Here is a 72,089-nt window from a genome sequence, read left to right on the forward strand (position 1 = left end):
CTCACTTATACGTAGAATCTAAAAAGGATGAATTCATAGAAACAGAATAGAATGGTGGTGGCTAGGGTTTGGGGCTGCAGAGAAATGAGGTGTCGGTCAAAAGGGTACAGACCTCTGGTTATAAGACAAATAAGTTCTGAGGATCTGATGTATAGCGAGGTGATTATAGTGAATGATATTGTATTATATACTTGAACGTTGCTAAGAGAGGTGTTTTAATTGTTTCTCACCACACACTCACATACAAATAATAATTATGTGAGGTTTTGGAAGTATTTACTAACTTCGGTGTGATAACTGTTTCATAATACATAAGTGTATTAAAACAACACATTGTACATTTTAAATTTACCCCATGTTACATGTTGGAGAAAGTAATGGCACCCCACTCCAGTACTCTTGCCTGGAAAATCCCACGGATGGAGGAGCCTGGTAGGCTACAGTCCATGGGGTCACTAAGAGTCGGACATGACTGAGCGACTTCACTTTCACTTTTCCCTTTCATGCACTGGAGAAGGAAATGGCAACCCACTCCAGTATTCTTCCCTGGAGAATCCCAGGGACGGCGGAACCTGGTGGGCTGCCATCTATGGGGTCGCACAGAGTTGGACACGACTTAAGCGACTTAGCAGCAGCAGCAGCAGCAGCAGCAGCATGTTACATGTCAGTTATATCTCAATGGAGCTAGAAAAAATGAGTGTTCCACCATTTAAAAACTACTGAATCAAATATTTGAAATTGGCATTCAAAAGCTCCTGTACCCTTTCAGTGTCTGAGGCTGCTTATCTTATCTGTTGGCTACTTTAGATAAGGCAGGGGTAGTGAAGTGAAGTGAAGTGAAAGTCACTCAGTTGTGTCCGACTCTTTGTGACCCCATGGAGGATACAGGCCATGGAATTCTCTAGGCCAGAATACTGGAGTGGGTAGCCTTTCCCTTCTCCAGGAGATCTTTCCAAGCGAGGGATCGAACCCAGATCTCCTGCATTGCAGGCAGATTCTTTACCAGCTGAGCCACAAGGGAATCTCAAAGGCAAGGGTAGTAGGTACATGCTATTACCTACAGGGGACTCTAAAGGGATAGAGTTGAATTCTCCAGCTCCGAACTCATTGGATAGGCAGTATCATGAGATTTTTCCCACTTACAAGAGTTTGTGTCTCCCCAGTTTTAAAACAGCACAGGGATATTATATTGAGTCCGTGTTATTTTATTAGAATTTCATCCCTCACATTCCTATACTCAGAGATAATTTTAAGCCAAATAAGAACATTGTAGTGCTATTATTTAGACTGAGAATTATCCAGGATATGCTACTATTTTTTTTGTTCTTCCTACTGGCACCTACCTTCCTGGGTTGAGAAGATTCCCTGGAGAAGGGTTAAGCTACCCACTCTAGTATTCTTGGGCTTCCCTGGTAGCTCAGATGGTAAAGAATCCTCCTGCCATGCAGGGGATCTGGGTTCGATCCTTGGATTGGGAAGATCCTTTGGAGCAGGGAATGGCAACCCGTTCCAGTATTCTTGCCCAGAGAATCCCATAGACAGAGGAGCCTGGCGGGCTCCAGTTCATGGGGTCACAGAGTCGTACACGCCTGAGCGACTAAGCACAGCACTGACTTCTACCTACTCTTTCAAGTATACAATATGGCAGAGAGAGAGACAACATCCATCAGTCAATTATTTCTTCTTACTCTAATATCGTGTTGGTGTCACTTATTAAAATGTATTCTCTTGATTGTCTTTAGGTTTGTTTATCTCTTTAAGTAAACAGTATACAAACCGCACCTTGAACAAAATGGGGTCAGGGTGTTGACTTTCTAAACAGGTGAAAATTCACATCTTGCTTTTGACTCCCCCAAAACTAACAGTGTATTGTTGACTGGAAGACTTATCAATAGCATGAAGTCAACTAATGCATGTTTTGTATTAATATGTTTGTGTATTATATACTGTATTCTTATAATAAAGTAAGCTAGAGAAAAGAAAATGTTGCTAAAAAATCATAAGGAGGAGAGAATATATTTATGATACTGTACTGATTCATGCATAAGGTATATTTATGTCATCTGTTTACAAGACGAATTATCTATTAGTACCTACACCAGTATTGTGTTCTATGATACAAAACAATGTAAGTGTTATACATATTACAACATTAGATGCCACAATGAAAAGATCATGTGAAAAAGAGATGATTCATGCATTGATCATGAAGAAGCAGCAATAGGATTTCTTTAGGGTAGCCTCATGTAACTGATACAACTGCCTCATGGTAGCTTAGCCTGTACTCTAATAAATAAGTCATTATAAAATTTTTATGGCATACAGTATTACAGACAGTGAAGGACAGGGAAGCTTGGCATGCTGCAGTCCATTGGGTCACAGAGTCAGACATGACTGAGCGACTGAACAGCAACAATTACAGTCATACTTATAAGACAGTATTGGAAAATTATTACATTAAAAAAACACTTTCCTGATATAGGCTGATACTCATTTTGTTCAATTAAGAGAGAGGCACACACTTTACAGTAATGTAATTTTTTGAAAGCAAAGTTATAAAACAGTAAGAAAACTAGCATATTATTAATTTCATATTGAATATCAATCAATTAATGTTATTTAAGGATAGCCTGTCCACTTCAAGTCTTGCATACGATGTTCTACACAATGAATAACTAGGTGTTGATGATGATGGTGCCAAAAACCTCATACAGTTCTTGCCATCCAGTTATTAGGTCTTCACATGAAGACACTCACACATACACAGCAGATGAGTTTATTAACTGTACAGCACGATATTATTTACTATTCATTAACGGAAGTGGGTCATCATAAAGGTGCTCATTCTCGCTGTTTTCATGCTGGGTAGGCAGACGAGGAGGAGAAGGGGGACGTGTTCCCTATCTCGGGGATGGCCACGGCAGAAGAAGTGGTGGAGGTGGAAGGGACAGGCACACTTGGTGTAACTTTACAGAAATACATTGTAATTTCTGTTTTGCTTTTCATTTCTCTAAAAATGTTTCTATAGGGTGCCAATCCTTCTTCCACTGCTTTAGTCTCCGGGCCTGTATCATAGAAGAGTCCATGTTGTTAAAGAAGTGGAAGACAATCTTGGTTTCTCAGAACTCTTCTGCCAGTTTGTCTAATGTCTTCCTCTTTGCTGGCACTGCTTCTTCTACATCTTTTTCCTTCTTGTCTGGCACCAGTTCAGAAGCTTGCATCTCTATCAGGTTGTCTTCTCTTAATTCCCCTGGTGCGGTGTCTACTAGCTTTTGAAATTTCTCCAAGATCCATTTCTTAACACCCTTCCCCTACCTTTTTTTTTTTCTTCTATATCTACAATTTCTTTCATGATTTCCTTAATCAATTCTTTTTTAAATCTATGAAATCATGGACAGTATCTGGACACAGTTTTCTCCAATAGAAATTTATTGTTTCCTTGGCTTTTTCTATAATGTTGGCATGTTCAATGATATAATGCTTCCCAACTTTCATGACGTTCTCTCTGATAAAGTTCTCTTCCATAGCATTGGAAATCGTTTCCATAGAGCATCAAGTGTAATGAGCCTTAAAGTTCTTTATCATCTCCTGTTCTTGAGGTTGAGTTAAAACCCTTGTGTTTGAGGGCAAAGAGGTCACTTTGAATCTTTCAGTGTTGAGCTCATGGGGTCTGGGCCACCAGGGACACAGCCCAATATCAAGACAACTTTAAAATTCAGTCCCTTAGTAATAAGGTAATCCTTTACTTCAAGGACAAAGCATCAGTGGGACCAACCAAGAGAAAAAAGATCCTCTTGTCCAGACTTTCTTGTTGTACAATCAAAAGACTGGTGTTTTGGAAGCTGGTATTTATCTGTTCTCTTCAAAGTTTGAAAGTTGGCAGCTTTATAGACAAGGGCAGCCCTGATCTTAAACCCGACTCTTGTTAGATGTGCACCAGGCTGCCTTTCAATCTTACGTGGTGAACTACTCTCCAATTAGAACTAACGTGTACCTGGCTGAGCTAAGGAGCAAATGGTGACCCAATCATAGACAGAGACAACCATTCCCCAGCACTGGTGAGATGGTTATTTGAAAGGGATTTTCTCTAAGGCCTGACATGGCTTTAATTCTACAAAATGCCTATATTTCTGAAGAAACTTTATCTCTTCAGATATTAAAGTTCTGAGAATTTGGGGGAGTTTTTAATCAAATAGAAACAGTGGCATCAAGGTTCTTTAAAATCGTGACTGTCACAGGAATATTAAAGACTGAGATTTAAAAGTTTTCAGGAATGACACTTTGATGAATAGTTTCATCAATACTTTGGGCTCCGTTGCCCCGTAAAACGTGTGCCTGGAGAGAGCGTTTGTGAGGACGTGTCTGAAGCTCTGAAGACACATTTAATCCATTAGAGTGAACAGGGTCGCGAGGCCCTTATTATGGGACAAGGAGCACCTTGACTAAGATGTGTGAGTGCGGCAGTTGTGGATAATTCTTCAGACTTCCCCCCTACACTGTGTGTGTGCATGACTGAGACCTCTCCTCTAGTTTGCGTCAGTCACACTTAGTTCTTAAACTCATATGTGTGCACCCTTTGTAGACCCTGGGAGGCTGAGGGCCATGAATCATGGAAGATTGCCAGAACTTCTTAGTTTTAACATTGTCAAAACAGCAGTTCCTTCTTATTTGGATACGAGCTATGTTAGCAAGAAAAGATTCTGAAATTTAAACATATGAGATAGTATATTTAACAAGATGATTACGACAATGAATTGCATAGTCTCTTTAACCTCTGTGGGCCTATGTTGACTGATCTAGGCTTCTCTGTGTCTTGGATGCTCCAATAATGCTTTCTGACCAATAGAGGGAGGAATCTATTATCCAGCTCGTCAAATATTTCTTAGAAAAAGGCAATTGCAGTGATATGTTTTAGGTTAAAGATTTTGCTGATGTTGCTAAGTTTACATCCTTCAAGAAATATTCAAGGTGCATGCTTTCATTAAGTACCCAAAATGCACCAGGAGCAGTTACATGCAATTGGAGGAAAATCACAGAGTGCCAAACCGCAGATCATTTATGGTCTATTAAAACACAAAAACTTTATTTATGTCTTGATAAAAAATAGACACAAAGCAGTAGAAGGCAAAAGCAAAGACTTATCTATCCTCAAAGACAAGTGATAGAAGCGAAATGATAAGTTCTCTGTAATATTAGCCTTTGATATGCTGTCCAATGCTAAATTTATCGTGATTTCTATATGATGTTTGTAATTCATCAAGGAAGTACCATCAGCTTATCTTGTCTTATTAAGCTAAAAGGAATTCTCTGCCACCACACTTCCCCTCCTACTTATGGAAAGATTTTCTTATAGATAAACCACTCCTTCCATTTTGTTCATCTTTACTGATTGCCTATATTGATGTAAGAGACTACAGAAAATAATCACTTTACAAGGAAATACACTTCATGCCATATACTTTGAGAACAGAGTGAATTAAATCAATCTTTGTGAAAGGCAGCTTAGCAACATGTGTCAAAATTTTGTTAATGTGATGACAGTTGATCCAATCTTGCTCTTCTGATTTTATTCCAAAGCATAACTGGAACCAAAATGGTAGACAATTCATATTCAAGAGGCCAAAATCTTGGGGAAAAGGGAAGGGTTGAGGAATATTAATAAGTTTTCATGTTGTGGTATGCAAAGCACTTAAGCTGCACAAGTGAAGTGAATGAGAAAATAAGCCAACAAAAGCTGGACATCAGAGTGTAGTTGTCAGTTTATTTCCAATGCAGAGGAGATAGAAACTGGAGCTGAGCACATAAGATGTGCTTGGAACACTGGTGATACAACAGACTATACATCTGACAATTGGAGAGCTATGCAGTAGTAACAATGGTGAATCACTCGTAGCAGTTTCAAAATTTTAACACAGAGTGGGGCAGACCTGTACTGAAACGAAACAATTTGCTCCACTCTAGCTAGCTATCTTGGGATAGGGTGAACCTTTTCTAAAATAAGATGATATTCAAGTTTAAAATGCGGAGAAGGCTTGGTCAAAAGTTCTGACTTCTGCATAATTAGAATTCTAGAAGAAAAGGAGAGACTGAGATAGGGATCTGATAATTTGTCCAAATCAATAAAGGAATCCCTCTCTTCAGATTCAAGAAGCTTAGTACATGCAAACAGTTGAAATATAAAATGACCACACCTAGATAAATCTTGGTTAAAAATGCTGAAAATATAAAAAGCAGACAGAAATAAAAATGCACATCCCCATCAAGGAGCAAGATTAAGACTGACAGCTGCTTTTGTCAGCAAACACAATGGAAGTCAGAAGAAATAAAATAACATTATTAAAGGCTGAAAGAAAATAATTTCTAATCTAGAAGTCCCCATACCAAGTGAAAATATCGTACAAATATGCAGTTAAAATAACAAGGAAAGAGCAAATAAAAACAGAATTATCACCTGCAGGTATTCACTAAAAGATATATTAAAGGTAGCTTTCTCACCAGAGTAAAATAATCCAAGATGGAAAAGAGAAGTTAGGATAGAATCAAGGACAACAGAAAGAATAAATCTATTGGTAAATGTAAGTGAGTATTAACATTAAAACCCAATAATAATAATGCTCTGTAATATATAAAATAGATATAAATATAAAATGGACAAGCACAATGACAATAAAATATTGAAAAGTCATTGGTGTAAATGAAGTTATAGTACCCTCAAGCACTAGTATTGTATAAGAAGGTAGAGATAAAATAATTTACTTTGGGAGAAAGTAATTCATTGAAGTATATTGTAATCTCCAAAGCAACTCTTGAATATAAAAGAATGTACAACTAAAGAGCAGATAATGATAATTCATGAATTAATCCAAAAGAAATTAAAACAGAGATGGAAAAGATATATCAAATTGGTGAGATCAAAAGAAAACAAATAGTAAGATAATAGATATAGATGTATTATTTTTAAGAAATGATATTGAAGCAGAAGGACATTTGTATATGTGGTAGGGGATGGGAGGAGGGACCCCATCTCATCCCAGAGACACCTAAGTGCAAACTAAAATCTAAAATAGTAAGACTTCTTTGTCTATTTTGCAGTGAGAATTAGCTGGAAGTGGGTATGAAGAAAGTTTATAGAGTGATGGAAATATTTCACTTTTTTTTTTAATGATTGTTACACAGGTGTATGATAGGTTTGCAAAGCTCATAAAACTGCACAGCTAAAATTCATGCATTTAATTAAATGTCAGTGTATTGTAATAAAAATGAGAAGAAAATATCTATAGAAGGTAATATAAAACATTCCTGAAAAAGGATAATAAATTAAAGAAAAGAATTTTAAGAGTCCTAGAAGAAAACATAGAATAAAACCTTAAGATATGAGGAAGATTCTTAGAGTGCAAAAGCCAAATATGGTAAAGGAAATGTAAATAAAAATATGTACACTTCTAAGGATGTCATAAAGAAAATGAAAATGTAGCTCCCATCCGATCCCATCACTTCATGGCAAAGAGATGGGGAACAATGGAAACAGTGACAGATTTTATTTTCTTGGGCTCCAAAATCACTATAAATGGTGACTGCAGCCATGAAATTAAAAGACACATGAAACCTAGACAGCATATTAAAAAGCAGAGACATTACTTTGCCGACAAAGGTCCCATAGTCAAAGCTATGGTTTTTCCAGCAGTCATGTATGGATGTGAGAGGTGGACCATAAAGAAAGCTGACCACCAAAGAACTGATGCTTTTGAACTATGGTGTTGGAGAAGACTCTTAGAGTCCCTTGGACTGCAAGGAGATCAAAACAGTCAATCATCAAGGAAAACATTCCTGAATGTTCATTAGAAAGACTGATGCTAAAACTGAAGCTCCAGTACTTTGGTCACCTGCTGCGAAGGGCTGACTCATCAAAAAAGAATCTGATGCTGGGAAAGATTGAAGGCAGGAGGGGAAGGGGACGACAGAGGATGAGATGGATGGATGGCATCACCGACTCGATGGACAAGAGCTTGAGCAAGTTGGTGATGGACAGGGAAGCCTGGTGTGCTGAAGTCCATGGCGTCGCAAAGAGTCAGACAGGACTGAGCGACTGAACTGAAGTGAAAGTACCTAGATAAGAGCAATAGTGAATTTCCTGAGTGGTTTTGCAGACATGCACCTACCTCATCCCACCTCATGGAGAAACTAATGGAGAACTGTGAGCACACAGTCCCAGGCGTCCAGGAGCCTAGTGACTGTGTTCACCCCTGGACACCAGCCTGCTGCCTTATCAGGAGCCAATCAGAGAACTATGCGAAGGCTGATCAGGTACCCTGCAATGCCCCCCCACCTGTCTTTGAAAAGTGCTTTGCAGAAACCCTTCAGGAGGGGCTTTTCAGTCCATGAGCCACCTTGTCTCCTTGCATGGCCTGGCAGTAAACCTTTCTCTGCTTCATACTCCAGCATCTCAGTTTGTTTGGCCTCACTGTGTGTCGGGTACACGAACTCGTGTTAACAATACCTCATTTTATTGCACTTCATTTCATTGAGCTTTTCACAAATTCAAGATTTGGGGCAACCCTGTGTTGAGCAAGTCTGTTGGAGCCATTTTCCCAACATCATTTACTCACTTTGTGTCTCTGTGTCCCATTTGGTAATAGTTGCAATATTTCAAACTTTAATTATGATTGTATTTGTTGTGGTGATCTGTGATCAGTGACCTTTGATGTTAACTACTGTGACTCACTGAGAGCTCAGATGATGGTTGGGATTTTTTAGCAATAAAGTATTTCCAAATTAAGGAGTGTACATTGTCTTTTTAGATATATGCTATTGCACATTTAATAGACTATAGCGTAGTGTAAACAGAATTTTAACATGCACTGGGAAACCAAAAATTCAGTTTAACTGGCTTTACTGAGATGTTCCCTTTATTGCAGTGGTCTGGAACCAAACCTGCAGTATCTCCAAGGTTGGCCTGTAGTTCAAATACTACTGCTCCCCTGATACTACTGCTGTTGCTGCCGATACTATTACTACTATTACTAGTACTACCACACGTATTATAACTACAACCACTACAAGTAACTACCACTACAACCACTGCTACCACAGCTCTGTGGCTAGTACTGCTCCTGCTCCTACCATCCCCACTGTCATTATTATTGCTACTGCTGTGGATACTAGTGATATTATTCCCCTCTTCCTACTATTGCTAGCATTACTGCTGCACCGCTGCTTCTGTGAGTACTGTTGCTGCTATTCCCGACCCTACCATCCCCACTGTCACTGTTACTGCTGCTTATCCTCTGCTTCCACTCTTGCCAATATTATTCCTCCTGCTGCTAATGCAAATGTGGTTATGGCTACTATCTTGACCACTACACTACCACCATTATTACTCCTAATTAGTATAATAATTATTCCAGCAGTCGGGTTTCAATGGTTACTGTGTATCTAGCTCTATATGCTTTATCCCCATTAACTTACTTAATCTTCACAGAAATCCTAAGAAGTAGCCACTATAACTCACTGCAGCTTTTCCAGAGCATAACAAAGATCGACACATGTTAACTATTTCTGCGGCTTACCAATACGCACTTCTGCATCTAGGAGCAAGAAAGAATACACAAGCCAGGCTTTTGTCCACCCACACGACCACTTCAAGCCAGTGGCTGTAAGATTGGACATTTGGCTAACATGGTCTCAGCCGATGTAAGATCTCCATGTTTCTCTCTGTCTCAGTGATAGTCAAGGTCTCATGCTCCTGATGATGAAGCCAGAAAAAGATGAATGTGACTTTTTGGATAAAGTCTGTGAGTGAATTTATGGAGCAGAACTCCCAGTGAAACAGCTTTGCATTTATACCAGCAGTCAAAAATAGATCTTACTTGATTAAGCTTCTGAGACTGGGTGTTTGTTCATTGCTTCATGGGGCTTCCCTGGTAGTTCACACGGTAAATAATCTGCCTACAATGCAAGGGACCTGTGTCTGATTCCTGGGTTGGGAAGATCCCTTGGAGAAGGGAATGGCAACCCACTCCAATATTCTTGCCTGGAAAATTCCATGGACAGAGGAGCCTGCTGGGTTATAGTCCATGGGGTTGCAAAGAGTCAGACATGACTGAGCGACTGACAAGTTCACGTTCAATAAAGTTTATCTTATTCAGATTAATATGCATTAGCGTTAAAACCTATATGTTAATACAAAAATCCTTAGAAGACTTTAAAATGGGATCTAGTAAAATATTAGAAGGACGCCACATACGACCAAGTAATGTTAATGACAGTAGTTCAGAATTAATAAAGCAGCTACTGTGAAGCAATATTTAGAAGTTTACATGAAAAAGCATTTCCTAGACTTCCATATTCATTCTTGCATTTAACAAACAGTTAAAGACAAACAGGGTGTCTCACTGAGCTAAGACTATCAAGGAAATAAGATGCTACACTTAAATACATCTAGCCTGTTTCTCCTCTTTGAAGACTTTCAGCCATAGAATGAAAATTTGAGTGTATAAGCCTGCTGAGCTGCAGTATTGCATATAAACACAAAAAGAAAAAACGTATATTCTCAGCTATGTAAGTATCAGTACCACAAGTTTGCACTAAGACTAAATTAATAAGAAATAAGAAATTTAAATTATAAATAACATCTAACAAATCAGTTACAACCAAGGATATATTCTGTATTAATAACTATGATATTTCTCTATTCATGACAAATGTTGATCACTTTTGATATACTAAGTAAAGTGAAAGTCACTCAGTCATGTCCAACTATTTGTGACCCCATGTACTATGCAGTCCATGGAATTTTCCAGGCTAGACTCCTGGAGTGGGTAGCCTTTCCCTTCTTCAGGGGGTCTTCCCAACCCAAGGATCAAACCCAGGTCTCCTGCATTGCAGGCAGATTCTTTACCAGCTGAGCCACAAGGGAAGCCCTTTGATATACTAAATATTATGCTAAATACTTTTATATCTTTTCATGGTCCCTCAAAAACTACAGCCATACTTGGGAATTTGTGTACGTGTGCTTGGTTGCTCAGTTGTATTTAACTCTTTGTGACCCCAGGACTGTAGCCTGCCAGACTCCTCTGAATTTTCCAGGCAAGAGTATTGGAATGGGGTGCCATTTCCTACTTCAGAGGATCTTCCTGACCCAGGAATTGAACCTGCATCTCTTGCGTCTCCTGCATTGGCAGGAGATTCCTGGCAGATTCTTTACCACTAGCGCCACCTGGGAAGCCCTACTTGGGAGACAGAAGCCAAATCAAAACACTACAGCAATTCACACCACTGGGGGTCTGTTGAAGGTGCCATGAAGCCAGAGAGGTACAAGTAAGTTCAGTTTACACAAAATAATTAGTTTCATTTCTTCCATTTCCTGTGAAATGAGAGATTCATCTCAGCACCCTTGTATTAAGATGACACTAAAACCCCTTTCAACAATTTCCCAAAGGAACTAGGACTCAAATTGACAGCTGATCTCATGGATTTTTCTCAGAACAATTTTATTGTCTCAAGTGCTTGGCTTTTCCAATATGGGTAGTCAGGGGTCACAAAAGTGTATTTAGTCAAATGTCTTCATTCGAAACGACAAGTGCCAAAGACAAAGTTGGATAAGAAGTCAGGGAAGATGACAAGTTATTGTCCAGCACTTAAAATCTGTTATTTTTTCCCCACAAGAATATATAGCTCTTGTCTGAAGCTTGTTGGCTTTTGGTTAGTAGAAATCTATGAAGCTTAGACAAGATAATAATTGGTTTCCATCTACTATGCTAAGAAGACCATGAGAACACCATGAATTAAGTAATATAAGCTATTTGATAAATTATTATAATATACTCTCAGCACTTCATTAGGTTCTAAATCATGAATCCCACAATAAAATCCCATTCTCTGTTCTTTTTTAAAGTTAATTCATTTTTTAATTGAAGGAAAATTGCTTTACAGAATTTTGTTGTTTTCTGTCAAACCTCAACATGAATCACTCATAGGTGTACATATATCCCATCCCTCTTGAACTTCCATCCCATCTCTCTATGTTGCCATTCTCTGTTCTTATTGATGATTTTTATGTGCAGCTGATTTAAACCTTATGTATTAATTTCCTCCCACTGGCAAAATATATTGTTTAGATAAACTTGTTCAGGAGTAATTTAAGAAACACCAGGAGCATGCTGGAACTTCCTGGACACAGTGCAGAATGGAGGTGTTTAGGAGAGGGAGGACAACCAACCCGATCCTAGAGGCATGTGGAAAGCCGCCAGGAGGTGAAGTTTCAGGTCAGCCTGGATATAGACCTTATAACAATGACTCAGTCAGACACAGGAGCAAAGAGATGCTCGGATGTCAGCTGAAGACAGTTCAGATGTAAGTGTTATGCCTCAGATACAGATATAAATACTTCTCCTTTTTTTATTATTGGTTTCAAAATTATTATATCTTTAAATTGGAGTCTAGTTGCCTTACAGTGTTGTGTCAGTTTCTGCTGTGTGGCGTCGTGAATCGGCTCTATGTATATATCCCCTCCCTCATGAATCTCCCTCTCACCCACCATCCCATCCCTGTAGGACGTCATGGAGCACCAGGCTGAGCCCTCTATGCTATACAGCAGCGTCCCATTGGCTATCCATCTTACACATGGCAGCGTATATACGTCAAGGCTACTTTCTCAGTTTGTCCCCTCCTCTCTTGCCCTGTGTCCACAAGTCCACTCTCTATGTCTGTCTGTAATCCTAGATGAACATAGAGTCTGTCAGCCAAAGTGAAGTTCGAAAGAGAAAAACAAGTGTTGTATGTTAATGTGTATACGCTTCATATATATAAGGAATCTGGAAAAATACTTGCTGATTGACTATGATTCATTGAGACAAAAACCACTTGACGTGCATTTAGTAAAACATTACACGCTTGCAGACAAGGCAATCCAAGACTAGAATTCTTTAGATCTGATTGCTCTAATAGTAGATACATTATTAAAGCGGAGTGCTAAAATCTCTAACTAGACTGAGAAGACAGGCCTCAGATCTCTGTGCTCATTTCAGGGCATGTATGCTAAAATTCTCAGGTTTCTCTCAGCTATTACAAATTTAAGAAGAAAATATTTAGAAGAGCTGTGAATTTCAAATGAAGCCACAGGCATCTCAAAATCTTCAGCGATTCTAAGACACATAACAAACAAGACACAACTTAATAGCATGCTACTTTCAGTATAATCCATGAAAAAACATCTTGGGCATGGATTTCATCAGTTTCAGAGTTTTAATTTAAGTTTCCCCTTGGCACAAAGTATTGGGATGAATAACTTAACTAGACAATACCACTTTCAGTGATTTAAGTCACTTTATTTTAATAGCAGATTTAATGCATTAATAAAGTGTTCATGGCAGAAGCATGTGCAGAAAAACATGTTAGCAAATCACAAGAAATTTACCATGATGCTACTGAGAATGATATTACCTCCACTCAAAAATATTAACTTTAAGGGTTTCATATTTCATGAAAATGTTGTAGTGCATAATAAGCTGCTTATTGGGAAGTCAACAGCCATTAAATAAAATTCATTTCTATGAGCTGTTGACAATTTATAACTATTTAATAGACCAATCACTATAAACATTATGCTCTGCATAGAGATAGGTATAAATATTTTAATAAATCTTATAAATAAATATGCAACTTTAGGAGTAAATCAGTTTGGTAGAGTGGTTGATATGTTAAACTATTAATGGTCCAAATACATGATAAATCACTGGTGATGTACCTTCCTATTGCTGGATATGGTCAATAGATTGCTAACACAGAGTGTGCAAGCAGACTCATTGATATAGACCAGCTTTAGTTCATTACCATTTTTGGTAGCACTGATATTTGAGGTCTGACTTTCCTGAAAAAGTAAAAAAAAAAAAAGAGAGAGAGTTTATATTTAACTGAAAGAATGATGTGTTAAACCACAATTTTATATGACCAGGTTTATAAACCCAGATCTGGAAAACTCTCTGCCTATAATAAAAGGAAATATTTTTTCAGTAACCTTAACATTCTCCAAATGTGCCTTTTATTTAATCACTCATTTAAGAAATTTTGTAATTAAAAAATTATGCTTTCAACATTGTGTTCACTTTCACTCTAAAAACTTATCTCCATCTCGCTAATGTTGGCATCTAACATAGGTGAATATACTAAGAGTAGGCTTCCTTTTATCAGCTTTCAGGAATGTTGACTTGATGGGCATGGGGGCTGCTGTTCTCTTCCTACATGAGGTGTTCTTATGGCTGGAAGCTTCATGCTAAAAGTGGCAAAATAGATTCAAGTACATTCTGACAACTTAGTAGATGTGCTTTGTGAGCCCTGTACAGCCGACTTCCACTGCTCTTTTATGGGAGGGAATAAATCCTTATGAATACAGAAGTCTGGAGTCAGGATGTTTGTTACTAGGAGCTGAAAGTAAATCTGAAATGATATAGAAAGGTCAGAACACTGTATGTAGAAATTCATATAAAACAGAATCATGAATGAGGCAAGTTAAAGACATTTTCAATTAGGAAAGAGAAGAGAGAAAAATTGGAAGCTAAGCAAATACATCTTTGTAAATCTCTAGCATAAAGTTGCTGAAATAATCAAACTAAAATATGACCTCTTTGAACATAAAATATCATGGCTGAAAAACCTTGGATAAGTATCCTTAGAAATCATCTTTACCCCATATTTATAGAGTATAATGATTGCATAACGAATTTAGCAGTTAGCTGGTTTCCCTACATTACTGTGGAAAACTGTGAAATATATGTTGAAAGAAGCATCACTCATTCATTAGTGATAACTTAGAATGTTACATTATGAGAAAAAATATCGGAAGAGACTTCTGTATTAATAATACCCTGAAAACATTGACTGCATTAGAGGACAGCGTTGTGGACATTTATTTTCTTGTGCAAGTATATGATATAATTACCACTCCTGTAAAGAGATCATACCACTCTGCTTGGTGTTCAGGAGTGTAGAAGGACAGTTGCTTTACCAAATTTCCCCCCAAAAAATAAATGAGCAAGATATCTCCCCAAATTTTAGAAGTATGTAAGCTAAAGATTTTAAGACCTAAATTATTCTTGTTCATTCTATAGACTTTCTCATTTTGCCACTAAAGGAGTTTAAAGAAAGAGCAAACTTTTATGACAGCACATAGAATGTGAAATGTCACAAATGAGTGTCAGGTAACAACCTACAACCTCATTTGAATATGGAAAGCTGCATTACAAAAATACAAAATATCATTAATGAGACACTAACTTGAAAAATTCATAAGGTAGCAGTTTACTCAGGTTTCAGTCATTTTGATATATACTTCTCAAACAACTTGAAAGAGTTTAGAGCAAACTGCCCCCAAACAATAATATTCATAAGCAATTTTAAAGCATTGAATAATATTATTTAATTATTGAAAATTAACTTAATTTTTGTTTATTGAATAATTAGGGAAGGAAAAAAATAAAAAATGTTATGAAAGAAAATATCAGCCTCTAAACACAAAGCTGGGTCTGTCATCTGAGCAGTTGAAAATTTAACTAATTTTTAATTCTCCTTGACTGATTCTTTCAAATAAACTAATTTTAGTATTCATTTTCAAACAATTGCTAAATAATAAAGCTTATTTAAGGAGAAAATGCTGAAAAATGTATAACCCCCCAATATATGACACATACTGAATGTTTCTGTATGTTTATAGATGAGGAAAACAAATAGAAAATGATGGACTAATTTACCAATGTGTTTCGGTTTCAATTTAAACATCTTTATGGTGGCTTAGTAAATACATTTACTTTACTGTTATGATGGAAAATCTTTGAAAAGGTTATTTTGAAATAACTGAATTTTAATTATCCTGGCAATATATAATATAGAATGGGAATCCCTTTTTATAAGAGCCATTTGGGAGAAATTGTTTCAAATGTGTAGACACTTGCTCCTTGGAAGAAAAGCTATGACAAACCTAGACAGCATATTAAAAAGCAGAGACATTACTTTGCCAACAAAAGTCTATATTGCCAAAACTATGGTTTTTCCAGTAGTCATGCATGGATGTGAGAGTTGGACCATAAAGAAAGCTCAGTGCCAAGAAATTGATGCTTTTGAACTGTGGTGTTGGAGAAGACTCTTGAGTGGTTATCAGTTTAATCCATGGAAAAAAAATAAGAAATTTTATATTCATTTTAATCCGTAGAAAAGTTGTTCCTATAAACACTAAGGAACTTACAAAAATATACATGTGCAAATAAAATGCACACGTGAGGACGTATTAAACACAGAATCGCTCCATCGTGTGCATAATGTGGTTTTTTTTTTTTTTTTCAGTTTAGTGATTTCATGCAGGCCAGAGTTTACATTGCTATTGGTTCTGATGGAGTATTTGGAATTTGAGCCACACTTCCCATCAAGATCTTTCTGTAGACTTCAATCCTTTACATTGGTTACTTTAAGCAAGCTTCACTAGTTTGTTTTATTACCATAGGAAATGCAAAACTATATTAAATGCTAAGCTATTATTTCATAAATCTAAAAAGATGCCAAAGAACCAAAAGTTGGCATACTATTCTTCAGTATAATTGCAGAGCTAATTTAACATTCTAACAGAGTGAATAACTTCATAGATGTTTTAAAAATCATCAAATTTAGGTAAACTATAGATCAAAATTTTGATGTATAAAAACATCAATTTTCACTTATTCATCAAGACGATATAATTGTCCTCTACATGATGCAATGTGATTACATATATTTCCTGGTGGACGAATATAAATTTCTTCTGCTTAATGAACAGGTGAAATAACCTGTTATAATATTCCTTATTACATCTATATTTTGCTTATTAATATATAATAGTCTTCAAAATGTTTAGTCATCTGTGAGATATAATTACAAGACTTAGTAATTACTGTGCTTCCTCTATAATAATTGATTCCTCCATAGTTAATTACAAAAAAGTCATAGATATCTCAAATAACAGATTTACTGTCTCTATTGTCATGAAGACCTAGTTACAAATTGAAATATGTACCAGTGACAGAACATATAATCAAGCTTTAGATTAAAATAACAACATTAATCCCACTCATTTATATTTTTATTTATTTAACATGTCATAATAATTTTAAAGTACAGTCCTTTTTATATGACCAAACAAACACAAATAAAACAGCTGATAGGGACCAGTAACACAATTATGCCAAGGATGCTACATTCTACCCTGAAAAACTGCCTGTGTTACTGTAAGTCACAGTGGCGAGTACACTAGGGAGCCTGTTCTATGTGGCTTCCCAGTTCTGAGACAGCTGCAGGATGCACCCACTCTTGAGGTCTGTACACACACACGCGCACGCACAAACACACGCACATACATACACACGACTCTTCATGTTCCCTTTTTGAGGAAATCTTCTGAATTTCTATTTCTACCATTCATTTTAAGTATTCTTTATGAATACATAAAGTGGCAGGGACTTAGCGTTTCTCAAAGTTCTATAAATTTATATCGTCTCCGAGTGGCTCAGATGGTAAAGTATCTGCCTGTACCGTGGGAGACCCAGGTTCACATCCTGGGTTGGGAAGATCCCCTGGAGGAGGAAAAGGGCAACGCACTCCAGTATTCTTGCCTGGAGAATCACATGGACAGAAAAGCCTTGGGCTACAGTTCATAGGGTCCCAAAGAGTCAGACACGACTGAGCAACTAACATGTGAAAGTTGCTCAGTTGTGTCCAATTCTTTGCTACCCCATGGACTATACAGTCCAGGGAATTCTCCAGGCCAGAATACAGGAGTGGGTAGCCCTTCCCTTCTCCAGGGCATCTTCCCAGCCCAGGGATCGAGCCCAGGTCTCCCACACTGCAGGCGGATTCTTTACTAGCTGAGCTACATGGGAAGCCCTACAGGGACATAAATATTCATAGAGTCTCCATGTGCCACTCTCATTCAGCATTGTGAACTGCATCTTGCAGTTATGTGCTTGAAAATCTCATGCATGAAAAGTAGAATTTAAGCATAATATTACTCTAAACCTTAGATTACATGGATATGTGTTTTTTATTACCTTGTGTTTATTCACTTTTAAATCACTTTGCCTCAAATTTTTAGATAATGCATCTACAAGACAATATCTTTTGTGTGAAGCTTATTTTAGGCCAAAAAAAATTGTCTGGAAGTATATGATCTGTAAAAAATCTTTGTCAGAGCTATAACATGTGCCTAGCATAGTGCAATGCTTCTGTTAATTGTTCTCAAATTTTAAACAAATTGCAGATAATCCCCAAAGAAGCTTTAATTCAGGTAGCTGCTAATAGTTAAGTCTACTTAGGTCTTAACTCAGATGACCTGGAGACATACAATAAAACTTTACGTATGTACTTAAGTAGTAATGTCTCTTTGGGGAAACGCAGTGTATCTACCTTTGTAGTATTTTTTTTGTAGTAAAAATGTATGTGACATTGCAAAGGAAATATAGAGTTGGTGACTGGATAATATTAATGATGTAGACTTTATCTGAACTTCAGTAGCATAAGGGGACAGTAGCATAAGAGAAGTAAATTGGTGCGATGTGAATGAATAATTAAGACCCTTTTGCACAGAGAAATATTAGGATTTGCAGTTGGGAAGAAAATTGTTCAGGCACATCTGACTGTAATTTCCACTTTTATTCATTCACAAAAATTAATGTGGCAGATTTTGTTAGGTGAAGGGAATAAAATTTCTGATTTTGAGAGCCTTGCTATAGAGACAGAGAAGTAAATACATTACATAAATAATTCACTTCATTCCTTCATTCAGAAACAATTCAATAAGATTTATTTAGGTAAATAAAAGGTATAGCATGTTCCTAACTTAAGTAATTTCTCAAATCTCCTTTCAGACTTAATAAAATGTATTTCAGAAAGCATAAATATGTTCATTCTCTCATTGCTTACTAAAAGTTTCCAGTAGAAATTCAGGTAACCTCTATTTTTTTCCTCACAATAATGAGTACAACCCAAGACTCTACTTTCTAGCCAAAACAAGGTTATAAAAGGCTTATATTTGAAAACTGCACATAATCAAACACATGCAGTTGAGTAAAACTAAAAAAGGGTCTCCTTTCTGTTCTTATAAAAGCTGTTTCATCAGCCCACTTCAGATTCTTCTTCATTACTTTATAATGAAGGTGTCTTTTCTGCAAGTTTTCATTCCCTTTAGGACAAGGATCTGTGTGGCTGTCAGCAGAGAAATATTAGTATATTAATTCAATACTTCTACACAATACAAACTGGGATTAGTTCAGCATTAATATTTGCTTTTGTATTTTACCTATTTCTAAAATGTATTTTATTGCTGTAAAGTTGTATTGGTTTCTGGGGTACAGCAAAGTTATTCAGTTATACATATGCATTTCATTTTCTTTTCCCTTATGGTTTGCTATAGGATATTGAATATGGTTCACTGTGCTATAGAATGGGACCTTGTTTATTCTTTTTACGTATAGTAGCTTGCATCTGCTAATCCCAAACTCCTAATCCAACCCTCCCCAGTCCTGCCCCCTTGGCAACCATAAATCTATTCTCATGTCTGTTTGTTTCTATTATTTCATTCAGGCTTCCCAGGTGGTGCTAGTAGTAAAGAATTCACCTGCCAACACAGGAAACATGAGACAGACATGGGTTCGATCCCTGGGTTGGGAAGGTCCCCTGGAGGAGGGCATGGCAACCCACTCCAGTATTCTTGGAGAATCTCATGGAGAGTGGAACCTGTAAGGCTACAGTCCATGTGGTTGCAAAGAGTCAGACACAACTGAAATGACTTAGCATGCACAAGTGCACATAGTGGGAGATACATATACAATGGAATACTACTCAGTCATGAAAAAGAATTATATATGTATCTATGTATACACACACACACACACTCACACACACACAAAACATCTTTACTCATTCATCTGTTGATAGACATTTAGGTTGTTTCCATGTCTTGGCTGTTGTAAGCAGTGCTTTTACAGACATAGGGGTGCAATTTGCATTTCTGCCAACAGTATAAGAGGGTTCCTTTTTCTCCACAAGCTCACCAGCATTTGTTATTTGTAGACTTCTTAATTATGGCTCTTCTGAGCAGTATAAGGTGGTTCCTCATTGTAGTTTTAATTTTCAGCGCTAAGATTTGTATCCTAGGAAAACACTAGACTGTTTCAAATATATTAAAAGCAATCATTCAAGAAATAAGAAAGTCTAAGGTGTCAACAGTGTCATATATGTTAATGAATTGTTAGGTTATGCTTCTCTCATATTACTCTTTTCTTCCTTCTGTCCTATCAATAGTCACTGAGAGGAAGCCCCTCTTGTGGCTCTGTGGGACCTTACGGCCTGTCCCTGTCAGTGGAGAGTGAGTGAGGTGATGTGGGGGGAGGAGTGAATGGGAGTGGACATGAAGGTATTATCTCAACCCTCTGCACTCTCACATGGGTTTGCATTCTTCTTTGCTGTCTATCACCCTTTTGTAACTGCCTCTGTGATGCTAAAGCAGAGATTTTCCATCCCTGTCTGCATCCAGGCTAGAGTTCACCATAGACAGAATATGTACATGATTTGGAAAACAGCAGAGGAAGAGAAGCCATCATCTTCAGAACCAGCTAGAAGCAGCTTGTGGGCAGATATAGGATTCAATATGGCTTCCTGGTGAGCCCCAGAGAAACTCCTCATTGCCACTGACTGTGGACAGCTGACATGAGCTTCTCAGAGATTCCTGAGAATGTCTAGAGTTTCCAGTTCTGTTCAGTTCAGTTCAGTCACTCAGTCGTGTCCGACTCGTTGCAACCCCTTGGACTGCAGCGCACCAGGCTTCCCTGTCCATCACAAACTCCCAGAGTTTACTCAAACTCATATCCATTGAGTCGGTGATATCATCCAACCATCTCATCGTCTGTCATCCCCTTCACCACCTGCCTGCAATCTTTCCCAACATCAGGGTCTTTTCAAATGAGTCAGTTCTTCACATCAGGTGGCCAAAATATTGGAGGTTCAGCTTCAGCATCAGTCCTTCCAATGAATATTCAAGATTAATTTCCTTTAGGATAGACTGGTTTGATCTCCTTGCTGTCCAAGGGACTCTCAAGAATCTTCTCCAACACCACAGTTCAAAAGCATCACTTCTTCGGCACTCAGCTTTCTTTATAGTCCAACTCTCACATCCATACACTACTACTGGAAAAACCATAGCTTTGACTAGATGGACCTTACTTGGTAAAGTAATGTATCTGCTTTTTAATAAGCTGTCTAGGTTGGTCATAACTTTTCTTCCAAGGAGCAAGCATCATTTAATTTCATGGCTGCAGTCACCATCTGCAGTGATTTTGGAGCCCTCCCAAAATAAGGTCTATCACTGTTTCCACTGTTTCCCCATCTATTTGCCATGACCAGATGCCATGACCTTAGTTTTCTGAATGTTGAGTTTTAAGCCAACTTTTTCACTCTCCTCTTTCACTTTCATCAAGAAGCCCTTAAGTTCTTTACTTTCTGCCATAAGGGTGGTGTCATCTGCATATCTGAGGTTGTTGAAATTTCTCCTGGAAATCTTGATTCCAGCTTGTGTTTCATCCAGCCTGGCATTTTGCATGATGTACTCTACATAGAAGTTAAATAAGCAGGGTGACAATATACAGCCTTGACATACTCCTTTCCTAATTTGGAACCAGTCTATTGTTCCAAGTTGCATTCTAACTGCTGCTTCTTGTCTGCATACAGATTTCTCAGGAGTCAGGTAAGGTGCTCTGGTATTCCCATCTCTTTCAGAATTTTCCACAGTTTGTTGTGAACCACACAGTCAAAGGCTTTGGCATAGTCAAGAAAGCAGAAGTAGATGTTTTTCTGGAACTCTCTTGTTTTTTCAATGATCCAACCGATGTTGGCAATTTGATCTCTGGTTACTTTGCCTTTTCTAAATCCAGCTTGAACATCTGGAAGTTCATGGTTCATGTACTGTTGAAGCCTTGCTTGGAGAATTTTGAGCATTATTTACTAGCATGTGAGATGAGTGCAATTGTGCAGTAGTTTGAGTATTCTTTGGCATTGTCTTTCTTTGGGATTGGAATGAAAACTCAACTTTTCCAGTCCCGTGGCCACTGCTGAGTTGTCCAAATTAGCTGGCATATTGAGTGCACCACTTTCACAGCATCATCTTTCAGAATTTGAAATAGCTCAACTGGAATTCCATCACCTCCACTAGCTTTGTTCATAGTGACGCTTCCTAAGCCCCACTTGACTTTGCATTCCAGGGTGTCTGGCTCTACATGAGTGATCACACCATCACAAGTATCTGGGTCATGAAGATCTTTTTTGTATAGTTCTCCTGTGTATTCTTGCCACCTCTTATTAATATCTTCTGCTTCTGTTAGGTCCATGCCATTTCAATCCTTCATTGTGGCCATCTTTGCATGAAATATTCCCTTGATATCTCTAATTTTCTTGAAGATATCTCTACTCTTTCTCATTCTATTGTTTTCCTCTATTTCTTTGCATTGATCATTGAGAAAGGCTTTCTTATCTCTCCTTGCTATTCTTTGGAACTCTGCATTCAAATGGGTAGATCTTTCCTTTTTTCCATTGCCTCTTGCTTCTCTTCTTTTCATAACTGTTTGCAAGGCTTCCTCAAACAATCATTTTGCCCTTTTGCATTTCTTTCTCTTGGGATGGTCTTGATCCCTGCCTTCTGTACAATGTCATGAACTTCTGTCCATAGTTCTTCAGGCACTCTGTCTACCAGATCTAATCCCTTGAATCTATTTCTCACTTTCACTCTATAGACATAAGGGATTTGATTTAGGTCATACTTGAATGATTTAGTGGTTTTCCCCACTTTCTTCAATTTAAGTCTGAATTTGGCAATAAGGAGTTCATGATCTGAGCCACAGTCAGCTCCCTGTCTTGTTTTTGCTGATTGTATAGAGCTTCTCTAGTCAGCTCCCCGTCTTGTTTTTGCTGATTGTATAGAGCTTCTCTATCTTTGGCTGCAAAGAATATAATCAATCTGATTTCAGTATTTACCGTCTGGTGATGTCCATGTGTAGAGTCTTCACTTGTGTTGTTGGAAGAGGGTATCTGCTATGACCAGTGCGTTCTCTTGGCAAAATTCTGTTAGTTTCTGCCATGCTATATTCTATACTCCAAGGCCAAATTTGTCTGTTACTCCACGTTTTGTTACTCTGACCAAACGTGGTCCACTAGACAAGGCAATGCAAACCACTTCAGTATTTTTGCCTTGAGAATCCCATGAACATTTTATATATATATATATATACACACATATATATATGTATACACATATACATGTATGTATATATACACATACATATTATATATTTATATAAATATTTATATTATATATAATGTATATGAATATAATATAATATATAATATAATTCACTGGGATTCCCAGGAGACTCAGTAGTAAAGAATCAGCCTGCCAATGCAGGGGATGCAGGAGATATAGATTCAATCACTGGGTCGGGAAGATCCCTAGAGAAGCAGACGGCAATCACTCCAGTATTCTTGACTGGAAAATTCCATGGACAGAGGAGCCTAGCAGGCTACAGTCCATGGGGTTGCAAGAGTTGGACACTACTGAGCATGCAACACACTCACAAAAAGAATTCACCATATTTTATATATATATATATATATACAAAACATATAATACAATATATATTCATATATTAAATATATTACATAATTATATAATATAATTATAATATATTTATATATTTTATATTATATTATACAATTATATATATTATACATACAATATAATATATATACCATTTCAATAATATATTATATAGTATAATAATATTGTACATAATATTATATATATACCATTTCAATAATATGTCATATGTTATATATAATACAATTATATATAATATATTATTATGTATAATATATAATATAGTTATATTCTATATTCTATATAATATATTATATTATATATTTTATATTATATATCATATATAATATGTTATATAATATGTAATATTTAATATATTTTTATAATATATAATACATATTATTATTACATATAATAGATTATATGTAATATATAATATATAACATAATATTAATATATAATATATTATATGTAATATATAATATATGTAACAGATAATATGTTATATAATATATGTTTATATATAATGGAAATATAATACATATTATAATATTATTATATAATGTATAATAATATATTAGTATAGTATATATTATATATACTATATTATAATGTATAATATATAGTATATAATATAATATATATAATATTAATATAATATAGTATATAATATATAATATACATTATAGTATGGTATTATATTATATATAATATCATATTATGTATAATAATATATAAAAATATATATTATATATGATATAGATCATATATTATATATAATATATAATAATAATATATATATTATATATACATTATAATATATATTATTATATATTATAATATATTATATATTATACAATGATATATATAATATATAATTGTATAATATATAATAATAATATATAATAATAATATATTTTATATTATTATTATATATGTTAATATAATATAATATACATTATATATTATATATAAATATAATATATAATATATTGTATATAATTATATTATATAATAGAATTTATATAATATTATATTTATATAATATAATTATAATTATATTATATAATAGAATTTATATAATATTATATTATATAATATAATTATAATTATATTATATTAATATTATATATTATATATCATATATAATACATAATATTATAAATATAATATTATATACATTATATATTATATATATTATAGTATTATATAGTACTATAGCACTATAGTACTATAGTATTAGTATATTATATATATAATATATAATATATATTATATTTTATATTAATATATAATATATAATATAATAATATATAATTGTATAATATATAATAATAATATAATAATATATTATTATATATATGTTAATATAATATTATATATTATATATTATATATATTATAATATTATATTATGTATGATACTATATAATAGAATTATATATTCTATTATATTAATATTATAAATGTATTATATTAATATTATATACGTATTATATTATATGTATATAATATGGTGAATTCTTTGAGTGAGTGTGTTGCATGCTCAGTAGTGTTCAACTCTTTGCGATGCTATTTCCTGTGTTAAACCTTTGATGCCCAAAATGCTTAATGTAGCCTCAGTTATCTCAATCGATCTCTGAATTGCATGAACACATTCCTATGGAAAGCTGCTGAAATTTAGATATCATTATCCGCAAATGTAACAATGATCCAATTAATAGATCACACAATATTTTTAGATTTTTAAAAAAATTAAATACAAGGAAAATATTCACCTTTGTAATACTCACCACATCTGCTTTCTTTTAATTGTGTCCTTTCTTGAAGTTCAATATTAGATGATGCACATTTGCATATGAATTTCTCTGAGTCAAGCACTTAAACTTCTTCTCCTAATGTAAATTATTTATGTTAAAACTAAATCTTTAATTCATACACACATAGTTTAAATTCTTAACACAATCAAGCCCACTTACAATTTCTATGCTACTATCTCTTTCTTTTTTAATATTTATAAGATAAAGCGCTATGCTAACTCTTAATATTTAAGTAAAATCTCTCTCTTGAACAGTCTTAATTATTTTAAGAAAATTATCTTATAAATTCACTTGACACTCCCTTGAATACAAAAGAATAGGTAAGGGTAGGAAGGAATTATCAATGAGATTTTCTCAAACCACAGTTTTCCATTAATAATTGACATGGAGAAAAGTAAGAGGTAGAGCTAGAATCTAGTAAACTTATAAAAATAAACTTTGTCAAAAAGCAAAGGGACCTATGCTGCATGCATATTTAAAAACACAAATCAGTCATAAATTATTTCGGAGTAAGTATCTGTGAGAGATAGAATGAAAGGATAACAAAATATGCAAATAAAAACATTTGAATAAATAACAGAATTCAGTAATGTTCCTGCATACAAGACAAATATGCAAAAGTCAGTAACTTTCCCAAACAGGAATAACAGTTAATACTAAGGAAACAATAGTGTCAGTTTTCCAAATCAACAAAAGTGGTTACAATAGGTAGGAATAAACCAAGATACATACACAGTCCGCAGGACTACAACTTTAAAATGCACCTGAGGAACGTGTACAGGCTTGGAATAATAAGAAGCACATCCTATTCTTGAAATATAAAAGGTTTTATTGTACAGAGGTTTTATTATATATTTTTTTTTCTGGAAATTAGCCTATGCATTTCATGGACACCAATAAACAAAAGAGGATTATTTTATAGATAAATTGATTCTAAAGAACTCATGAAAAATAAACGTGTATGAACTGATAAAGTGTTTCCAAAACTTCAGTGGAATAATCCTGAACTAGACCCGCTGATGTCAACCACATAACAGAAGGAGCAGTAGTTAAAACGGTGTGGCAGTTGCATTTTGCTTCTGGCCAATGTAGAGAGAGCGAGAGTGAATAGATTCAGGCTCCTGTCTGAAACAAGGGAAATAAGTAGACAAATATGGCAAAGCAAAATATATGGAACAGACACTGAGAAGTCACGGGTTTGGTTCCTGAGAGACAGGATCCAAATGATGTGAACAATGAAATTTCCCCAGCTTCCTGCCTGGGGAGACTTTCCTGGCCACAGGGCAAGGATTGGGATCTCCTTTATTGAGAAAATGGAGTCCAAACTGGGGACACCAAAGTGATTGGAGTTTCTAGGACAAAATACCGAAGAGGAGAAATCCTGCCCTTGAGCAGAACCCTGGAACTCCGTGGAAGATCCTGACTAGGCAGGGAGTTATCAGCACATCCGGGTGAGTGGGGACCCTCCTGAAATCACTGGGGGATCACTACTTGGCATCACACAGGGATGGGAATAGCATCCACTTCCAAAGACCAGACTTAAAGGTGTCTTAATTCCTGGGTCATTGAGTGGAATACTCAGAAGGGTCTTGCCTCAGTGGTGTGAAATAATCAGCCATGGATTAAACATAGCTCTTCTGCTGGTTTTATTTTTATTTTTTTATATGTTTTATTTTACATTGGAGTATGGTTGATTAAGGAGACCTGGATTCGATCTCTAGATTGGAAAGATCCCCTGGAGAAGAGAATGGCTACCCATTCCAGTATTCTTGCATGGAGAATTTCCAGTATTGTTGCTTGGACAGAGGAGCCTGGAGGGCTACAGTCCATGGAGTTGCAAAGAGTCAGACATGACTGAGAGACTAACATAGTTGATTAACAATGGCATGTTAGTTTTCAGTGGACAGCATAATTATTCAGCTATACATATACCTATTCTTTGTCAAATTCTTTTCTTGTTTAGAGTTTTCCCAACCCAGGGATTGAACCTGGGACTCCTGAATTGCAGGCAATTCTTTACTGTCTGAGCCACCAAGGAAGCTCATACTTATACGTGTATCTGTTCTTTTACAAATTCTTTTCCCATTTAGGTTTTTACCTAATACTGAGCAGAGTTTCCTGTGCTACATGGTAAGTTCTTGTATGTTATCTATTTTATTTCTTTTTTCTTACCCTCAAACATCAACTAATTTCTAAGTAACTTTCTAAGTAACTGTGTCCCAGAATAGAGCTCAAAACTGTTTATAGGGATGCTAGTGGGAAAATGTTTCCAATCATAAGTCAAAAGTCTTTAAAAAACTGATGGACTGAAGCACATTAGAAAGTGTGTGTGTCGCGGGGAAAGTGGTGGCTTCCCTGGTGGCTCAGTGGTAAAGAATCCACCTGCCAATGTAGGAAACATAGGTTCAATCCTTGGTTTGGGAGGAACTCGTGTGCTGCAGAGCAACTGAGTCCATGCACCACAACCATTGAGCCTATGCTCTAGAGCCTGGGAACCACTACTACTGGAGAGAAGCCACTGCAATGAGAAGCCCATGCACCACAGCTAGAGAGTAGTTCCCACTCCCTGCAACTAGAGAAAAGGCCGCTCAGCAACAAGACCCAACACAGCCAAAAATAAATAGATAAATCAGAAAAATTATTTGAAAAAGGGGAGGGCAAGCGAGGGGCTGCCTGATAGCAAAACAAACAAACAAAAAAAGCAAATAAATAGTAATAGATAAAAAGCACACAGTTAAAAACAAACAACCTAATAGATGTGAAAAATTCTTCAAGAGATGGGAATACCAGACCACCTTACCAGCTTCCTGAGAAATCTGTATGCAGCAAGAAGCAACAGTTAAAATCAGACATGGAACAAGCAACTGGTTCCAAATTGGGAAAGGAGTACGTCAGGCTGCATATTGTCACCCTGCTTATTTCACTACTATGCAGAGGACATCGTGTGAAATGCCAGGCTAGATGAAGCACAAGCTGGAATCAAGATTGCTGAGAGAAATATCAATAATCTCAGATATGTAGGTTATACCACCCTTATGGCAGAAAGCAAAGAGGAACTGAAGAGCTTCTTGATGAAAGTGAAAGAGGAGAGTGAAAAAGTTGGCTTAAAACTCAACATTCAATCCCGTTCTCCCTCCCAGCTTGGTGTCCAGGACCTTCTGGGTCGCCACAGGCACAGTGCCGGCTCACACCATGGCTTGGATCCGGACTGCGTAACAACCTTTGGAGAGACCTGGGTCTTTGGAGTCTCTTTAATCTTGGAGCTCGGGCCACAGGCAGCTCCGCAAGGGCAGATGAAAAGAACCTCTGGAATGAATGGACTCTTCCTGAGAAGTTTTGCTAATTTGCAGCAGCTGGACAATGTTCTTCATTAATACCTGTCTGTCGGCATGATGATCACATCATCTCTCTCCGGTGGCAGGGACTCATTTCAAAATCTGTGTAGGAAAATCACCTGGATCCCAGTCTTTCAATGGCTTCGAGACAACCAGAACTGCCTGGTAAACTTCGTTTTTTTTGCCCTTGAGACTAGTGGGCCTCAAGGCAAGATGTCCCTGCCCATCGTGATGTACCGCCGGACATTCAGCTATGATGATGCCCTCGAGGACCCTACGCCCATGACTTCTCCTCCATTGGACATGGGCAGCTTCCCCTGGAAGCCAGTGATGCCAGAGCACAAGTATCAGCACCTCGCCAAGGTGGAGGAAAGAGAGGCCAGCATCTCCTCTCGTGCCCTGGCCCCGCCACTGGCCATGGATAGTGCAGAGAAGGTCCCTGTGGTGAAGGCTAAAGCTACCCATGTCATCGTGAGTTCTCGGATCACAAAACAGTCCCAGGAGAGCATTCAGCCTTTTGAGCAACAGGCAGGACTGCGAGATGCTGGCTACCCACCCCACAAGGGCCTCGCCACCGAGGAGACCAAGTATCTTCGAGTGGCAGAAGCGCTCCGCAAACTAAAGCTCCAGAGTGGAGAGACAGCAAGAGAGGAGAAGCAGCCAGCCTCCACGCAATCCACCCCGAGCAGCAGCCCCAATTCCTCCCCTAAGCAGAAGGCCAGATGCTGTTTCACTTCTGGTTCTTCTGCAGCCCAGTCTTAGCACTGCAGATTCTGGAAGCGGGGATAAACACAGAAGCTCGGCTGATAAATGGAGCCGCTCTGGACCAAGATCCCTCGAGAAATCTAATTCAGGAGGTTTTGCCATCCAAGCCTACAAAGGAGCCCAGAAGCCTTCTCCAGTGGAAGGGATGCCCACACAGGCCCCCGGAAGAGCTTGAATAGAAACGTTCCAGCCTCCCAAGAGAGAGATCCCAGTGACAGAAGGGCGGAAACAGCACACAATCTCAAACCCTGGGACTTGAGTGTTCTCACACCCACTGGCTTCTAGAGCTTTCTGTTCCTGGGACTCTGCATCGAGGGTATCGAGCCCAGCTCCCTTTTACCGTGGCTCTGACATAGGAAGAGTTTTGTCTTTGTGAAAATCAAACTGAGGCTAGAGCTGGAGACATAATTGGTTTTCTGCAAAACATTAGTGAAAAGCTTGTCCCTGTGTGGAGAAACCATTTTGCATTGCTTTAATGTTAGACTAAACTTGAGCAGTGATGTATGGGGACCTCCCCAGAACTTGGACCATTGCTTACTAGGTGACTGTCTGCATTGTTCCCAAACCAAGGCTTCATGATTACTTTACCACTGTCCACGTGCACATGGACAGATCACGGCGTAGAGATGTTTGTGGACTAGTGTAGATGACTTTGGCCCTCACAGCTATGCTGGCCCTGGGTGCTCCAGTCTTGTCAATTAGGAAACCCGAGAGCTGTTTGAGATCTGGGTGCAGCTAGGAGCCAGACCCGGCAGGGACCCCTCTGTTTTGTGCTGGCACTGGAGTCTCCTCGAGTTCTGGTGGACCTCCTGGGTCACTGTGTCCTGCAACCAGCCCTTCCTGTGGTACCTCTGGGACCCATGCTATTGGAGGGGATGCTTCTGTCTTGCCCGTCACAGAACAAACTAGTCTTAACATATCCTTTGCTGCACTTTAAAGTGAGATTAATTTAGCTTCCATTTGGTTGAAAACTTCCTAAGGAGAAAATTCAGTCTACTGGTTTGCTATAGGCAAATGGATGTTAAACATTTTTTTAAAAAAGGTGGCAACTGCAGTTTGAATATAGTCTTGAGGTTCATATGAAACTAGTGTCACTGGATTTTGATTTTCGTTTTCAGCCTAGGGCTTGAAAATTTTTTTTCCTGGGAGGCAGAAGAATTAAAAAAAATTTGTATGCAATCTTTTTCCTCTCAGATGAGCCTCATACCTTTGTAAACATGTACCTCACTGAGGAAAGAACTGGGGAAGCCATCTTTTCATTTCTCTTCACTGTGCATGTACAACCATTGTCTTGAACACTGCCTTCCATTCCTTCTGTCTTTTGCTTTGAACAGTATTGTGTCTATACAAGGAGCCAAGCTGACCTTCCCCCAGAGAAACCCTGGAGTCTCAAATGATCAGAATTAATTTATTTGTGTCTTCTGTTATGCCTGTATCTCTTACTTGTTTTGACAATAAAAATTCTTACTACTCTCAAAAAAAAAAAAAAAAACCCAAAAACTCAACATTCAGAAAACCAAGATCATGGCATCCAGTTCCATTACTTCATGGCAAATAGACAGGGAAACAATGGAAACAGTGACAGATTTGAGTTTTGGGGGCTCCAAAATCACTACAGATGGTGAGTGCAGCAATGAAATTAAAAGACGCTTGCTCTGTAGAAGAAAAGTTGTGACCAGCCTAGACAGCATATTAAAAAGCAGAGACATTACTTTGCCAACAAAGGTCCATCTAGTCAAAGCTATGGTTTTTCCAGTAGTCATGTATGGATGTGAGATTTGGACTATAAAGAAAGCTGAACGCCAAAGAACTGATGCTTTTGAACTGTGGTGTTAGAGAAGACTCTTGAGAGTGCCTTGATCTTCAAGGAGATCCAACCAGTCCATCCTAAAGGAAATCAGTCCTGAGCATTCATTGGAAGGACTGATGCTGGAGCTGGAGCTCCAAAACTTTGGCCACCTGATGCAAAGAACTGACTCACTGGAAAAGACCCTGAGGCTGGGAAAGATTGAAAGCCGGAGGAGAGATGACAGAGGATAAGATGGTTGGATAACATCACTGACTCAATGAACATGAGTTTGAGCAAGCTCTGGGAGTTGATGATGGACAGGGAAGCCTGGCGTGCTGCAGTCCGTGGGGTCACAAAGAGCTGGACATGACTGAGCAACCAAACTGACCTGAATGGATGGTTGCAATCTATACGACAAACACAAGGAGTAGGAAAAGACAATCTCTCTTTTTATTTATACTATTCATTCATGAAGAATTCAGAGGCATGAATGTGCAGTTTTAGATCTCAGCTTTGCACTGTCAGAATCCAAAGGGGCCACAGCTGTGAGAAGAGAGACCTAGGTTGACACACGGAAGACCAAAGGGAGGCGCGGGTACCCTAAGCAGTGTGTAGAGCCCAGAAGAGTTGGGGGTTCCCAGAAATGGACAGTGTTAAAGAATCTGGCCAGTGGAGGCATCTGCCCTCTGGGGAAGATCACAGAGAGCTGGAGCTTGTTTGTTTCACAGTGAAAACAGAAGGACAGGTGAAGCTTTCTGTTTGAAGCCCCCTAGGCAGGAGCCCCTGGAGGGAGCTTTATTCCTGGGTGTAGAGAACTTGTCAAGCCTGCGAGCTGATGGAAGCTCCCCACAGCTGCCCCAGGCCTTTGTCTGTGTCGCTCACAGACCCAGCCTTCGGGTCTAGCTTTGCCGCAGAAAGATGCCCCGCAGTTTCCAGGCTGCTATTCTTTGCTTTTGTCTTAGCATTTTTCTTTTTTAGATTTTACCACCTATTAACCTTGTGTCTAAACAAATCACAAATAACGCGAGAGGTTTGTTTGCTCAGTTATTCATCTGGAAGGAATGTTGTGAGTTCTTCAAATAATGTCTGGGAGAGCACTTTAAACGATGAAAGTTGTTCACTCTATGAGATATGAAAAAGCAGAGATATCAATAAAAGCAGATAAATGGTGGAATTCCAGAAAACCATGGCCTTCTCCTCCTCTAGGGGATGGTGCGAGCATTCATAATTCTTAGGGTGTTGTGAGTGGTGAACAAGATTTATTGACAGCCCTCTGCAGAGTGACAGAACAATTATCAGACAACATTTGGACAATCACAGTTATTTGGTTTCTAGAAGTTGCTTATATTTGGATACTCTGTATTTCTGAGAATTTTTAAATGTAGTTAATATCTTTCTGGACCAGTTTGGCAACTAATAGCATGGACATGAGCTTGAGTAGGCTCCAGGAGTTGGTGATGGACAGGCAGGCCTGGCGTACTGCAGTCCATGGAGTCACAAAGAGTCAGACACAACTGAGTGACTGAACTGAACTGAAAAGCGTTCTTGGCAGCAAATGATAGAAGGTGTTTTTAAAACTTGGAAACATCTTTATATTTTCATTTCATTCCTAAAAGTAGACTTCTAAATTAGTAGGAATAAAACACGACAGTGATATAATTCTAATTGAAAGAAAAATATTTTAAGAAGCAACATAATACATAGGCTACCTATAATCAAATGTGATGATTTGGCATATCTAAAATATTTAAAAGAATACAAGTTTATCAGATGTCAATCACAAAAGTGTATACATTAAGGTTTATTTTATTTCTCTTCCCTAAAATCTCATGTTACTGATGCCTAAGCATGAATTACTTACTAGATCGAAGTTCATCTTCATCTGCAACTCAATTTCTGTTTTGTAAATAAGTCCATTTGGGACATTTTTAAGATTCCACATACAAACAGTATCATTAATATTTGTCTTTCTTTCTAGAGCAGAAAATAACACAGCACTGTAAATCAACTACACTACAATAAAAATTTAAAAGAAGAAATTAAGTAAAATCCTGTTACAATAAAAAAATTTTTTTTTTTTTTACAATAAAAAATTTTAAAAAATTGAAAATAAAAATAAGGGAAATTTATCTTGTCTGCTAAATTATAGTCACCTATGAATCCAAGAGGGTTTATGATGACCACTGTAGATAGACTTTTAATAACCAAGGACTGTTAAAACATGTAGTCTTGCTCAAGGTGTGGAGAATGTATAAAGGGCAATGGAGGGCAGGAGGGGACACAGAAGCATGCCCGACATCTAGTCAGTCAGGTGAAAGCTGCGTCATATAGTCTGGCTTTGCTTAGAGACAACCTGAATGAAGACAACTCAGATCCAGCAAAGCTGGGAAGAACAAAATCACCTATCATCTTTGTCAAAGTTCAAGGAAATGAGAGACCAGGGGACTGGAGTTTCAAAGAAAGGTTGTAAGAAAGATTTTAGGAACACCCAGAAAAGAAGGAACAAAATTCTGTGGTGGTGGGGGTGAGGTGGAGAACATTAGTGATAGCCAACAATGTGGAAACATAGGTAAATCTTTCACCGCAGCTGCCTGATGAAACTAGAGCTGCCATCCCCACTAGACACTGAGAATTTGGTTAACTACTTGTCCAGGACCACATAGATGCTGACAGGGGCCACATCTTACATCTCAAAAAAAAAAAAAAAGGTCCCGTGATCATCAGATCAATAGTCTACAGTTTTCAGGGTTGAGCGAAGGTGGGGAGTGGTGATGAGGAGAATATGAGGACATTGCTAGAGAGACCAGTGTGACTGAAACAGGCTTCACATCAACCCTGATGGGGCCAGAGGGAAGCAAGTTGAAAGAAGGATGACCAAACTTGGATGACAAATGGTAATATCTCATCACAGTTTAAAAAGCTGCCTCTTTTAATGCCATCCTAATTTGTTACATATTGCATTCATATACAAGGTGAGAACTCGGTATTCAAAACAATGCCTGTTCAGGAAAATATTGAGAAGATAAGGCAAAAGAATGGGTTGAACTAACTGCAGGACCTGGGACAGGCAATTGAATATTAGTGATGCAGTAAAATTGGGGTAATACACCTGGTTAACTACCTTCCTCTCAGCTCATTTAAGAGAATTAATAGTATCAAGATGAGCTAAGTATCCCATTAACTCTGTTTTTTCCTAGAAAATTTCTCTCAGCTGAGAAACAGAATCACCAGTGAGAAGTGTTTCTAACCATTTTTCTGCTTACATGGTTTATTTATTTACCCCAGTTGACTCTATCTTGAGGCCAAGCTCCAGATTAATAAGGCATTCTAAACAAAATCTTTCTAGCAAAGTCAAAAGGGTAAAAGTGATCTCACGCATTTAACCTTATCCCAAGTTTGATTAGGGATTAATGTTCTCTGTTTCTCATAGACAATTGCTCCCTAGACCAAGTATAACATAAGGGAAAATTACACAATTTGATTTCACCCAATGGGTTCTTGGATAGTTTCCTTATCAAGATGGTGGATTAGAAGGACGTGTGCTCATCTTTTCCAGCAAGAGCACCAAAACCGCAACTGGCTGCTGAAAAACCATCAACAGGAGAATGTTGGATCCCACCAAAAAATGATACCCCACATCCAGGGGCAAAGAAGAAGCTGCAGCAAGATGGTAGGAGGGGTGCAATCACATTTTAAATCAGAGCTCATACCTGCCAGAGATACTCAGAGGATGCAAACAAAATCTTGTGTGCACTGAGACCCAAGGAAAAGAGCAGTGACCTCCACAAGAGACTGAGACAGACTTGCCTTTGAGTGTCTGAGTGTCTCCTGCGGAGGCACCAGGCAGCAGTGGCCTGTCGCAGGCCAAGGGGCTCTGGCAGCAGCAGTCCTGGGAGGTGTAGTATATGACATACGTCCTCTTGGAGGAGGTGGACATTAGCCCCACTATAGAGTCGCCAAACAGACGACCTACAAACTGGAGAACAATTATACCAGAGAAGCTCTTGCTGTGTCACAAAAGTTCTAGGGTCCACAAGAGATTTCACAACCTGAGGATCTGGAAAAGGGACAGAGAACCCACAGGGAAATTTGACTTTGAAGGCCAGCAGGATTTGATTACAGAACTTCCACAGGACTGGGGAAACAGACTTTTGGACAGCACAAACAAAACATTGTGTGCACCAGGATCCAGGAGAAAGCAACAGTCACCCCACAAGAGGCTGAGCCAGACTTGCATGTGAGTGTCGCGAGTCTCTGGTGGAGGCCTGAGTCCACAGTGGCCTGACCCGGGTCAGGGATACTGACTGCAGAAGCCCTGGGAGGTTATGGCATACTGGTATGTCTTTTTGGAAGAGGTTCCACTGCTGACGTGTGCCTCCACAGGAGACACTCAGGCACTCAAAGGCAGGTCTGTCTCAGTCTCTTGTTAAGGCCAGGCTTCCCTGTCCTTCATTACTCCTGTCCATTGAGTCAGTAATGCTATCCAACAATCTCATCCTCTGTCATCCCCTTCTCCTCCTGCCCTCAATATTTCCCAGTATCAGGGTCTTTCCCAGTGAGTCAGCTCTTCGCATCGGGCAAAGTGGAGCTTCAGCTTCAGCATCAGTCCTTCCAGTGAATATTCAGTGTTGATTTCCTTTAGGATTGACTGGTTTGATCTCCTTGCTATCTAAGGGACTCTCAAGAATCTTCTCCAGGGTACCAGAACAGAGATGAATTCAGGTATTCCCCAAACAGGGCACCCTCTCTAGAATCAAGAAGCCTAGACGCCCTAGAGTATAATCAGAAGGTCCAAACAAATGCTTATGAATATTATCTGCATTCCTAGAATCTGAGTTCTTTAATTTCAGGGGGCCCAGGGAGCCCAGAATATCCTGTGGTTCTGTTTTCTCTATAGGCACAACTTTAATCCACCTTGCTGTAATAACGACGATCAAACCTGACACCGTGTTGAATCTATTCCTTTTGCTCAAACCTTTGTGCTCTGTTGCTTGTGCTTAGTCGTGCTGGCTTTGCATCTTTTTTAAAAGAGTGTTGCCTCTGGCCTGGAATATACAGGACAGCCCATTCTCAAGGCTCTAACCTTTAAGAATATAACATTTTTCCTATTGTATAGGTTGCAATACAGTGGCAATACAGATAATTGCAACAAAAAGTTGCAATACAGATAATAAAATTTGTCTTGTGGTTTTATAGGACCAGACTGGCATGGACAGCTGCCAAGAATAAAGGATTCCAGCACCACACTCCCTCCCTTTTTATTATAAAAGAAGCCTGAATTCTAACTTGAGAAAAATGATTCTTAGGGTTCTTAGACACTAGTCTACCATCTTCTCAGACTGTTGGCTTTCTGAAAGTCACCATTCCTTTCCCCAATAGCTCTATTCTTGAGTTATTGGTCTGCTATTTGGTCATTTGGCAAGTAGTAAAAGATTGGACTTGGTAACATTATTAGATTTGAAGAAAGGAAAGTGAACAAGTAAAATGGCCAAATAAAGTTCCTAAAGATTATCCAGAGCAACACTGAAACTCTACATTCTGGTAACTTTATTTGAAAACAGACTTTAATGATTTACTCTTTTTCATAGAAAAGTGGTGAAATTGAAATTCTGATAGCTTATCAGAACTTTACCTTGCTGTCTTGACTCCATTTTATCTCATATATGATGCTCATAAATTTCTTATTTTTTTGAGTTGTTTATAACATGTGGTAGAAGACTATCTGACAAGAAAAGTTTAAAGTTAGAAAAGCGGAAAAGCTGAGCATCTATGAGCAAGTCTATAATGAATCTGACTTGACCTCACCTGGCCATCAGTCACCAGCCAGTATCCCATTTGTCAGCCATTATTCAAAGGTTTAAAATTACTCTTGTTGAATTACTTCTTAATTATGTGTTATAACAGCTTTAATAGAGTTAGCTATGAGGAATAGTGGTTCACTGCACCATTTTTAATATCTGTAGGGGACTTGTCTAAAAGGTGTACCTATTTAGATGCAATTAATTATGTGAATAACCTCAATGTGAAAATAATTTTCTTGATATATTAAGCACAGAAAAAACAGCAAAAGAAATGAAGTGAAATTGGCTCTACATTCCAATTTTTTAAAAGCTGATTAATTTTGACCATCTTTTATTCAATCACGGAGATGCAGCTCACATTCTCTGTGTTTACATGGCTTTTTCTGTAACAATTCTGTGTGTGAGGGGAGATGAATGTTTTTGTAATGATTATACAGGTGATGCAATTTACTTTTAGTTAATGTAATAATGAGTAAAACATACATTAAGTTTTAATGTATTTTCACATATTAATCTTTAGTAATCTCTCACTTCTACAGGTAATTTAACCTATAAATAGTTTCATAAAGTAGGTACAAGTGAAAGATTGATTTGAATCAACTTGGAGCTCTCTTTAAGCCCAGAAGAAGTTACCATAGGTAGGGCATACAAATTCTCATTCAAAAGGATACAAGTTTATTTGTATGTAAAAGAGTTCAGTCCATGCTATTGGCATATACTGTTTTATTTTTTTTCCTTTTGTAGGAGAGTAAAGAGAAATATCAAGGATGTCATTTTATGAAAGTATTATTAAGATAATTCCAAGATATTCATATTGGAGTGTGAAGTCAAGTGGGCCTTAGGAGGCATCACTACAAACAAAACTAGTGAAGGCAATGGAATTCCAGCTGAGCTACTTTAAATCCTAAAAGATAATGCTGTTAAAGTGCTGCACTCAATATGCCAGCAAATTTGGAGAACTCAGCAGCGGCTACAGGAATGGAAAATATCAGTCCAATCCCAAAGAAGGGCGATGCCAAACAATGTTCAAACTACCACACAATTGCACTCATTACACATGCTAGCAAAGTAATGCTCAAAATTCTCCAAGCAAGGCTTCAACAGTATGTGAACTGAGAAATTCCAGATGTTCAAGTTGGATTTAGAAAAGGCAGAGGAACAAGAGGTCAAATTGCTAACATCCATTGGATCACAGAAAAAGCAAGAGAGTTCCAGAAAAACTTCTGCTTCATTGACTATGCCAAAGCCTTTGACTGTGTGGATCACAACAATCTGTGGAAAATTCTTAAAGAGACGGGAATACCAGATCACCTTACCTGCCTCATGGGAAACCTGTATGCAGATCAAGAAGCAATATTTAGAACTGGACATAGAACAGTGGGCTGGTTCCAATTTGGAAACAAGAGTACATCAAGGCTCTATATTACCACCCTGCTTATTTAACTTATATGCAGAGTACATCATGTGAAATGCCAGGCTGGATGAAACACAAGCTGGAATCAAGATTGCAGGAAGAAATATCAATAATCTCAGATACGCAGATGACACCACTCTTATGGCAGAAAGCAAAGAGCAACTAAAGAGCCTCTTGATGAAGGTGAAAGACAAGAGTAAAAATGTTGGCTTAAAACTCAACATTCAAAAAACTAAGATCATGGCATAATTTCCATCATGGGGAAACAATGGAAACAGTGAGAAACTTTATTTCCCTGGGCTCCAAAATCACTGCAGATGATGACTGCAGCCATGAAATTAAAAGACGCTTGCTTCTTTGAAAGAAAACTATGATAAATTAGACAGTGTATTAAAAAGCAGAGACATTAGTTTGCTGACAAAGGTCTGTCTACTCAAAACTATGTTTTTCCCAGTAGTCATGTATGGATATGAGAATTGGACTATAAAGAAGGTTGAACGTCGAAGAATTGATGCTTTTGAACTGTGGTGTTAGAGAAGACCTTTTAGAGTCACTTGGACCACAAGGAGATCAAACCAGTCAATGCAAACGGAAATCAACCCTGAATATTCATTAGAAGGCCTGATGCTGAAGCTGTAGCTGAAGCTCCAACACTTTGGCCACCTGATCCAAAGAGCTGACACATTAGAAAGGCCCTGATGATGGGAAAGATTGAGGGCAAGAGGAGAAAGCAACAACAGAGGATGAGATGGTTGGATGGCATCACCGACTAGATGATCAGTTTGACATCAGTTTGAGAAAGCTCAGGGAGATAGTGATGGACAGGGAAGCCTGTTGTGCTACAGTCCATGGGGCTACAAAGAGCCAGACAGGACTGAACAACTGAACAACAGCAACAAGATGTTCATGAATCAATTCAAATGACTTGAATAGAGAGAAAAAATGTTTAAACTTTTAAATGTTTCTGCCTTTTTACTAAATAGATCATGGTTATATTGACCTTTTGGTCTTTCAGAAATGAGAATCTAAGCAAAGGATCATCAGGTTTTTTTAAGAAAGGTAAAGCAGAGCTCAGAAATGACTATTACTGGTGACAAGAAAGAAAGGATTTAGGTTGCAGAAAAACTTATAGCTTTTTAATATGCAGAGAGTTTTTTGTAGACATAAAAACAGTAATAGATACAAAAACAGGTAAGCATTGTTAGTATTCACAATGTATTTCTACATATACTCATGACGCATTTAGATGTAAACATCACATAGAGCTTTGGTATATAACTGAGCTGTTATGTAAACATGTCAGCTCTTACATTAAGTAGAAAGGATATTATGTAAGTTTGAACTCACAGGGCCATCAATCTCAAATAAAAGTTTCATAGTCCTTGCAGAAATAAGTGAATAATGGCTTTTGATTTTATTCTTGGTATACTAACTTGTTAGTCTTTCCAGTCTCAACTCCAACAGTGCCTCAACAAAACTGGCCCGCCTGTTGATCTAGAGATCTTGGCAGACTGTCCTCCTTCTTTGCATCTGTTATCCACCCAGGAGCATGGAGAGATGTTATTCTTGTTTACTACCCACTGACTAACCCTGTCAGGCTCAGAAAATATTCAATAAACAGTGAAGTTTCTTATATGGAATAACTATATTTTCTCCAGTTCCTATTAGAGCCTAGAAGTTCTTCCAGGGCAGTAATTATGACTTTGTTTTTAAAGATGCCTTCAGAAATCATCTTGACAGATTTTATCAGCTTTTATTTCATCATATTTTAGCTACAGGATACATTAAATTATCTGTATGTGGTCAAATTTTGTGCTTTTGCCTTAGACCAGGGGTAGGCAAAAGTGACCCATGGGTCAAATCTAGCTGCGCCCATTGGTGTATACATTGTCTATAACTGCTTTCATGCTGCTGTGACAGAGTAGAGTATTTGCAACAGGCACTTTATTTAGCTCCCAGAGTCAAAAATCTTTACTATCTAGCCCTTTTCAGAAAAAAAAAAATCTGGCAATCCTTGCCTTAGACTAAAATTGAATTACACATAACATTGTTATCCATTACGGCCACAATCACCACCATTCCAAAGTACATGAGGGCAAAGAAGAGCTCTTATTCTTCCTTGGATCTTTCATAACAATTTGCACATATTGGAAAGTCAATAAGTATTTCTCATTTTTTTTTAACACATACATGTATTTATAAGCTAAGTTCTTCACTAAGTCATAGAAATGAACTGCAGGGGCACTGGCTCCATGGTCTTTGGGTGGGAAACCATGAATGATAATCAGCAGTGAATTGATGTAACTAGTAAGAGAGAATGGGTGAAAGTAAGAATACAAAAAGCATAATATGCAATTATTTAAAGCCTTTGATTCTTCTATGCTGAACAACTTTCAAGGTTTCTAAAATTTTGCTTAGTTTTTTTTTTTTTTTAAGAACATGTGATTTTTTTCCTATACATTTAACAATAATCTACAAGTCAATGTTAGAAAATCATTTGGGATTTTAACTAATGATTACTTTTAAAATAATAGTTTGTCCTTTTTCAATTACACTTACTACCCAACATTTCTAGATTTACCATATAGTTGAAGCTTGTACTTTCAGTTTATTTTTAAAATAATCTTAATACAGTTTCCACTGGGTACAATTAAAAGTGATTTAACAGTGCAGGATCTCAACAACTGTATGCTGGGATGGGGAGGAATATACTTAATTTAAAAACTTTAAGGATGGTAGAGAAGTAAAATACAAATTCAAGGAATGTCACTTTGCCATAGAAGTTAAAAACTAATTGCCTGGGATAAAAAGATAAAGGATAAGATTTTTTTTAAGTATATAATTTATTTATAGTAATGGTCATATTTTTAGAGCATAAAATGAAGTATACTTGGCATGATATATTGAAATTGAAATCCATCTGCCTTCCACTTATGTGTATCTTCAATTCCACCATGAAGATTTGTTGCTTTGGGTTCTCCTCAAGTTACATCTACAAGACAGTCTTACCATCACTCACCCATTCATCATGTCTTAATGTTAAGTTTTCTGCCTCTCATGGGTTCTGACCAATTCATCATTTTACTAAATGACCACTGCAATTTGTTTCACTATAATTACTATACCTAAGGTTGCAATACTCTGGGAAAAGTAAAAATTATTATATATATACTAGAAGACACACAAGAAAGTATGAAAGACATTCAGGTTTGAAGATAAATGTGCTAATTGTGAAAGGTCTTAGGTGGACTCTGTCTCACTTCTCTTGTGGAAGCAAGACTAAGGAATCTAAGGACCCAAATAAATCATATATTCATGTATTGCCATATATATGCTAATTTCCTCCACAGTCTATGAAAATTAAAAATTTACTTTGAAAAGATTTAAACGAATACATTTATAAAATGACACGTGTTCCCATTGCTTTGAACATTTGAGTGGTACCTATTTTATTCCTTAACCCTGAGATTTTTCTCTACTTGAATAAAAATGGTATGTCATTTTTAAAAATTTTACAAAAAAAAAATTTAATTAGCAAATGCATGTGGAGGTAGTTTAAAAAATCTCCTCTTCATTCTGTATTAAAAAGCATCTAATCTTTTTGAATTGTTTATGTAGACAGATGTTTAATCATATCCTATTTTCTGGCTTTAATTTTAACTTTACAGTGTTAATATAAACCCAAGCTTATTTTGGTGGCTCAGACAGTTCAGAATCCGCCTGCAGTGCAGGAGACTCGGGTTCCATCCCTGGGTTGGGAAGATCCACCCAAGAAGGGACTGGCGACCCTCTCCAGTGTTCCTGCCTGGAGAATTGCGTGGACAGAGCAGCCTGATGGGCCACAGTCCATGGGGATGCACAGAATTGGACTTGACTGAGTGACTAACATTTTCACTTTCAAGCTTATTTTTATGGACTTCTTAAGTCCTATCAAAGTAATTTGAAAAAAATCACGTGAGTGTTACTCATAAACAAGGGCAACGGTGGTCTTTCTTCCAAGATCTTGAGATGATGAAACATTCCATCCTGCTTAAAAAAAAAAAAAAGTCAGTAGCTTGTAAGACATGTTAAGTTGATACTGAAATTCAGTGGGGAAGAATGGTTGAACTGCCTAAATTGATTGTATCTCTGCATATGTCACTGCTATAGTCACCTCAAATTGAGAGCTATGCCATCCTTAATTTGGCCGTTTCCTGTTAATAGTAGAATCCATCTAGATCCACGTGTCTGCTGTCTGAGACCCTCAGATAAAAGCTGCAGTTGCTCAACCGGTTTCTGGTGAGCCCAGGAAGTTTTGCTCTTCATTCCTCTTTCTTTATCTGCAGCCTTGGGGAGAAGTCCTGTTCTGGCCTCTCTGCTGAGACCTCCTTATGAAGGAGAGAAGCAAGAAATCTTGAAATGTTTTCCTCGGTCTGAGTCAGCACCTTGCATTGTTCAACTCTGTTCAACTCTTCCTTGGATCTCAGAGCCCATAAAACTGCCAAGACTCTGTTCAGGGATTCCTCAAAATTAATGACTCCTTTTTCTGCACTGACTACCTGACCCAGGATTGGTGTGCTTTTGCGTGGGGCAAATGGAACGTGGCAAGTCAGCACTTTCTCCAGTTTTGCACGCTCGCTTTAATTGCAGTAAAGGCGTGATTCTTTCATTTTGGGCTTCCTACTGGAATCAGCTACTCCCACACCTGACAGTCTCATTCTCTCTCTCCCAACTCAGCTCACCTCCTGACACCATAATTGTATCCTACTCTTCTGCCTTGCTTCTTTTTTCTTCTTGATTCTTGCTGTATGTTTTAAATTCATCATAAATGCACCATATGTTTATCTGCTCATCCATCAATGGACACTTGTTTCCATATCTGAACTTGAGGATATGATGCTAAGTGAAATAAGCCTGAAACTGAAAGACAAATCATGCATGATTATACTTACATGTGGAATGTTAAAAAAAAAAAAAAAATCTAAAGCAAGAAAGAGGAAAATAAAATAATGGTTGCTGGGCCAGCAAGATGGCAAAAATTGATTTTGTGAGATGAATAAATTCTGGAGACCAAACATAGAGAGAGGCGAGGATAGGTAATAACACTGTATTGTATACTTGAAGTTTGCCGAGAGAGACCTGTGGTGTTCTCGCCGTCCACAAAAAAAGTTAAAGTATGTGAGGTGATGGATATGTTAACTAGCTTGATTGTGTTGTAATCATTCCACAATGTACATGAACATCAAAATATCATGTTGTACACCTTATATCTATATACTTTTTAAAAGTATGCCTCAATAAAACTGGAAAAACTTAAAAAATATACACCACACCTGTTTTATGTAGCTCAACTGACTGGTGTTCCTTTCTTTTCCATGGCTCCTGGGGAAGCCTGGCTCTGATACATGGAGGCTATCATTGCACTGAGGAAATTTCTTACCGTAGCAAACAGATAAAGCAAGAAAAGAGAAACAAAACATAGATGCTCATTCTATTTATAGACATGCCCATTATTTCTGGGTTGCAAAAACCTGAGAAAAAATTTTTCAGAGGAAAAAAAAAGTGATAGATGAGAGAAAAGACAAAAGGTGAATGTAAACTGATAGCTATCAAGAACATAACTGATTAAAACTCTCTGACTCCTAAAAGAGGGTAAAACTGATGTCATCTCAAGACAGGCAGGGATCTCTACATGTGGTACTATGAGCACGAACCGTAAAATAACATTGATAATTGGATTTCTATTGATCTGTACAGCAGCATAGACGAAGCTCAAGAAGATTATGCTAAGTCCAAGAAGCAAGAGGCAAAAACTACTTAGTGTATGATTCCATTTATATGAAATTTCTAGGAAAGGCACAGTTACAGAGGCAGAAGCCAGACTCACGGTGGCCTGGGGTGGAGGCTGGGAGTGGGCATTAACTGCAAAACAGGCACAAGGATCTTTGGGGGTTGAAGGAAGTGTTCTAAAACTGAAATGGAATGGTGATTGCTTGGTTATTGAAATGTTCTAAAAAACATTGGGTCCATTTTCAGTGGGTTGAATAATAGTACACAAATGGGCATTCAATAAAGTAGTGAAAAATTTTAGCTTGGACAATGTAATCAGGAGACTTATTTGCTTGATTATAAAGATCTGTTTTAATTACCTTTGGATCATGAAAGCACTGTCATCATGGGACAATGCTGAGCACCGGGGTCATCATTGTGGGTGCACGCTAAGTTGCTTCAGTCATGTTCAGCTCTTTGTAACCCTGTGGTCTATAGCCTGCCAGGCTCCACTATCCATTGGATTCTCCAGGCAAGAATACTGGAGTGGGTTGCCTTGCCCTCCTCCAGGGGCTCTTCCCAATCCAGAGATTGAACCTGCATATCTTCTGTCTCCTGCATTGGCAGGTGTGTTCTTTACCATGTGCTCCAGCAGCCTGTGCTCAAATCACTCACTTATTTATCCAGTGATTTGAGGACTAATGTTATTTTTGAGCTTGTTCTTTGTGCCAGGTGCTCTTTTTGGTGCTGGAATGTGATAGTGGACCAAGGAGACAGTCATTGGCCTTAAACAAATAACATTCTGGTGGGAAAGATAGAAAAATAAAATTCTTACTCTTCGCTGGTGGCTCAGATAGTAAAGAATCTGCCTGAAATGCAGGAGACCCAGGTTCAATCCCTGAGTCAGGAAGATCCCCTGGAGAAGGGAATGGCAGCCCACTCCAGTGTTTTTGGCTGGAGAATCCCATGGACAGAGGAGTCTGGCTAACTAGAGTCCATGGGGTCACTAAGATTTGGATATGACTGAGCACATACACACTACTGCTCCCCTCTAGATACTGGCTAGTGCTCTGCCCTCCTGTAGCGCCTGCCTCGGCTCTGTGCAGATAGATAAGAGACTGAGAATCTGACTGTTCACACCAGATTACCTTTGGCTGATAAGATGTCCCAAAGTCCAGTTCAGGCTACACCCTGGGACCACTGAATCCCACAGAATGGAGCATGGCGCTGGGCTTGCAGAAGGGGATAACTACCACCAGATGTCAACCCCAGTGTCATCCTAGGGAAGATTTCTGCTCTATGAAGACCATGGTCACCCTCCCAGGAGATCTGGGGATGAGTGACTTCCAGGGTCCCTTCTTCCCAAGGGCTTGGGGGCTTGGGAGTGTGACTATCAACCCAGAGCTGAGTTACATGACCTTTCCATTTTATTGACAACCCAACCTCATATGAAAAGGGTAGTTTACCATGTAATTGAATCAGAGGAAAGCAAGCATCAGCCTAACAGAGAGGTCCACATCTCACTGGGAGCTGGTTAAAGGTCCCCACTGAGGGTGGGCTGGCAAAAAGAGATGCATTAAATAGACAGCAAATTCCAATGCTAGAAAATGCATCAGCAGCCTCTGTCCTCCTGTTGGCCTCAGTTTCAAGTCTGTTTGGGTTCAAGCTCTTGATTTCAGGGACTTGATAAGAAAGTGACTGATATCTGATATTTCGGATTTTCTAGTTTCAGAGAAAGTTTAGTGTCTGTTATATGTTTCACCACCTTTGCTTTGGAGCTTTTTGCAATACTATATACTAACAGAAAGTATCTTCTTTTTCTTAATTTCACAAAAATACAATCTGCCTTTGTACAGATTCAATTTGTGGGACCTCACTTATTGCCTGATGGCACAATTTTACTGTATTTCAAAGTCAGGTGCCTTTATTTGATCTCTGTGGTAGGAATACAGTCTCCTAAATCAGATGTTCCTAACAAGTTCATTAAAGTTACAAAGTAAATCATCCATTCATTTTAGCATCATAGTTAGTGAGAAGGAGGAAACTGCATGTCCCTGAATTTCCATCCTGTAAACGCTTCATAGCAAAAAGTTTCTGCAGTAACATGATAGTGGAGGTGGATGCCTTAAGGTTATGGTCATCTTCTGCCTGAAACAATAAACTGAGTCCTGATTATGCCTTTTGCCCATTTTCACTAAGGGCACAGAGCCATTTTCCCAACTCTTAAATGTTTTGAGTGCTTTCAGAAAGTGAAGGTATGAATGAAAAACCTTTACTTACATATTTATGAAAGCCATTAAAACACACATCCCCAAGGTCTAGTGTGTCACACAGCCGGTACAAAAGGTGCCAAATATGCTGCCTTTGATAAGAGAATGTGCTCACAATGTGCATGGGCATTTATCAAACACAGACAGTGAACACTGACTGGTTCTGTGTTTTTCCACGTGTACCATTTGCTTAGTTCTTAAAGGAACCTTATCAGGAGAGGCCGTTATCATCTCTGCCTTCTAGATGGAGAAACAGTCATGCTCAGAGAAGTGAAATAATGGCCCTGCAGGCACATGATGAGGTCATATTGTGCAAAAAGTGAAACCAGTGCTTTGACCATTCTTTTAAACCAAATTCCAGTAGAAGTGTAGACTTATGTCTGCTCTGTTTTTAGACTTCTTTGTAAATTTCAAGTATAGTACAGTTCTGTTTTGCAGAACCAGCCCTCAAGTCCACAGGTTGAATGGGGGTTGGATTTTGAATTTTGAACTGAACTGAAGATGTCTCTAATTTATTAGAAACTATTACTCACTTTTCATTATCTGTTCTGAGAACATTCCATATAAGGGGTCATTTCGCTGTTGGCAATGCACCCACTCTTGTTTACCCATGGCGCCACCTCCGTATTTGGACTGAATGACTCAAAGACCCTGCAGATTAGCAAATGCTATTGACTTTCTTTTTTAGAAAAGTGCCCATCTGTTTCTCAAAAAATTCCCACTTAAAGCAGATAGCCTAATTTAATTCATATTCAGTATGCTCCAGACTGCTGGTTTTCATTTTAATTATCTTCAAACATTTCTGGCTATATATTCTCTATGCTGGAACAAACTTGGATGATTGCAAATGATTTTTTTTTTTTTTAATCTGTGTGACAGATTGTTAAAGTCTGGGCATATGGAAAACTGTAAACAAAACTCAAACCATGTAAGTAAAGGCTCTAAGGCTTCCTCAGCTGAAAGTAAATTTCCTTCAAATGACCCCATGGCTCATTATAAGCATATGTGTGGAAACTCTGATGTTAATAAATGTGTAAGCCTATATACTGTGGTTCTCAAACCCTAACCAGAAAACATCTGATCATAGACAAATGGCAAATCATTCAAAGGTACAATGATATGCCTTCCATTGAGATTTCCTATAGTAAATATAGAAAACAGTACAATTTTTAAGATTTTTAAATTTAGGACTTCCCTTGTAATCACTTAGGGCTCCCCTGGTGGCTCAGAGGGTAAAGCGTCTGCCTGCAATGAGGGAGACCTGGGTTCGATCTCTGAATTGGGAAGATCCCCTGGAGAAGGAAATGGCAACCCACTCCAGTACTCTTGTCTGGAAAATCCCATGGACAGAGAAGCCTGGTAGGCTACAGTCCATGGGGTCGCAAAGAGTCAGATACGACTGAGCAACTTCACTTTGTAATCACTTACGAAAAGGGTGAATCTAGTGTATTTAATGATTAAAGATCCCTTCTTTTGCTGTAATTTTGTCCTCCAGTTAGAGCATATAAGAATACCTTCAGCTCCAAATTCCATGGTTTGAAAATGTCCAAAGCTTCCCAAATTCCCACAGACTCTCAGGCACTTCCTATTCCAATGGCCTCACTGACCCAGACTTCTTGAATTTGGCCATCTTTGGACTTCCCAATGTTGACTAAGACTTAAAACTCAGGACTGTTCTGAATTGAGCAAAAAGCTGTTCAAATGGAGAGTGTTGGTATAAAGGCACACTTTAATAAAGATTTTGTAGGTCACTTATAGGAAAGATGTATGCCAGACACCCCACAGAAAACCCCAGTCCCATCTTAGACATTTCGACTCTGCAAGCTACCATTTCGGTCACCTCCCATGGGGTAGCCTCGTGATCCCCTTTCTTAGCGAACTCCTGCCCCATAGATGACTCCTCTATCTGCCCTCTGAGTTTCTCTGCCACAAACTTAAATTGTTTCTCCATCTTTTATCCTTCAATTCACTAATTTCCCTACATAAATTCATCAGTGTCTTAAACAGAAAAACAACTTCCTTTTAAATATGCCCAACTTGATTCAAGGGCAATTGAGATGATAGGCTTTTGTTCACTTTGTCTGATTGCTCTCAGATGTCTAATCAACAAGATGACACAGTAACTTATACCACACATCCAATTACAGAGCTCTAGAAAGGAGAGAGAGACAGGCCCACAATTTCAGTTGAAGATGTCAACATCCAGCTCCCAATAATTGATAGAACAGGAAGACAGAAAATCAGTGAGGACTGAGAAGACTTAAACAAAGCAAAACTATCAACAAACTTGATCTGATTGACATTTCTAGAACACTCCACACAAAGTCAGAATACATAATCTAAGTGAACAGAGAACACTTTTCAGTACAGACTTCCTTGGTATCAATGAATGCTCAAGTCCCTTATGTAAAATGCTGTAGTGTTTGCATAAAATCTACACATCTCCTTCTATATATTTTAAATAATTTCTAGATTATTTGTAATAATGGATGCAATTATTTGTAAATATGGATGCAATATGAATAGTTGTAAGTACAGTGTAAATGCCATGTAAGTAGTTGTAAGTGTATGGCACATTCTGGAAAATTCGAAATTTCTGGAAAATTTTTTTCTGAATATTTTCTATCTGAAGTTGGTTCAGTCAGCAGATGCAGAACCTGCACATATGGAAGCAAACCTACTGTAGAGATCATGTTGTCAGCCATTTTATCAAGCATCAATAAATTTCTAAGAATTCAATGATTCAAAGCATGCTTTATGACCTCATTAAAATTAATTTGCATGGTACTAAAAGAAAGATATCTGAAAAACATCTCCAAACACTTTGAAACTAAATAACACATTTCTGAATAATACATTAGGCAAAAAGGAATCAAAAGGAAAATTATAATTTTTTAACTTAAAGAAAATGAAAATACAACATATGGAACTTCTGAGACATAGCTAAAGCAGAATATATAGAAAATGTTATAGTAATAAACTCTTTATTAAAAAAATACAAAATCTGTGACTCAGATTTTACCTTAAGAAACTAGAAAAATAGCATCAAATTAAAGTAAGAAGAAAACATAATAAATATAAAACAATAGAAATAATAAAATAATAGCAAAACAAATCATCAACAAAATAAAAATCTTATCCTTTAAGAAGATCAATAAAAGTTGAAAACTTTCTATTTAGAGATATTAGGAGAAAAAGAGAAGATGAAGGTTATTAAAATACTCAATAAAGAGAGGATATCACTATAAAATTTTTTAACATTAAAAGAATAAAAAGATAATATTATGATTAATTTTGTGACAGTATGCTTGATAACTTAGATAAAATTGAACAATTGCATGAAACAAATAAATTACCAAACTTACTCAAGGAGAAATACAAAATTGAGTGGAACTCTATTTATCAAAGGAATTGAATTTATAATTAAAATCCTTCCCTTAAAGTAAACATCAAGGACAGATGGCTTCTGTGAAAATTCTAAGACACACTGAGTGAAGAAATAATGCCAAATCTGTACAGACTTTTCTAGAAAATTGAAAAGGAGGGAATACCTCTCCACTCATTATATAGTACCTAATACACTGATATCAAAACCGAAAAAAATAAAAAATCACATGAAAAGAAAACCACTGACCAGAATCCAGAATCCTTTATGAATGTTAAGACACATATTCTAAACAAAATTTCAGTAAATCAATATATATGCATATGTTTTCATAAAATTATATATAAATAGACCCATAGATAGATAGCTAAATGATACCATATTCAACCAATGTTGAAGAGGAAGCAGGCAAACCAGAATTTCTGCTTCTAATGCCTACTCTTTGAACTTCTCTATCCTGTACTATTGCAATTAAATTTTATATTTTCTAGGAACTCTTAAAATATTTCACCAGAGCATTCTGTAGATGAAGAAGCTGAACCTCAAAGACTGAGTGATTTGCTGATTTTAACAACCAGTTAGTTGAAAAGCCAAAAGCTCCTTCAACAATACCAACATCTAGTAGCAGATGAATATTGTCTGTCTTGTCCCCTGGAGATGAACTGGCTACCTTTGCACTCACAGGTACTGGTTTTACATCTCAAATAACATCTGTTACTCTAGCTTCTGTTGGAGAAGAAAATGGCAACCCACTCCAGTATTCTTGCCTGGAAAACCCCATGGACAGAGGAGCCTGGCAGACTATAGTCCATGGAGTGGCAAAAGAGTCAGATACAACTTAGCAACTAAACAACAACAACTGTAGTTCCTGTATGATTCTGTCTTCCCTTTACAAGGCCGTGTGTGTCCAGAGACTGCTGAACTTCTGGTACTACCTTATCTTTTCACCTGAGTTCCTTTCTTGACAGTTTTCTATATCTTGCCTTTGTTTTATTCTTTTTGTATTGTATGTGTGAGTAGCAAGTATAAGCAGATAAATGCTAATACCTATGGTTACACTTCCGTAGGTACTTATAGTTAGGGAGTTTAGTGTGGACCATAGGCAGGAGGCTCAGCAGAATCCTGGCATTCAAACTCAGAATGAGGTCAAGAAATAAAATGTAATAACAGTAAAGTTTAACAGAAAAAAATGTTACAGTTATTTGCTTTATGCTGGAAAAATACTAAGACTGCTTGGATTAGTTTTCTTTTTTAAGACACTGACATCCAAATGATATTTGGTGGAAGTAGGGGTTACTTGCATGACACAACGCAAATTGATGAAAGTAAAGAACATTTCCAACTTAGAGGCTCATATATATGTTTGTAACTGTCTAGAATTTCATACATTCTTGTTTATAATTTGGTTTCTATATTACAGCTGGAGGTTTTAACCAATAATTTTACAAATATCAAAGACGGATGTTTTAGAATCTTTTTTTCCATAGTGTTTTTGAGAGGAGACAAGTCTGTTTGGGAAATAAATTTTACCCAGGCCCCTATGTGCAATAGAAATGGCTTCAGAATGTCACTGTCTTATAGCACTTCTTCATTCTCCACAAACTTTTTCTGGAGAGGAATTTTAAGCTAAATCATAGCTTTACTTGTAAAGCAGTTGACAATGTAAGTACAAATGCTGTATGTATATTTTATCTTTCTTCATAGATTCACAGGTACATATACAGAATATACATTTTGTGTATGTAAAAGTAGATGATCTAAAGTACACAATTTAGCACAGATTTCTTTATTATATGTCTTGACAAAAAGGTAGTGGCAAATGTTATCATGCTTAGAAGATTTATTCAATTGCTCCATGTCAAAGAAATATTGTCACCATAGTAGTATACTACATTCCTGAAACTGAGGATTTTGATTTACAAAAATCTATGAAAATATCATTTTTACTTCTTTTAGGAGGAAAAAAAGAAGTAAGACATGTGATGGACATGTCTGCTAGAAGACCTCCTGGTTGGCTGTGAAGGGTGTCCTCCATAAGTACTTGTAGCTCTTTTGTCTTCCCTTGGAAGGGCTGGAGATGGAAGAGTTCTGCCAACTTTTATCTTACTTAAAGTCATATTCCTTGGCATCCTAGTGATAGTTCTTTAATATAGAAATAATTTTATAGATTATTCTCGATCTCCTTTTGTCCTAACAAGACTTTAGGATTTATATTTTTGGCAAATTAAGTTTAATCTTCTATTTACCACTTAATATTATTATATCTTACATAAATGGATGTCCATTATTTGTTTCTAAACAAATCCTTCCTAATAAGCCCAGCAGGAGATGAAGAAGCTTATTTCCCTTTAGTTAGGGACATTGATGGTCCTTCCAGGTGGTGCAGTGGTAAAGAATCCTCTTGCCAATGCAGGAGATGCAGAGAACCTTTCCAGTCTGTGGTCAGAAAAATAAGGGACTTTCCTAATGGCTCAGCAGTAAAGAACCCACAGGCAATGCAGGAGACTAGGGTTCAATCCCTGGGTTTGGAATATCCCCTGGAGTAGGAAATGGCAACCCACTCTAGTATTCTTGCCTGGAAAATTCCATGAACAGAGAAGCCCGGCAGGCTACCGTTCATGGGGTCTCAAAGAGTCAGACATGACTGAGCTTCTGAGCACAGGGACCTTGATCTCTTTTCTGTCTTTGTGAAAATCTGTATTGTCAATCTTGCTCTCCATTGAGTCCTTCAATAAAGAACTGCCATCTTAGAAAGAACAAAAAAGAAAATCGGCACCTTTCTTTGCTTTCATGTTTGCTAGGAATTGCGGTTTTATATCTCTTCTTAACTTCACAGCTAACATCCTGAATTGGCTATATTCACTCTTATTAATCCTTCAAATTCTTGGTTATCATGAAATTCCGTTCAAGTGTCTCTCACCAAACCAGCCACTAGCCTTTAGTCTCTCTCATTCTCATCTTTGTAAATATTCCACAGCACCTGGTACTCATTGTTGAAGAATTTCACCTCTCTGAACAATGAATGGCAAACTTAGAAAAAAGGAAGCTCAGTGATTTGCTTATAAAATTTGTCTCTTAGAAGATATTTATGGGCTTTGCATGCGTGCTAAGTCACTTTAGTCATGTCCAACTCTGTGCAACTTCATGGACTGTAGCCCACCAGGCTCCTCTCCAGGCAAGAATACTGGAGTGGGTTGCCATGCCCTCCTCCAGGGGATCTTCCTGACCCAAAGATCGAACCTGAGTCTCTTGCCTCTTCTGCATTGACAGGTAGATTCTTTATCACTAGCACCACTTGTGGAGCCCCACTTATGGGCTTTATCCCAACTCAAATAATCATTGTCTAAAAAGGGAAGAGGTGATATTTAAAAATAAATGTAAAGATTATGTTTTATTGAAATTATGTTCAAAGTGTAGAAAAGGTTAGTAGTTTTATACTTAGCTTCTAAAATAAAATAATTTGATTTTTTGTTCAAGCATGTCCTTTATACTCCATTATTGATTAGCAACTTGATTTAAATTAAGAAATGGGAGAGAGAGAGAGAGCAGCTGAAGGGACCTGTGATATCAATGGATTAATCAGGTGTTTTAATGAGTATATTTTAGAGGGATTTCATTTACTATGACTGCAAAGCAAATGAACACTTAATTGGCACATTGCTATCATCTTTTATACTTACAGATTCTGTGGATTGGGAAGTTGGACAGAGCTGAAAGGGATAGGGTCATGTCTGAATTTTCAGTAAGAAGGGCAGCCTTAAACTGGCTGGAGTAATCTGAAGGTTTGCCCACTCATGTCAGAGAGTTGAGCTAAGACTCAGACAGGTGGGCATTGATAAGATTGGGCATTTCTCGTTCTGTGTGTCTGCTCTATGAGGTCTCTCCAGCACGGTGGCTTCATGGTAGGCGGGTGTCTTAGCAGTCGGCTTAGCTTTCCGAGGCACGTGTCTTAGCAGTTGACATGTCTTAGACATCTCAAGGCACATGTCTGAAGGGGGAGAGAGTGCCAGGCAGTAGCAGTATCACTTTTTCTAACCTTGTCTCAGTGGTGATGTAATTCTGATTTTGTTTCTTTTTTTCCCATTACAAATGTTCACATTCAAGGGGAGAGAAATTAGACTCTGCCATTTGCAGAAGGAATCTCAAAAACTTTAGAGGGAGGTTTTTTTTTATTTTTTATTTTTTTTAGAGAGAGGTTTAAAACAGACAATTAAAGAGCACTGAAATTCTAAGAGAGCAGCCTTCCTGGAATGAAGAACAATGAGCAGGGGTCCAACAAGTAAGCACCAGTTTTATGTATTCAAACCAGTATTTTAGAGATGTATTAAAGGATACTCTAAGAATTATACCATAATGATGGTGACAATAAGAGTGGGCAATGACATAGCATTTGCATATCTTAGCTATTTTTGTAGTTCAATACCAGTAGTCAATTCATTAGACAACATTCTCAGATGTAATTGATAATTGCCATAAAAATATTCTACATTATTTTCTAAATAGTCATTGAACATATTGGTATGTACTAAAGTATTTAAATCTAACAGAAAGCAGAAAGTTCTCTCCCACACTTTTGTTAAATGTCAAAAATGAATTTTAACTTCACTTATGAACAAGGATAGAGGCTGAAGCCCTAATTAATTAAAGAAAGTTAGTTGTAGCAGTGATTTTAATATACCTCCCTTTGAGTTGTTATAATGGAAAGGTCATTTTAGCTAACAATAACAAAAAAATACCCTGATTCCAAGGAAAGTAAAATTTTAAATGAAGATTAATAACTCATGTAATGAAAAATAGAATTTTCAAGCCATACATTCTAGAATGTTTTTAGTGAGTTTCAGTAGTATTCACTGCATTTTCTCATCTGTTCCGATTATTTCTGGTGAATTTTTGTCAACAGTTCCTTTTAAACATAGGTCAGTCCTGTTCAGTTCTGTCGCTCAGTCATGTCCGACTCTTTGTGACCCCATGGACTGCAGCACGCCAGACCTCCCTGTCCATCACCAACTCCTGGAGTTTACTCAAACTCATGTCCATCGAGTCAGTAACGCCATCCAACCATCTCATCTCTGTCGTCCCCTTCTCCTCCTGCCTTCAATCTTTCCTATCTTCAGGGTCTTTTCAAGTGAGTCAACTCTTCACATCAGATGGCCAAAGGATTGGGGTTTCAGCTTCAACATCAGTCCTTCCAATGACTATTCAGGACTGATTTCCTTTAGGATGGACTGGTTGGATCTTCTTGAAGTTCAAGGGACTCTCAAGAGTCCTCCCCAACACCACAGTTCAAAAGCATCAATTCTTCGCCTCTCAGCTTTCTTTATAGTCCAACTCTCACATCCATACATGACTACTGGAAAAACCATAGCTTTGACTAGACAGACATTTGTTGGCAAAGTAATGTCTCTGTTTTTTAATATGCTGTCTAGGTTGGTCATAACTTTTCTTAAATATAGGTCAGTAAGTTCCAAAACCTACCATTTTTTGAATTCTTCAATGTAAAACTCCTTCAAATAAAGACTGTGTTTTTAAAAGAAATAAAAAAGTATAATTTTCATAGTTTATCCAGTAATTGTTCACAGATCATAATGGCACAATGACTTGACTTGTAAAAATTGTGATGAAAATCATAGTCACACCCATGAAACAACAATAACAAAGACTTGCACTATCAAAAATAAGTCAATAGGTCAGACACATCTATAAGCATTTTTTTTTCTTAACTATGAATTAAGAATACACACTATCCAGACAGAGCTAACACAAAAGTTAAGCAAGCCAATTGATAGTTGCTAAGATTGTCAATATTGACTTAGTACACCTACTATAGAAAATAATTCAAAGTTCAAATAATGCATGAAAGTGAAAGTTGCTCAGTTGTGTCCAACTCTTTGTGACCCCATGGACTATCCATGGGATTCTCCAGGCCAGAATACTGGAGTGGGTAGCCTTTCCCTTCTCCAGGGGATCTTCCCAACCCAGGGATCGAACACAGGTCTCCCACATTGTGGGCAGATTCTTTACCAGCTGAGCCACAAGGGAAGCCCAAGAATGCTGGACTGGGTAGCATATCCTTTCTCCAGAGGATCTTCCTGACCCAGGAAGTGAACCAGGGTCTCCTGCATTGCAGGCGGATTCTTTACCAACTGAGTTGTCAGGGAAGCCCATGCATAAAATCTTACTGTTTCAAATAATGTTGCTGAAAAAGTGAGAAACAACATGCTGTGCTGTGCTTAGTTGTTCAGTGGTATCCAGCTCTTTGTAACTCCATGGACTATAGCCCACCAGGCTCCTCTGTCCATGGGGTTCTCCAGGCAAGAGTACTGGAGTGGAGTGGGTACACATTACCTTCTCCAGGGGATCTTTCCAACCCAGGGATCAAACCAGGGTCTCCTGAATTGCAGGTGGATTCTTTACCCTCTGAGCCATCCAGGAAGCATAGGTGGCCTAACAAATACCTCCTGTTTGAGAGTAAACATGATGGTAAAGTCAGCTCCTTACCTAGAACCTAAGTTAAACTCCATGTTATAAAGATGTGTGCTGTGCTGTGCTAAGTCTCTCAGTTGTGTCTAACTCTTTGTGACCCCACTGACTGTAGCCCTCCAGGCTCCTCTGTCCATGGGATTCTCCAGACAAGAATACTGGAGTGGGTTGCATTGCCTCCTGCAGAGGATCTTCCCCACCCAGGAATCAAACTGGGATCTCCTGCACTGTGGGCAGATTCTTAACTGCCTGAGCCACCAAAGAAGTTCACATCCAACAAGCTTGGGTTTTATATATCTTTATTGGGAAAAAAAAAAAGCCCAATAACTGCCAATGGCCAGAATAAAATCAGTTATAGAAAACAAAGTCATGTTAAATATTTTTAACTAAAATTAAAAAAGAACCCACAAAAACAGAGACCTTATTGAAATAAAGAGGTGTCTATTTGGAGTTGGTTAACACTGTAGCCTGGGCTTCCCAGATGGTGCTAGTAGTAAAGAACCCCCCTGCCAATGCAGGAGACACAGGTTTGATCCCTGGGTTGGGAAGATCCCCTGGAGAAGGAAACAGCACCCCACTCCAGTATTCTTGCCTGGAGAATTCCATGGGCAGAGGAGCTGGGTGGGCTCCGGTCCAAGGAGTCACAAAGAGCTGGACACGACTGAAGTGACTTAGCATGCAGGACTGTAGCCCATGACACACAGATTTAAGAAGCACTTGAATTATTCTGCCAGCCTAAAAAATAAGGGAGGCTTATAAAGGCAAAACCCATGAGGTTACAGTTAGTTGTGCAAGTTGATTATTGAGAATAATAATTAAAACTGTTAAAAGAGTAAAGGGCGTTTGCTTAGTAGGGATTGGGTGGGACCTGAAGTGGTTGGTTAGTTAATTACAAGAGAAACTACCTTGATAAACAAAGCTGAAGGTAGCAGATATTGTTTTAAAAGACACTGGTGTTCTTGGGTTAGTTATGTGGGTGTTCAGCTGCTCAGTAACGTCTTACTCTTTGTGACCCCATGGACTCTAGCCTGCAAGGCTCCTCTGTCCACAGAATTTTTCAATGCAAGAATACTAGAGTGGGTTTCCTTTCTCTGCTCCATGGGCTAGGTTTAGTTCACAGAAAATTCAAGTTCTCAGAGCTACAGGGATGTGTCTGAGAACAGGACCTCAATGACTGACACCTCCAGTTTTGTATGGTTTAACTCTTATTACTCCATTATAATTTCAATTTCTCATCAGTATCTAAATATCCAATAAAGTGAAAAGTGGTATTTATGATTTTTACTGAAATCACAATGATATTTAAATTATTTTATTTTTTATACAATTTATAAATGTTTCATTCCATTTGCAGTTATTACAAAATATTGACTATATTCCTCCTTTTGTACAATATATCTTTTTAGCCTATCTTACACCAGGTAGTTTGTACCTGCTACTGACTCACCCCTATATTTCCCCTGCCCCCAACTGGTTACCAACCGCTAGTTTGTTCTCTATATCTGTAAGTCTGTCTCTTTTTTGTTATATTCACTAGTTTGTTTTTTTTTTTTAGATTCCATGTATAAGTAATATCATATGGTAGTAGTCCATTGTGTATCACATCTTCTTTATCTCTTTGTCTGTTGATGGACACATAGGCTGCTTCCGCATCTTGGCAATCGTGAATAATGCTGCTATGAGCCTTGGAATGCACGTATCTTTCTGAATTAGTGTTTTTGGGTTTTTTCAGGTATATGCCCAGGAGTGGAATGCCTATGTGATATAATAGTCTATTTCTATTTTTTTGAGAAACCTCCATACTGTTTTCCACAGTGGCTACACCAATTTATGCTGGGATAAGTCGGGAAGATCCCCTGGAGAAGGGCATGGCAACCCATTCCAGTATTCTTGCCCGGAGAATCCCCATGAACGTAGGCTATGGTCCATAGGGTCACAAAGAGTTAAATATGACTGAAGTGACTTAGCACACATGTACACACACAAAGGATTAATATCCAATGTATATAAACAGCTCATACAACTCAACACCAAAAAATCAAATAACCTAATTAAAAAATGGGCAGAAGAACTTTACTAGGCATTTTTCCAATGAGGAAATGCAGATGGCCAGTACGCATGTGAAAAGATGCTCAACACTGCTAATCATCAGTGAAATGAAAATCAAAACCACAATGAGATATCACCTCACACCTATCATTGAAAAAGACTATAAATAACAAATGTCAGCAAAGATATGGAGAAAAGAAAATCCTCATACACTGATGATAGAAATGTAGATTGGTGAGAATGTGTTGATGATATCTAATATAATTTTTAGCTGTTTATGAGCATTTGAATAAAAAATACAATAGCCTGTATGATAAATTACACAGACATGCACACTCATAAATATAAATAATATATACACATGTATTTATATGTAGGGCAAAGTGTTTGATATTAAAAAGTAAAGAAAGGCAAAAAATGTCAAGGGGAACAGAATTGTTGAAGCTAGACTTAAAATAATCTACATAAAATGTTAGTTTATTTCCTGAAAAAAGTTGCTCAGGCATATGAGGTACACCTTATCCCATAAGTTGGTTTAGTAAGCTTCTTTTCCAAGCGATAGGAAATGCCATTGACTGGATTTATTAGGTAACAATAAACATGTGTAGCCAAATCCTACTTAGCTGGTGTATTTTTGTAGTTGAAAGGACAAAGGTCATACAGGCTGTTGTTGTTTTGGTTTAGTTGTTAAGTTGTGTCCAACTCTTTTGCAACCACACAGACTGTAACCCTTCAGGCTCCTCTGTCCATGGGATTTCTCAGGCAAGAATACTGGTGTGGGTTACCATTTCCTCCTCCAGAAGATCTTCTGGACCCAGAGACTGAACCCCCATCTCCTGCATTGCAGGCAGTTTTGTTTACTGCTGAGCCACTGGGGAAGCCCCATATAGGCTCTTATTACCCCTTCAATGCCAGCTCATGAAACCATGTCTCCCTGTGTTTATCTACTCATCCCCCTTCTGACTATTTCACCATAGATCCTTAGGATGGGTATCTGAAAATACAGCACAATTTAACATGATCTTCAATACCTTCTTTGAAAATCTAGCCTGAGGATAAACTAGCAGAAAATCAGAGATGTGTACATAGATCTGTTTATTGCAGCACTTTTTGTAACAGCAAAAATGATGAAAAATGTGTCCATATGTGGCAGCCTGGTTGCATGAATAATGAGACATTCTCTCAATGGCGACCTGTGCAGTCATGGAAATGACTGAAAACAACTCTGCGTCTCATTTTTAAGTGATCAACCATATGGATTTAGTCCCCAAAGCAGGGTGAACACATGTGTCTATAGTATTGTACCAAATATCTCATATATCAGATAAAACGTGAAAAGTAGATATATTTTAAGCTTTCTTTACTCATTATTAATGAAAGGTAAGGAATGTATTTTTCTGAAAGCCTTTGGAACATTGTGACTTCATAAAGCAACTCTTACTGGATATCGAGTATCAGTCTAGGTTAAGAAATGACTGAAACATAGATTTAATTGGGTTACTTAATTGAATAACTCTAGTAAACTTAATAAGGTCAATTTTACCAGAAAAGTAAAACATTAGAAAACTGGTAGATGATAGCAATTGTTGTAGCACATTCAAAAATAAATTAACATTAATCCTTTCATTCATTCAACCAAATAATAAATTTGACTAGATGTTCCTGTTTTTCATAGAAAACTGTTACTCATGGTGCTTAATCCTGGGGATGGGAAGGTGCTCAAAAAACGAATCCTGTCTTCAATGGATAATCAAACGCAGTAACATATGTGAGCTGTAATAACACAGGGTGGAATATACAATAATAAATACAGACGCAGAGAGGAACAAGGAACTTTTGACCCTACACAGCATGGAAGAAGAAGTACAAGGTCAGAGCTTTATTTGGACAATTTGCAAATTAGTTCTGAGAAGACTGATGTTCTTTAAACAATATAGATATTTGTGTGGATTTTGATCTCTAATTTAAAAAAAGTCATGATCTAAAATAATAAACTGTTCCTGCATAAAAATAGTCTTATTACATGTCACCAATGTATGATATCTATTTAAATGGTTTAATTTTTATTTTACTTATATTACGCCTCACATTTTAGTAAGTCAAACGCAGTTACTATACTACTGTTTATGCAATAACCTAAAGAACAGTTAGTCTCAATGCACATACTTATCTATTTTATCAAATAAATTCTATTTTGGTAATCCAAGTAATTAAATGCATATATTCACTTGGTATACAGAAATTTTCCTAAAGGGTGAGAGATTTTCACTCAATAAAAATGTAGTGTAGAGCATGGTAGAATTCTGTATGTTTTCACATAGTCCATGTATGTAACATATTTTATTTTAAACATTCTATGTAGTAAACTAAAAATGCAGGCTAAGCAAAGCAAATTGCTCTGGCAGAAATTCCTCTGTGCTCAGAGAAATCCTTCATACTCATGCAGATGGGAATTGACAAAAATACATGTAGACAGTTGTCGAATATTTTTTCTTAGATTACTTTTGATATAACATAAACTACAGTGCATATAGAAAATATTATAAATCATTTTCTACTTTCCCCAATTCCCTCCTAACACCGAAAAAATATCCTAACATGATAGTGCATGTCCTTTGATTTGACTCCAGTTCACTTTAAAATGTCTCCAGTTCACTTTAAAATGTATCTCACCACTTTTTGTCTATAACTAAGACTGTTGGCATTGGTTTTCACCTTCATTACTATAACTGTGGTGAACATGGTGTACACTTGCTATTAACATGCTCAAGAAAATTGCTGTCATAGTATAACTAATACAGACTTCCTTATAAATAATTCATATAAGGTATTTCAAGAATAACTCAAGATACAAGTGGCAGCATCAGAAGGCTCAAGGGAAATTTCAGGATATTTGTTTTATTCAGATAGCTGTGGCTTCATATGTAGTGTTTGAGTATTTTCTGTGTGCATGCGACTATCTGGGAGACAGAACAAAGTGACAATAACCTTCAAGGGTGCAGACTGCGTTTTCCAAGTGGTTGCAGCATTATGGCTCTTCCACATCCTCTTGTACCACGTGACCTTATCATGCTTCCCAGGAAGAAGTAGAACCTTGTCCCTTTCCCTTGAGTTGACTGGGCTCGCTCTTGCCTTTGGTGGTCAGCAGGATACGATGAATGAAATCAACACTGTGCCTTCTAAGGGGAGGCCAGAAAGTCACGTAACCTTGTTGGACTTGGTTTACCTGATTTTCTGACTATGTAGCACAAGGAACTGTGTTCGATATTCTGTGATAAACCATAAAAGAAAAGAATATGAAAAAGAATGTATACATATATATACATATGTATAACTGAGTCGCTTTGCTGTGCAGCAGTAACACAGCATTGTAATTCATCCATACTTCAGTAAAAACAAAATAGCTTAAATTTTAAAAAAGACAGTCACATAACCTGGGCTCATGTCTTTGAGAAACTCTCATTCCCGAGGCCCCACCCGCACATGCTCTGTTGTTGGAGCTGTTATTCTGCTGTGTGAAGCCCAAGTCACGTGGGCTGCATCTGGATCCTTGGAGGAAGACGCTCAATGCCAACAGCCCGCAGGTCATGCTAGTGTAGGCATGAGGATGGTGAGGGTAGAAGCCGCTTCAAAAGTGGGTTTCTAGCCAGTGTCTGTCTCCCAGTCGTGAAGGGCTTCTCAACTGTGCTCCCAGCCCCCAGACATCCAGACAGAGAGGTGTCATCACCGCCAGGGATTTCCTGAATTTCTGAGCCATGGAATCCTGGAGAATAATAAAATAGTTTGCTACACTGGAAAGATATTCAGAAAAGCAAGTAAACTTGACAGAGCCTAATTTTCATTATTATAAATTACTGAGGAGAATTCATCTAGAAGTACATTATCAGATCACCATAATACAGACGCATATTTGTTTGCTGACTTATTTTTGATAGCTATAAGTGGTTACATGGAGCTATGTAATTTTAATCTGAACAGTACGCATCTTTTTGTTCCACTTTAATTTATGTGGTATTAATTTGAATTTATAAAGATTAAACTTTTGACCATAACTTCTTTAGCATCATGATAGAGTATCAAAGTCGTATGGCATTCTTAGTTTTCACTTCAAATACTTGTGCTCTGGGAACTCAGAGCCCCTGAGATAAAGGATACGAATCCAGGAACTGAGAGTAACAAAGTAGTCAGGGTGAGAAACCACTCAAAGCAAAGTGAAGTCGCTTAGTCGTGTCCGACTCTTTGCGACCCCATGGACTGTAGCCTACTAGGCTCCTCCATCCATGGGATTTTCCAGGCAAGAATACTGGAGTGGGTTGCCATTTCCTTCTCCAGGAGATCTGCCTGACCCAGGGATTGAACCTGGGTCTCCCGCATTATAGGCAGACGCTTTACCACCTGAGCCACCGGGGAAGTCCAGAGCAAAAACAAGGAGCAAACAAACAGCAACAATGAAACAAACATCTGTGAAACTTCTTTTTTAAAAAGTTAAATCCATTATGATCTTGAAGCTTGCTTGTGATTTGGAAAGTCTATATTCTTCCAGTGAAAACAAAATAATTTAAAATTTTATACAAGAGAACATTGAAATAGTTGTGCAGACTGTTTTCCTATTTCAATCCTTATGAGATTAAAGAACACATCTATTCATTTTAGGTTTCAACTAGAGTTTTTTATAGTCTTGTATCTGGATATGGTGTGCCAATTAAGCATTTATCAGTCTCAAAATTAAAAAATGTTGGGCAGAAACTTGAACCAAGAGTCACCTATACAAATCTCAAAATCCCGTTGGCTTTTCCATAATGAATTGCCAAAAACATTCTTGATTTACTGCAAAATTATGCTACACAAAGAAAAACCATGAATAGAATAGCCAGATGTTCAAATGTCCAAAAGATTTGGGTAGATATAATTGCTATCATTATATAATAAAACTTGTTAATTCGGCATCAGCAACACAAAAATATGTGTAATAAATATTCTCACTCAAGGCAATAAGTTTGAAAAGAATGATTTATAGTTTGAAAAATAAAGAAGGATTTAACATAATGAAAAACATTATTCAATATTTGAGAAAAAATGATAAATGAGCATACGTTTATTCATAGAAAGCTAGAATAAAAGAAAATTTTAAATTACTGTAACCAAGTAAACAAATGCAGGAAATTTTGCCAAGTGCATTTTCTCTGGCCAAGAGTTGAAAGTTTGGTCCATGAAGAAGCAATCTGTGGTCAGCATTGTTATTCAGTCACTAAGTCATGTCCAACTCTTTGTAACCCCATGAACATCAGCACACCAGACTTCACTGTCTTTCATTATCTTCCAGAGTTTGCCCAAACTCATGTCCATTGAATCAGTGATGCCATTCAACTGTCTCATCCTCCACTGGCCCCTTCTTCTCTTGCCCTCAATCTTTCCCAGCATCAGGGTCTTTTCCAATGAGTCGGCTCTTCGCATCAAGTGGCCAAAGTGTTGGCGCTTCAGCATAGATCACAGTGAATTTACAAGCAATTATCTTTCCATTAAGACAGACTGTTTTGTTACTCTCAGGGATTCCATGGCTCAAAAATTTGGGAAGTCCATGGTAGGGATGATAAACTCACTTACAGGTTTGGAACTGTAGGTGTAACTATAGGCAGCCAATATGATTGATGGTTGTAAAGATGATCCGGTCATTAACAGAATAAAAAGAAAGTTTGAATTCCACATCTGTAACACAGGTGCTTTGTAAGCAAATATATGTGGCTTCACAACTCTAAGCTGCAGTTTTCTTATCCTCTGAAAATGGGAATAATAATTTCTTAACAGTTTCAAAACCACCCAGTTGCCAACAGATACAGTAATTACTACCATTAATGTATGTGGGGAAAAATGGTACCAAGAATGAGAGTTGTGAGCATCCTTCTGTCTCTCTACTGTGGACTGAAGAAGAAGAGTAGCTAACCATCAACCGTACATTAATGATCAGTCCAAGGTGCCCTCTGATGACCCCAGTTGGACCATGGCTAGTCAGAGCCATCGGTCTTGTTTTTAGTTCACTTCAGTTCAGTCGCTCAATCATGTCCGTCTCTTAGCAACCCCATGGACTGCAGCACGCCAGGCCTCCCTGTCCATCACCAACTCCCTGAGTCCACCCAAACCCATGTCCATCAAGCCGGTGATGCCATCCAGCCATCTCTCATCCTCTGTTGTCCCCTTCTCTTCCTGCCTTCAATCTTTCCCAGCATTAGAGTCTTTTCAAAAGAGTCAGTTCTTTGCATCAGGTGGTCAAAGTATTGGAGTTTCAGCTTCAACATCAGTCCTTCCAATGAACATTCAGGACTGACCTCCTTTAGGATGGACTGGTTGGATCTCCTTGCAGTCCAAGGGACTCTCAAGAGTCTTCTCCAACACCACAGTTCAAAAGCATCAATTCTTTGGTGCTCAGCTTTCTTTATAGTACAACTCTCACATCCATATGTGACTACTGGAAAAACCATAGGCTTGACTAGATGGACTTTGTTGGCAAAGAAATGTCTCTGCTTTTTAATACGCTATCTAGGTTGGTCATAACTTTTCTTCCAAGGAGTAAGCATTTTTTAATTTCCTGGCTGCAGTCACCATCTGCAGTGATTTTGGAGTGATAGCTGAAAAAAAGTGAGGAAAAGCAGTTTTCTGAGAAAGTGCTGAAGACCAACAACAAGATAATGTGTTTGAAAATAAACTTCTAAAAAGGAAAGACATTTCTAAGAGCTGCTTGCTATTTTTAAAAAGAACATAGGGAATTTTGAAAAGATCAAACTATGCGAAGTAGAGAAGTAAAACAAATAAGAGATGAGATTAAAAATAAAATCATGAGCTAAAACAGTATAATTATATTCTTACTGTAAAATATATCTTGGAAATTCTTGTGCCTCTCTTGCTGTGGTCTAGTTGGTAGTCAGCTTTCTGCCAGCTTTGCACTGCGCCCATGCAGTTGATCTGTTCAGTTAAGTTCAGTTGCTCAGTCGTGTCTGACTCTTTGCGACCCCATGGACTGCAGCACACCAGGCTTCCCTGTCCATCACCAACTTCCGGAGTTGGCTCAAACTCATGTCCATTGAGTTGGTGATGCCATCCCACCATCTCATCCTCTGTCATCCCCTCTCCTCCTGCTTTCAATCTTTCCCAGCATTAGGGTCTTTTCAAATGCATCAGTTCTTCACATCAGTTGATCAGGGATGGGTACAAATGTAATAACACCTTGGCTGGCATTGGGTCTAATTCATGATCACCAACATCACCTGGGCTCCTAATGCTACCTAGAGGTTGTACTGAATATACTTTTCCATTGACTTTGCATGTCTCCTATGTGAGCATTGTATAAACTACATCCTCTCCTCAAATACTCCCCTTCTTTTCCCACACTAACCCTGAGCGGATGACCACGACTCTTCATTGATAAAGATGGAACTTTCACAGAGACCCACTAGCAATCACACCCATCAATCACCATCTGCACCCACCTGCCCCAGCTTCCTATTGCTGTTATGAATGATCCAGCTCCTTTCTAGCACACACGTCTCTGGCACATTTGTTCTCATCTCCTCTACCTACTCCAGAGCAAAAACTGATACATCTCCCCTCTCCTCTTTCTCACTTCATCCAAGTTTCTCTTTGTACAGGATCATCCACATGATTACACAAACATAGTGTTTCATCTTCTACCTTAAAAAGTAATACTCTCTTCACTACACTTTCCCACCATCAATTTTCCCCTTTCCTTTCTCCCCATGATAACAACGTTTCTCCAAAGAGTTTTCTGTACATGCTGCCTTGGAGTCCTCTGTTCCAGTTATCTGTTAAACCTCCTTCGAGCAGGCTTTCCCCCTCCACTCCACCATATCTGTTCCACAGTGTCAGTGATCATCTCCATGTTGTGAATTCCTAAGATGTAATTCTCAGTCCTTACATTATTTGGCAGCATTTGACATAGTTGATCACTTATTCATCTTTAATAACCTGACTTTGAAGACACTATGCTCTTAGTTTCCTCCTTGCCTCTGTTAATATTTCCTTCTTTTCTCCTTGATGTTTAATGTTGGAGAAATGCAAGGTTCCAAGACCCTGGTTCTCTTTCCTAGACTTCCTCTGCTCTTCTTACTTTAAATGCCGTCTATGGACCATATCATGTCTCTCCCTCAAGCTTCCAGGATTGTGTCACTGACTCCGTCCTCAATACCTCCACTAGAACATTGAATACACATCTTAACCTTAATGTGTCCAAAACAGAACTCAATAATTCTACATAATTATCTCACTTTCCCAAATTCTCCTGGAAGCTCCGTCTTTCCACTGGCTCAAGCAGAAGTTATGATGTTCATCTTTGGCCCTCCCCTCTTTTCTCCAGGACTCCACATCTGATTTGTCAAGAAATGTTCTTTGGCAGATCTATCTCAAAATAAACCCATGATATGACCACTTCTAAGCACCTTTTCTGATATCATTCAGAGTTAAGCCACCATCATTTCATACATGAATTACTGAAATAGTTCATGTAACAGTAATAAAGATTTTCATTTCCAACCACAATCCCTTAGACTCTGCTGTCAACCCAGCAGTCAGAGTGAGCTCTTAAAACATAAATGACATCATGCAAATCCTCTGCTCAAAACCCTCCAAATGCCTATGAGTTTTACTCAGACTGAATTCCCGTCAACAAGATACTATTTGATCTGCTTGTACTCAGTGTTTGCTAACCAGTTTTTTTCTACTCTTTAAAATCTATGTGCATATACTCATTTCCCTGGGGGCCCAGTGGTTAGGACTTGGCACTTTCACCGTGATGACTTGAGCTCAACCCTTGGTCAGGGAACTAAGATGCTGCAAATCATGCCACTCAGCCAAAAATAAATAAATAAAATATAAGAAAAATAACTTGCTGGCTCCAATTCAAGGATATTCACATTAAAAAGAAAGTGATCCTGAGTATTACAAAAATATGTGATGACTTCACTTTAAATTTTTTTAAATTAGTTTATTTTCTATTTAAGATTACCCTTGTAGGTTGAATATTGAATAACAAAGTTAAACCAAATTTACTCACTTTTTAATGGGTTTATCTTAGAATGACTTGATTATCTTTGAAATGCATGGAAATCTAAGACACTGGGAGTAGAATACTCAGGTTGTCCTGGTCAAGATCTTTGTTGGAGAATTATGAACTGGTTATGATCCTTTTCAAGAAGTTTCAGTTATTATGTATTTTATTTATTATTTTATTTACTATTCTACAAGTGTTTGCTATTCAAGTTCTTATTCATATGCTGTGCTAGATATTATTAATCTCATATACGTTTCTTAAGGTAAAATAATATTTTTTATTTAAAAAGAAGGCATACTTTTGGACCAATAAATAAAACATATCCGAAATGACCTAGATATCAGAACTGGAGCACATGGTAAATACACAGTCCTGGGTAGTTCCCAGCTGTTTCACACCCTAATTTCTAAGTGACAGCCAAATCTTACTCTGATCCTGAATGGAACCTCAGAAACCTACTCAACCACAGTCAAGACCCTCAGGGCCCACTGATCAGATAAGGGTGCTCTGGAGAAACTTGTTGGTGAGCTAGAGTCCAGTGCTATAGTGGAGAGGCCAGTGGAGCTAGGTGTCTAGCTAGCTGTAATCAGACTGAACTCTAAGTCACTAATCATAAAACATGGGGTATGGCAGTTGGAGGATACACGTGTACGGGTGACTGAGTCCCTTTGCTGTTCCCCTGCGACTACCACAGCATTGTCAACCAGCTATACCGCAATACAAAATAAAATCTTTAAAGCTTGAAAAACAAACAAAAAATAATACAATTTTAAAAATATATAAAAATAATCACAGTACATCCATCTTGTGTATATTTGAAAAGACTGTGTTGGTTCTGTTGTAATGACAGCGTTTCTGAAATTCAACTATCAGATCCTACTCTAAATGCACAATGTGAAACTTTGTCAGATGCTTATTTTATGAACTTGATAGCTTTTCAAACCTTTATATTGACCTGTATTCACCTACATTTAACTCAGTGAAGAAAGCTTACATACTGCCTAAAAATGTGCATTAAATTCAATATTCACAACCAATTCAACCACTTTTCTTTTGCCAGGAGGCTGTTGAATAAAAGTTTACCTTTTACTCTGTTTACTTTAAAAATTCAGAATTTTTGTTATTTTATTGTTATAATTTAGCTTTTCATATTCATATGGCTAAAAATACTTTCTTGTATATTTTTATTTACTGGTCCAAGTTGTACCTTCTTGTTCTTTTTAAAGAAAAAAATGTGTTAGTTTACCTTATGAAATGTGTATATCACACACATTAAAACATCAGGATCATTCATGTCCTTAATTTTTGTATTACTCTCAATATGATATACTGTAGATTTACTCCAGTTCAACCACAGAAATAAATCATTGTATGTTTTTTGGCAATTTGCTTTAAACCGTGAAAGATACTATGAAAGCATTATCATAAACAGCTTCATCTGAAACAATATGAAACATTTATCTTGTTTATCTGACTATTGAAAATAGCTTCACATTATTTGCCTGGATATATTCATATCGAAAGGAAGTTGAAACATCATCCTGTCTACATGACACTTATTTTATTTCACAGCTTTAATTGTATTTTTAATTTATACTGAAGTTGCTGACATGTTTTTTCATCCTGAATCTTAATGAACTTTCATGATGAAGGAAGTGAGCACAATCATTCAGTCCTCGGTGATGCTTATATGTTTGATCCAGAGCAGAAACTGATCTGGCATGAATGGTGTAAGGTGAACTTTGTGTGGAGCATCTGGTCTTCATGTGAGAAAAGACGTACGTGTACCTGCAAATGTGAGCACACACAGGTACTTGTACATGAGTCTTCGAGCAGAAGGAAGCAATGCCAGAAGTGGATGCATAGCACCCAGAAAATGGTCAAATCTTCCTGAGGATAATGGGATACCAGAAAGTCATCATAGAGGAGAATATTATATTTTTATTATTTATTATTAATTGGAGGATACTTGCTTTACAATGTTGCATTTGTTTCTGCTGTACAACAATATGAAACAGCTATATCTATACATCCATCCCCTTCCTCTGTCAGCCTCCCTCCCACTCCACCTCCATCCCATCCCTCCAGGTCATCTAGCTGAGCTCCCTATACTCTTGATGTGCATCCTGGAAAGTCAGTTGTTGCTACAGGGGGAAAATATTCTTGTGAGAAGCGGCATTTTTCAGGCGCTTGAAGCCATTAAATATTCTGGTGTATCCAGGACACAAGGAGCAGTTTGATGTGACTGACACCTATGGGTGGGTTATGGGGAAAAGTTCAGATTCAGTAAGTGGTTAGTTGGGGACATGGGGCCTCCTGAGACATGTCACGGGACAGCCATTCAGGGAGCTTTCATCGTGTTATAAATGGGGGATACCATGACTGTACCTGTGTCTTTCAAGGGTGATTTTAGAAAAGCACTAAAGACTGACCTGGCAAGATGAGAGCCGAGTGGTTGCCAGTGGGGGTTTCATCAACCCCAGTGAGACAGTGACCACGCTGAGAAAAAAAAAATGGAGTAGTAAAGACAGAAGTGAGCCTCATTTAAGAATTTGGAGAATCTCGAGTTCTTTTGAAAAGACAAGAGCCAGAGAGGGAAGCTAGGATTTTGGTTCAAAAAGAGAAACATGGGATGCACAATAAAGGTCTAAAGAGGAGTGAAAACCGCTGAACAGAATGGCCAGGATGCTGGGGGCCTCCAAGACCACGCTCAGCTTCTGAGAGTCACGAGGAAGAGGCTCAACACTCAGAACAGAGTTCAGCTCACAGCTGGGATGTCATACAGCCAAAGGAAACAGGTCAGGAAGGGGAAGGGTAAGCGTGCGGCGATAGATGCCTCCAGATCGATCCCAGATGAAACCAGGCTCCAGCTTCCGCCGTCCTCTCGAGTGAAGTCACATGGGTGCCGTTCCTCCAGCAAGAAGCGGGGACAATCTACTGCGGAAGCTCCCTAGATACTCAGGGCCCAGGGTTTCCATGAGGGGCTGGTCGGGTAGGTATCCTCTGCCTACCGCATATAGTCCCTGACTCCCAGAAGGAAAGCACCACAGTGTTTGGGACCAGCTGCACAGGCACAATAAGCCGTTGTTATCATTTAACAGAAGCTTTTTGGGTGAAATCTTTCTTTTTATTAAGCTTTTTAATTTTGTATCGGAGTATAGCCAATCAACAACATTGTGATAGATTCAGGTGGAGGGCAAAGGGACTCAGCCATACATTCTCAGGTCTGATGTGCTAATTTTGGTGAAGTGGGAGGAAGGGAAAAGGTTTGGTGGCTGAGTGGCCCAAGAGGATGAGAGAAATTGGTAATAAAAATTGAGAATCATGATTTAAAAAAAGATGACGAGGCTTCAACCAAGAGTGATGGACTGGAAAAATTGCATTACTAAGAAGAGAGAAGAGTCAGGGGAGGAGTTAGATGGTGAACCTGTTTTTGCATATGCTGAACTCTAGGTTGTTCAGTTACTCCGTCGTGTCCGACTCTTTGTGACCCCATGAACTGCAGCACGCCAGGCTTCCCTGTCCTTCACTATCGCCTGGAGATTTCTCAAACGCATGTCCATTGAGTCAGTGATACCATCTTATCCTCTGTCGCCCCCGTCTCCTCTTGCTCTGTAGGTGACGATTTCAAATCTGAGTGTGAATATCCAGCACTGGAGATGCAGCTTTGGAATGGGCCAAATTCAGGCACCACTCAGGAAAGAGACTTTGCTTTTGATTCATCAGTAGACACAGGGAAACAATCAGGAGGTTCTTTAAAAGCTTGGGAGAGAAATTAAAAGACTCCAGGGCGTGGGTTCATTGCTTTTTACTAAATAGTGAACTTTTTCTTTCAGTTTTATTTGTGCTCATCTGAATGCACAGTGAGGTTGGCAAGGGTGCCACTACCTTGTGTACAGTTTTATTTTTTCCCCTGCCATGTTCTTGGTACATTTAAAAATTAGTTGTTTTATTGTTGAGTTTTAAGAGTTCATTCTATATTTTAGATAAAAGACTTAGGTCATATATGTGGCTTGCAAGTATTTTATCCCAGACTGTAGCTTGTTTTCTCACTCTTTTAACATTATTTTTAGCTCACCACAATTTTAACGAAGTACAGCTTAACAATTATTTCTTTCATGGCAGATGCTTTTAATGTTGCATCTAAAAAGTCATTGCCATACCCAAGGTCATCTAAATTTTCTCCTTATCTCATCTTCTGGGAGTTTCATAGTTTTTCATCTTACATTTAGATCTGTGACTCATTCTGAGTTATTCTCAGGCAAATTCCATAGTCTGTGTGCATATAGTCTTCTTAATATTCAGTGAGCACAGAATTTCTATGGACTCATGATGCTGGTGGTTCAACTAGAGTCAACATAAACACAAGGTGAGAATGTTAGGTATAGAGTTGAGTGATTGGAGGTGCTGGAAGCCCTGAGAAGCCAATCTTTCCATTCAAACCAGAAATGCCTTTGAACTAGAATTTGCCCAAACAGAGAGAAGGTAATATTGTGGTAAGAAACACAATTGACGAGGAA

General features: G+C 37.8%; 1 pseudogene across 1 annotated transcript; it reads left to right on the plus strand.

Annotated features, from left to right (window-relative positions):
- The first annotated feature begins 28,947 nt into the window (after nucleotides 1-28,947).
- Nucleotides 28,948-31,061, plus strand: LOC145518597 (putative monooxygenase p33MONOX pseudogene; annotated as a pseudogene). Its single transcript, XR_014063015.1, has one exon. The product of XR_014063015.1 is annotated as a putative monooxygenase p33MONOX pseudogene (transcript).
- Nucleotides 31,062-72,089: the final 41,028 nt, after the last annotated feature.

Source organism: Giraffa tippelskirchi, chromosome 8 (assembly GCF_054371585.1).
Source record: "Giraffa tippelskirchi isolate mGirTip1 chromosome 8, T2T-mGirTip1v1.2.pri, whole genome shotgun sequence".
NCBI classification, from domain to species: domain Eukaryota; kingdom Metazoa; phylum Chordata; class Mammalia; order Artiodactyla; family Giraffidae; genus Giraffa; species Giraffa tippelskirchi.